The sequence below is a fragment of the Dendropsophus ebraccatus genome, chromosome 4 (genome assembly GCF_027789765.1).
Source record: "Dendropsophus ebraccatus isolate aDenEbr1 chromosome 4, aDenEbr1.pat, whole genome shotgun sequence".
NCBI classification, from domain to species: Eukaryota; Metazoa; Chordata; class Amphibia; order Anura; family Hylidae; genus Dendropsophus; species Dendropsophus ebraccatus.
Genome location: NC_091457.1, coordinates 60,240,060 through 60,312,148, shown reverse-complemented (window position 1 = coordinate 60,312,148; position 72,089 = coordinate 60,240,060). Strand labels below are relative to the sequence as shown.

Genomic DNA, 72,089 nt, shown 5'->3' with positions numbered 1-72,089 from the left:
TGCGAGTATTGGAACATAGACAGGGAAACAACAGGGTGGTCCCTTTTGTCAATGTCTAACTCAAGGTGCGAGTATTGCGATCATGACAAGGGCTTGCAAAGGCGGGCTTCCACCCACAGACAGCCGTTTCGGGGTTTTTGCCCCTCGTCAGTGTGGGGTAGGATTCTGGCTAGTTGGGGCAATGAAAAAATCAACCAACAAAACACAGTAATCACTGAACTCAAGGAGAACAGCGAAAAAAATTCCAATGAAGTACTCAATCAAGAGTCTCCACTGATGCCCCCAAAAATTTAAATATGCAAAACAAGAGTCCGTCATGATCGCAATACTCGCACCTTGAGTTAGACATTGACAAAAGGGACCACCCTGTTGTTTCCCTGTCTATGTTCCAATACTCGCAACTGAGTGGGACTTAAGGGGTTATTTATCAGGGTGGTGTGGTGCTCTCCCCATCATGGAGGCACCCCGTTTGCAACAGGCTAGAGATATCTGGCTATCCCGTGTTTTGAGACTCGTAACTGAGGCTCCACGGACTCTTGTTTTGCATATTTAAATTTTTGGGGGCATCAGTGGAGACTCTTGATTGAGTACTTCATTGGAATTTTTTTCGCTGTTCTCCTTGAGTTCAGTGATTACTGTGTTTTGTTGGTTGATTTTTTCATTGCCCCAACTAGCCAGAATCCTACCCCACACTGACGAGGGGCAAAAACCCCGAAACGGCTGTCTGTGGGTGGAAGCCTGCCTTTGCAAGCCCTTGTCATGATCGCAATACTCGCACCTTGAGTTAGACATTGACAAAAGGGACCACCCTGTTGTTTCCCTGTCTATGTTCCAATACTCGCAACTGAGTGGGACTTAAGGGGTTATTTATCAGGGTGGTGTGGTGCTCTCCCCATCATGGAGGCACCCCGTTGGCAACAGGCTAGAGATATCTGGCTATCCCGTGTTTTGAGACTCGTAACTGAGGCTCCACGGACTCTTGTTTTGCATATTTAAATTTTTGGGGGCATCAGTGGAGACTCTTAATTGAGTACTTCATTGGAATTTTTTTCGCTGTTCTCCTTGAGTTCAGTGATTACTGTGTTTTGCTGGTTGTGCTGGAGTCATACGGCTAGCTTTAATTTTTGTTGTCCAATGATAAAGAATTTTAAAATAAAGCTAACAGGATTCAAATGTTCCATCTTTCATTTTGAAAATTGGTGGTAATCTGAAATCACAGAGCATATTCTACCATTAACTACATTTTATACATGCAGTTTGATAAGTTTAGCTGTATAATGAAAATAATCTACAACTTGAAATGCAAATAAGGGAAAAGAAGCATGTGGCATAAATCGGATGCAACTTGAATTTATTCCATAAACATGGTCAGGATGCAAACAAGCAGGCTACAATTATTTTGCGCTGAGAGGAAGCGCATCCTAGTTTGAAACGATTGTAGCCTTCTTTTTTGTATCCTGACCCTGTTTATGGAATAAATTCAAGTTGAATCTGGTTCGTGAGTGCCGCATGCCTCTTTTTCTTTATTTGGATTTCATGTGAGGAGGAACTTGTGTAAACAGAGCACCACTATCATTGGAGTGCCCAGGCAAAAAGTTGTGGGTCCAGCATGTCTCACTGGGATTGTGGACATTGATAGTGCCGAGGTAAACATTTCTACATGTATCTGACTTATGACTTGACCTTTAATATTGTACCAAATATAAAATGATGTACACAAAAGGATTAAAACGCAGCTTATATAGCCTTATAGAATGACCAGTTATAGTCACTGGTTAGTATAGTAATCAAGAGATGTGCATAATAGTTGAAGTTAAAATGACGATAATAGCCCCTTGAACATATCTTGTCACACCAGTGACATCTACAGGAAGAATTGTTAGTATAGCAATTGATTATGTCTTGAAGTGACTCTGTACCCACTGATTCCCCCCCCCCCGGCAACCATGGCGCAGAGGGCGGACTGAGGATGGAACGAAAGGCAGGGGGAGGCGAGACCAAGACCACACAGGCGGCACTTCCCCTGGGCATGAACGCTCTCGGCCCCGCCTCTTAGACACGGCATATACTCAAGTAAGCTTTATTTTTCAGCCGAAAGAAAGTAGAAACAGTGCGGACAAACATACCAGGAAAAAGCACTTCAGATAAGCTACAAGCAGGTATAAGTAGTTGGGGGGGGGATCAGTGGGTACAGAGTCACTTTAATAACTATATAGATCAGTAAATATGATTATACGGGGGGCATTTTTACCCCAGGTCTCTGTGCCTGAGTAATTGGTATTTTTTTTTTTGTCTAAGACTGAGACTCCTGACACAAGACTAGAGGCTCTATTTTAAATAGTTTGATAATGTAAAATGTTGTTTCATATTCCCATATCCTTCATTTTAAATAGTACCAAGGAGTACTGGTGCCCTCATCAGTTATGAGACGCTAGTAAAATTAAACAAAAGACACAAACACAGAAGAACAAACTCCATTGTCCTGTAGATTATGCTGGATCTGAGCCATGGAAATAAGGCTTAGCTCTTAATTTGAAGAATAATGTTCGGGGCCTTAATAAACCAGTCATTTGCCAAGAACAAGATATGGAAGGGAATGTAACAATTTCCTGAGTGCCTTTTGTAAAATTAATTTTTAATTTAAAAAGTGAGGGAGCATCAAGTACAAAGTTGAAACTGACTCTGAGTAATCATTATGAAGCAAAAATGTTAAGGTTATACATACATGATGATAATTATATACTGTGTAAGACAGATACAAATATTACAACAGTTTGCTGTTAAAGACTTTGTTCACAAAAAGTAATATTTCAGTGAAAAACAGACGCTGCAATGGAATCATGACCCTTCTTTACTGCAGGGTGGCACTGCATTGAAGTCAATGCAATGACGCCCGCTGTGTTCACACATCGTTATGTTAACGCCCGTTCTTAATGTACCTGCCTATTATTTCTGGACGCTGTTTTCACCGAGCAGTGTCCTAAAATAATAACTGTTTACACAATGTAATGTGTGGTGTTGGATGCACTTTACATTGAAGTGAATGGTTAATTAATTTGCAGGCACACAATATGGTGTCCGCAAGTCAATTGTAAAAAAAGTAAGTTTCTGCAGCCAATACAGAGGTATCCGCTGCAGAAACATTCTGAATGCAGCTCGGCGGCTTGCCGTTTAACAGTGTGCATTGCTATGCATCTGTTAAACTGTTAAAAATAGTGTGAACATAGCCAAAGGGATATTCTCCTCTTGTCACAATATGCCCTGTTCCCACTATCCATGGGATAGGGCATAATTAAGTTTGCTGCGGGTCTGACAGCTGAGGCTCTCTTTGACCTCAAGAATAGTAACCCTGAAATCTGAGTGGCACACTGTCGAAGATAGTCGAAACCTGCTTCATATTTTCTTGGCAATTACATAGGAAATGAATAGAGAAGTAATGCGCATGTGCAACCCACAGATCCACCCAGTGGAGATTTTTAGGTCTCTATACTCCCAATTACGAGGGACCTCAACTATCAACCCCTCCTCCAATCTCTTAGCTATGCCTTCTCCTGCAGATAGTGTGGATACAGCAAAATGAGTCAAGATGGGAATAACCCTCTAATTAGTTAGGAATAAAATCTGTAATGTTCTGTAAAAATTTATAAAAATTTATAAAAATTCAACTGTAATTCCCTTTTTATTCTTATAAAAAATATGCTATTAGGTAGTTTGGAATGTGTCTGCAAAGAACTTTATTATATAGTGTTATCACTGGTAGCACTGACATCAGCTTGCTATTTCGGAATTCACTCCTGACAGCAAGAAAATAGAAATACTACAAAATGGGTATTGTTTACAGCTCCTCCCTCTCTCTGTAGATTAAGTATCATCCTCTCATCTGAATGAATAGGGTGCATCAGCTCACCGTCTGAATAAGTCCAATGTGATGCTGGTTCTCCAGGCTTGGAGCAATGTGGATAAGTAGTGAGGGCCGTTACCCCTATAGTCCAGTGTCAATAATATTCTGTCCACAGCTCCATAAAATTTTCAGGCTTTAAAATAATAGAAACACGTCAACGGGTTGTGGGGACTAGCACCTTAATCAGGGCAAATGCAATTTCAACATGCAACATGCTCTTTTAAGTTGATGTCAATTATTATATCTAAAGGTGATAGCAAGTTGGCTGACGTTGCTGGATATAGAAACTAACTTGTCACAATACCAAACGGTCCCAGAATTTGCAACAATCATGTAAACCACCAATAAATTGTTATCTGACTTAGAAGGTTCGATCACTGAGATCAAAAAGACAATATTTTACCGTGATCTTAAATCGGATACCGTTTACACTTGGTGGGACAATCGTAGAAAACAACAGACTTTTCAATCTATTCTCAAAAGACACCACTAAAGATACTGTTTATAAAAAATGCTTCTTTTAATACTAATAACAATGACACCACAGATAGGCAGACTAACGTTTTAGAGTACAAAGATCCATATGTGTCTCCCACTCAATCTGGAGAGACGTCTAAAAAAAAAACCTACTGTTCTCGAGCATACCCTTAATTGCGTGCCTCACAATACCTGTTCAAGGCAGCAGGAGGAAGGAGTCACGTTGACGGTATGGACGTGTACAGTCTATCAGCTTGTACCTTGACTCAAGATCATAAAATGATACTTTCACAAAGTTTGTCTTACGTTCCTAACAAAACTTTTGATCTGTATGGGACTTAGGAGGATGTTAACAAATTTATTGGATTAGTGCCAGTTAGATTTTTTTCTTATAGTTCTGCCAACACAGAAATGAATGTTGCTGGTTGTAATGTATGTCATGCTTTTTATAATAAGGCTAGCGATTTAAATATTGTTGGTCGGGTGTGACTCCCCTTAATATGTCTTTTTCTGAAGAGGTGTCAGTAGAGTACTTATTAGACCTGCAAAATGGTGAATGGTGTTTCTCTTGATAAAACACTTGATAATACACTTGATAGTACAGGATCCAGATCTGTGATAGGAGTATAGTAGAGGGTAAAGTCATGCTGGCTTAGTAGCGTGTTAAGAGATATGAAGAATCAGAGGAGCAGAGCGGAGGATGTCATGACAGTCTCAACCCAAGTATTACTATGCTCTGCCTGGATGTTGGAGGATGAGGTAGAAGAACATTTTAGAAGAAGAAGAGAATACTTGTGCCTGTGTTTTGACCTTTGGGTCTTTGCACCACCTTATGTCAGTGTCGGGTGACCTTTCCTATGAGGGTGACACAAGCCCCAGACCCTGTTACCTGGGATGAGTGGAATGCTGAGGTTTCCCTGCTGACAACCACGGTGAGAGATAGAGTTCCTAGGCCCTAACAACTTTGCTCTATCCGGATCAGTTCCTAGCTTCTTTGGCTTTTATGGATACTCTCCAGCACTGTGACTATCCTAGTCCACAACATGGGTCAAGATGATCTCTGACTTGTCCTCTCCTGTAAGAGCTTAACACTACATAGTGTTGTGTATAGTAACTTGAGGGGGAACTGTCAGCTGTGTCTTGTCTTGCTTCCTACTAAAACAGGAACCTGACTAATAATGAACCTTTTAGGGTACAGGGATCTGGCAGAGGGCCAGGGCCCAAAGAGACCACTGTAGGGAGCTTTCTAGCTTGCGTCCTTCCTCTATGACATCCAATATCAAAAGACCCTACAATTCCTCTACCCACGTGACTTCCTATCTCAAGCGTATCTAACGGGCACTGTGAGTGGGTGAAGAGTGCATAAGAAGTAGCAAAGTGAGAGACTATAGGACAGAAGAAGAAGAAGAGACTCCTTTAGGTTCACAGATCCATGTGACACACAAATAATAACCCTTTCCATACTTCAGCCATGCAGCATCTGAGTACACACATCTTTAACAGCGACATCCAGTGGCAAAACTCTATCAATCTCCACAGACTCACATAAAGTACAGACTTTTACGAAGGGTGTAACCAATAGCAACACCCGCAGTGGGACATCACTTGTACAGCTTGCAATTTATTGCATACTTTGGCTAGAAGAACCATGAATTACATTAGGGACAGTAAAAGTCTCTTAGAAAATGTTGAACCTTACATTGTGCTGCCCTTTATGGAATCCCGGCCGGAGCGTATACACATAGTATAAACTCCGGCCGGAATCCCTAGCAGCGACCCAAAAACTGACATGTCAGTTTTCTGTGGCAGCTTTTCAATGAATAGCAGCTGCAGAGAACCTGTCAGTGCACACAATGGAGTGTGCGGCTCCGGTCGCACGCTCCATTGTGAGCATTGAGGAATTCGGATTCGGGCACACACTGATGTGTCTGCATCTGAATAAAGTGGCAGTGAAGATCATCTGGCCGTACTGCAGGGATGATCTTCTTTGACACCGGCCGTTCCATGACCTGGCAGGGTCACGGAACAGCCGGCGTCTTACTATGTGGGAATATGGCCTTATGTTTGAAATTTTGAGATTAAGATGGAACTGTTTATCATTGTTGTAGTAGAAGATAAAAGAAGACTTTGACCGACATTTTAAAAAACACATGCCCATATCAAGGAAACTGCACTACACTTCTTGAAGAATGTGTGAAAAAGTTATTAAAGGGGTTGTCTAGTGAAAATCTTTTTCTTTTAAATCAACTGGTTTCAGAAAGTTATATAGATTTGTCTGGTCTGGTCCTGTGACATGGGGGTTGCAGGGCCACTCCATGGCCTCCCTTCCCTGCATGTGCATGCTTTGCAGGAGTGGCGGTCACTGACCGATACGGTGTGGAGTTAGCGTAGGGACCCGTGTGAACCAGGAGACCTGCACGTTGGTACACGGGGCGATATGGCTTGATCAATTCATATTCCAACATCCTGAAGTTGTTTTTTTTTTTAAATAGGCTTAGCAGCATTGGTCTCGGCCATAGGTGTGATGTGCAGCCGCTCCTCTATCTCCATGTCGGATTTTATATAGATTTGTAATTTATATAAATTTAAAATATAGATTTTTTAATAGAAGAAAATTAAAAATCTATAAAACTTTCTGACACCAATTGATTTGAAAGAAAAAAATTTTTGCTGGACATCCCCATTAACATGTGTCAGTATATCCAAAAGTACTTAACTTAAAGGGGTACTCCGGTGAAATAAAAATAACCTGCAATGAAAGGTTTAGATAGTTATATAACATTGCAATATACTTACATAATGGATTCCTGCAGCTTGGTCTTCTTTTTGGTCCCAGCTCCTCCCCACAGGAAGTTGAAAATCTCAGGTCCTCCACCTGACTGTCGACCCCCGTTTTCCACTCCATTTTGTGACAATACGTCACTAACCGACCTTCTCGTCTCTCCTGCATATGCCAATCACTCCTGGTCAGTCCGTGTCTTCCTGCTTTCCTCCGATTGGTCCGCAGTTGCAGCCAATCAGCTACCTCCCTGTGCACTTGCTCTGTTCTGAGGAAGTGTTCTGTGCGCGGGTCACACAGGGCCTCCTGCAGAGATGACAGCTGGGAGCCCGGCATATCAGCAGACTTTCTGTTCCTCCAGGAGAGTCTCCCCAGTCACCGCACTGTCCCCAGGTAAAGCTGCCTCTAACCCGGCCTCCTGGCTTGATAGGCATAGGGCAGAGTAACCATGTCAGCGTGTGGAGAGCAGGAAGAACTTTCTGCTGCTCCTCTCATTGTCCCCTACAGTCCATACGCTGACATGGTTACTCTGCCCTATGCCTGACCGGAGAGGATCACATCAAGCAAGCCTGCCCACACTGCACATATAATAATTACCCCCCGAACTTGATATTTCCCTGTATTACTGCTAATGGCCAGTTTTAGATTAGGGCTCTGAGGGCTGCAATAGAGCCATTGTAAGAGATCTTGTCCGATGTGTGTGCGGCATACGGCTGAGTGTGCAGGAGACTCCCCTCTGACTGCCCTGCGCCCGGTGAGCCATCAGAGGAGAGTTTTCTGCACAATCAGCCCTATGCTGCACTCCAGTACTGCACAGGGGCCCTGAGGGGGAGAGGGGCCAGCTGGGGACCGCAGCCACCTGCCAGGCAAGATGTGGAAGGGAAGCAAGCTCGGCTGGGGCTGGCTCTGCACACACGCTCTGCAATAGGTACTGCCACTCCCATCCCCCAGAGGTCAGCATCACAGAGCGGCTGCCTGTACTCCCCTCTCTCTCCTACGAACTGTGCTGTGCAGAGAGGAGCACAGTGCACAGCTCCATCACTCTGCTCCCCTCCCCCGGGCAGTAGAGAGGTCTGCACATCCTGCTGATCAGAGCAGGCCCATCCTCCCCCACCACGGACTACGGAGTAGAGCAGCCCCTCACCTGGGATGGAGCATCAGAGTGGGAGTGTTGTGCTGTGCTATGTGTGAGGTAAGAAGTGTATGATGTGTGTGCTGGGATATGTGTGAGGTAAGAAGTGCATGATGTGTGTACTGGGATATGTGTGATGAGGTAAGAAGTGTATGATGTGTGTGCTGGGGTAATGTGTGAGGTAAGAAGTGTATGATGTGTGTGCTGGGATATGTGTGATGAGGTAAGAAGTGTATGATGTGTGTGCTGGGATATGTGTGATGAGGTAAGAAGTGTATGATGTGTGTGCTGGGATATGTGTGATGAGGTAAGAAGTGTATGATGTGTGTGCTGGGATATGTGTGAGGTAAGAAGTGTATGATGTGTGTGCTGGGATATGTGTGATGAGGTAAGAAGTGTATGATGTGTGTGCTGGGGTAATGTGTGAGGTAAGAAGTGTATAATGTGTGTGCTGGGGTATGTGTGATGAGGTAAGAAGTGTATGATGTGTGTGCTGGGGTATGTGTGATGAGGTAAGAAGTGTATGATGTGTGTGCTGGGATATGTGTGATGAGGTAAGAAGTGTATGATGTGTGTGCTGGGATATGTGTGATGAGGTAAGAAGTGTATGATGTGTGTGCTGGGGTAATGTGTGAGGTAAGGAGTGTATGATGTGTGTGCTGGGGTAATGTGTGAGGTAAGGAGTGTATAATGTGTGTGCTGTGCTATGTGTGATGAGGTAAGGAGTGTGCTGTGCTATGTGTGATGAGGTAAGTGTGCTGTGCTATGTGTGAGGTAAACAGTGTATGATGTGTGCTGGAGTAAGTGTGCTGTGCTATGTGTGATGAGGTAAGGAGTGTGCTGTGCTATGTGTGATGAGATAAGGAGTGTATGATATGTGTGATGAGGTGAGGAGTGTATGATATGTGTGATGAGGTGAGGAGTGTATGATATGTGTGATGAGGTGAGGAGTGTATATGTGTGATGAGGTGAGGAGTGTATGATATGTGTGATGAGGTGAGGAGTGTATCATATCTTTGATGAAGTAAGGAGTTTGTTATATGTGTGATGAGGTAAGTGTGTTGTGCTATGTGTGACGGTGCATCAAAGCGGACCGTCCCCCCTTCCCCCTGGAAGATTCATAAGAGCGGACAACACAACACCCTACTGTCCCCCCCCCCCCTCCCCGGGACAGAACATCAGCGGGACCAGCAACAACACCCGCAACACCAGAACAGCGCATCAGAGTAGTCCCGGAAGTGTTGCAGGTAAGGGATACAGTTGCATATATACATATATCTCTCTTGCAGCTGGAGGCAGTATTGTTCCTCCAGCCACAAGAGCATCCTCCATACACATACTCACCTTGCCTGGCGCAGCGTTTGTGTATTCTCCCTGGTGCATGAGTGACACGCCAGGGGACTGCGCTAGGCCAGGTGAGTATGTTGAGGTATGTGATGGTGTGAGTTGTTTATGGGGGGCCCATGCACATATTTTGCACATGGGCCCTAAGCAGTCTGTGTCCGCCCCTGCCGCGCACACACCGGACCGGAGAGGATCTTTTACAATGGCTCTTTTGCAGACCTCGGAGCCCTAATCTAAAGGCTGCCATTAGCAGTAATGCAGGGTGTCCCCTATACTGTGCCGCTTTACCATATACTGTCTCTATACTATACTTAGAGATATCACTGTGTTATCTGTGGTGTTACATAGGACTACAGGTGACATCTACTACATTATCTGTACTCAGAGATATCACTGTGTTATCTGTGCTGTTACATAGGACTGCAGGTGACTTCTACATTATCTGTACTCAGAGAGATATCACTGTGTTATCTGTGCTGTTACATAGGACTGCAGGTCTCAGGGAGTTTAGCTCCGCTACATCTGCCACACTGTAGTATATTTCTATCTCCTGATACTGTGGAGCGGCTTGTGCACAGACGTGACCCAGGGACGTTTCTAAGACCGGGCTGTTGGGGTAGTGTGTCTGTTAGAATGGCGGCCAAGTGGGGGTAGTGTAAGGGGGTGGGCGGTCAGGTGGGATAGTGTGTGAAGGGGGGGTGGGATAGTGTGTGAAGGGGGGTCAGGTGGGATAGTGTGTGAAGGGGGGTAAAGTGGGGGTAGTGTGTGTGGGGGGGTAGGTGTATTGCAGGCAAAGGGGGGAACTGTATTACTATGGTGGGTACAGCAGGAGCATTATTACTATATAGGCATAGGGCACATGAGTGGAGGCATTTTACTATGGGAAACACAGCAGGTGGAATTATTACTATATGGAGGCACAGTAGACATTATTACTATATGGAGCAAAGCAGGTTGCATTATTATTACCAACATTATTTGGTAGGGGTGCAAGACCACCTCTATGCTGCAATACACACACTGCTTCTTCCTAGTAACTTGAATCTTGATAAAAGCCCCCCCTTCCTTCCCCAGCACTGAACTCAATGTTGGAAGGGGCCCTGTTGCCAAAATGATCTAGAAACTGCCCTGGCAATATCACATCTGGACACAGGGCCGTCTTAACAGCATTATGGGCCCCTGGGCAGAGGTGCGAATTGGGCCCCACCCCCCACGGCCGCCGCCATCAAACCCCCCCCCATCTTTGCAACCCCGCCCCTAGCCAGTACAATTACGTACAATAAAAAATACTAATTATTGTTAACATAAACTTTAATTCACAATACAGTCTTTTAGCAGCGCAAAAACAAAAAATAATCGTGCGTGCCGCCTCACCAAACCAGAGCAGGTTGGCTTCAAAGTATCCAAAAAACGCAATGGAGACAGCACTTCCAACAGCAATCTGCAGGGTTTATTGTCACACCAGTGCAACATGTCTCATATATACAGAATACAGGGAAACAACATGGTTCATATATAATATAATAGTCATGTTGTTGCCCCTCTGTCTATATGAGACATGTTGTTTTGCCCTTCTCTATATATATGCCAGATAACAAGCAACAAATATTACCACCGCATACTGACTAACACCACCGCTGGTACTGACTAATCCACTGTACACAAATCACTGTCACCTCATCCAGTCATATAGAGGTACCCAGCTCTACACAGGTTCTGTACACCATATACAGTATATTACAGTGCAGATACATCAAGTGACTCACATGAGACGTCTTCTCTGATCGGAGTTCTTCCCTTTTCATCTTCTTTTCCATTTGCCCTGTGCCGTTATGAGAACTTCTCCGAGCCACGAATCCACAGAATCTGCCAGACAGACATATTAGGCTCCTCACTCTGTCACCATCCTCATCTCTCTACACACTGCACATCTGTATTGGCCCCTTATAGATAGCTCCCCCTGTATTACCCCCTTATAGATGGCTCCCCCCGTATCCCCCCCTATAGATGTCTCCCCCTTATTTCCCCCCTATAGGTGGCTCCCCCCTGTATCCCCCCTATAGATGGCTCCCCCTGTATCCCCCCTATAGATGGCACCCCCGTATTCCCCCCTTATAGATGGCTCCCCCTGTATCCCCCTATAGATGGCTCCCCCTGTATCCCCCCCTATAGATGGCTCCCCCCTGTATCCCCCCTATAGATGGCTCCCCCGTATCCCCCCTATAGATGGCTCCCCCGTATTCCCCCCTTATAGATGGCTCCCCCTGTATCCCCCCCTATAGATGGCTCCCCCCTGTATCCCCCCCTATAGATGGCTCCCCCTGTATCCCCCCTATAGATGGCTCCCCCTTATTCCCCCCTATAGATGGCTCCCCCCTGTATCCCCCCTATAGATGGCTCCCCCCTGTATCCCCCCTATGAATGGCTCCCCCGTATTCCCCCCTTATAGATGGCTCCCCCTGTATCCCCCCCTATAGATGGCTCCCCCTGTATCCCCACTATAGATGGCTCCCCCCTGTATCCCCACTATAGATGGCTCCCCCTGTATCACCCCCTTATAGATGGCTCCCCCCTGTATCCCCCCCTATAGATGGCTCCCCCCTGTATCCCCCCCTATAGATGGCTCCCCCCCTGTATCCCCCCTATAGATGGCTCCCCCGTATCCCCCCTATAGATGGCTCCCCCGTATTCCCCCCTTATAGATGGCTCCCCCTGTATCCCCCCCTATAGATGGCTCCCCCCTGTATCCCCCCCTATAGATGGCTCCCCCTGTATCCCCCCTATAGATGGCTCCCCCTTATTCCCCCCTATAGATGGCTCCCCCCTGTATCCCCCCTATAGATGGCTCCCCCCTGTATCCCCCCTATGAATGGCTCCCCCGTATTCCCCCCTTATAGATGGCTCCCCCTGTATCCCCCACTATAGATGGCTCCCCCCTGTATCCCCACTATAGATGGCTCCCCCTGTATCACCCCCTTATAGATGGCTCCCCCCTGTATCCCCCCCTATAGATGGCTCCCCCCTGTATCCCCCCCTATAGATGGCTCCCCCCCTGTATCCCCCCTATAGATGGCTCCCCCGTATTCCCCCCTTATAGATGGCTCCCCCTGTATCCCCCCCTATAGATGGCTCCCCCGTATTCCCCCTTATAGATGGCTCCCCCGTATTCCCCCCTTATAAATGGCCCCCTGCACAGCAGATAAAAAAAACAAACACCCAACTCACCTACCAGCGCTCCCCCGTCGCTGCTTCCTCTCCTCTTCTGCCCCCGGCTGATGCGTCGCTCCCCGGGGGATTCTCAGGGAGCGCACACATCCGGAAGCTCAGTGTGCGCCCAGGCCGGGACTTCCGGTACAGGAAGCCCCAGCGACGCGCACTGAGGTTCCTGATGCGTGCGCTCCCGGAGAATCCCCCAGGGAGCGACGCATCAGCCGGGGGCCGGATTTCCTCTTGCGATCGCAAGCAAGAAAGTGCTTGCGGTCGCAAGAGAAGGGGAAGGGGGCGCGCGCAGGGCCGTCTTACCAATTGGGCATGGGAGGCGGCAGCCTGGGGACCCTTGCGTCCTAGGGGGCCCCTGCCCGCTGTCACAGTGGGCAGGGGCCCCCTAGGACGCAAGGGCCCCCGGGCTGCCGCCTACCATGCCCAATGGGTAAGACGGCCCTGTCTGGACATCACGTTCAGGGGGTAAATATATTTGCAGTGTGGACAGGCTACTGCTCTCAGTTATCATCACTAAACACGGCAGTTAGTCTTCCTCAATGGTTTTGTGTAGGACACAGCGGAGGGTCACGCAACTTGTTACTGGGTAATGCAGCGCTCTCTATTGATAACCATACAGAAAATAGATTTTGCCCCAACTCGTCATACTTGTGCTCAATCGTCACTGTGTGTCTGAAGGCAACCAAGCCACTGCCAGGCTCCTCTCTCCCCTCCTCCTCCTTCCCCAGGCTGCTCTGATAGATAGATAGATAGATAGATAGATAGATAGATAGATAGATAGATAGATAGATAGATAAGTCAGGTATAGTCAGGACGGCACTCTGAATGTCCAATATTGGTACCAGCAGCACACACAGGAGAACAACATGTGTACAGCTGTATACTGAAGGTAAATCACCGCGGCACTCCGGATTCAATCAGAATCGTAATTTATTGATCCCACAAATGCGACGTTTCGCTCTATCACTCAGAGCTTTTTCAAGCAGGGCCCTGCTTGAAAAAGCTCTGAGTGACAGAGCGAAACGTCGCATTTGTGGGATCAATAAATCACGATTTTGATTGAATCCGGATTGCCGTGGTGATTTACCTTCAGTAGATAGATAGTAGAAGAGAAGAAGCAGCACTGCATAATGTTGTATTGGTGGTGCCAGTGATCCAGACCAGAGATCGTAATAAGTATTTAGCCAGAGAATCCACAGCACTCCAGCGTAGTAAAAAAGCTCAACAAGTTGTGTTTATTAAGTCAATTCATAGTGCAACACTCCAAGCGCAACTCTCTGTCACCATTTTCAAGCGAGAATACATGGTACAAAACTCAGGTACCGTATATTTATATACAAAGCACAACAGTGCTGTAAATCCTCTGCATAGATAGACAGATAGACAGATAGATAGGAGATAGAAAGATAGACAGACAGACAGACAGAAGATGATAGACCGATAGATAGGAGATAGATAATAGATAGATAGAATCTCGGTGGCTCTGTAGGGGTGGGAAGTTTCACTACATGCTTCTCCGTCTGCTCCTCTGTGACTCTCCATCTAGTGTGGCTCCTCAGATTGCACAGCTACAACTCCCAGTATGCCATGGTGACATTACATGATGGGAGTTGTAGTTATGCAACCAGGAGATCTAAAGGTGGCTGAACTGCCACTCCCATCTTGTAATGTCACAACAAGATGAGGATGGGGCTTTTAGTTATGCAACCAGGAGAGATCAAAGTTGGGAAACTACAATACCTATAGAGTATTGTCCCTACATCAGGATAATGGGAGCTGAAGTTTTGCAACTTGGATTTCCCCTGGTTGAATCACTGCAATTCCTATCCTCATATTGTGGTGGCGGTGCAAGATGGGAGTTGTAGTTCTTCAACCCGTGAGCACTCCAAGTTGAATAACTACTAGACCCATCATCATGTTGTGGTGACAGTACAAGATGGGAGTTGTAGTTGAGCAACTTGGAGCTCTCCTGGTTGCATACCTACAAGCCCCATCCTCATGTGGTGATGGTACATGATAGTAGCTGTACTAATGCACCCAGGAGAACTTCAACTCCCATCTTGTAGTGTCATCACAACATGAGGATGGGAGTTGTAGTTGTGCAACTTGGAGCTCCCCTGGTTTCAACCCTGCAAGCCCCATCCTCATCTTGTGGTGATGGTACATGGTGGGAGTTGTAGTTCCGCCACCTGAAGCTCTTCTGGTTGCATAACTACTACTCCCATCATGTAATGTCACCAGGTCATACTGGGATTTGTAGCTACGAAGCCAGTAGTGAAATACCCCTCTCCATACTATAGAGTTGCCAAGACGCACTGGGGGTGGAGGGTGGAGGGTGGAGGGTGGAGGGGGGGGGGGGGGGTTGAGTATTTGCGGGGGTGGGAAGGTTGCTGAGGCAGTGGAGGTGAGCACAACTATTCCTGCATGGTAAAACTACAGATATGTATTTACAACATGACCAGGTCAGCAGGGTTTTTTCTGCTTTTCTGTGAGGACAATCTTTACACACAAACCATGTTGCTTAGCAACAGGATTGGCAGTTGGTTATGAGGTAGGGCAGTGAGGAGAAACAGAGGGGACCATAGAGAGGCCAGGGGTCTCCTAGAGCGTCTTGACAGCCAGAGGGGAATATAAAGAGTCAGAGTGAGCGCATGACTGGAGATGTTGATGAAACAGGAAGCAGATAAGTTTTTGATTGAATCAATGTAGGTACATGGGGGCTGCAAAGGGGAGTTTTAAAAAAAATAACACAACAAGACAATATAATGACACACCCTACAGATCTATGAATATATATATTTTTTTTCATGATCACCGGAGTACCCCTTTAACATGCAAAACTGATATTGGTTATAATAGCTGGGATATAAAATGACATTTAGCAAATGACATTTAGGGGTTGACCTAGAAAAATTCAAACTTAGCCATGCTGCTGGTGCTGGGGGGGGGGGGGGTCAGTAATGTATACTTACCTGTCCTGCTCCCCCACCACTGCCAGATCCACAGCCACAAACTCTGCATCGCATAGCTAAGTAGCTAAGTATGAATACTTAATACTTTTAAGACTAGCGAGAATTTGATGATCTGGACTCTTTCCATTTACATCTGGATTGAACACCTGCCTAGTCTTTATAACACGTTTATTTACTAATGCAAAGAGTCCAACACAATTTATGCAAGAAGATTTTCCACTATATACAATAAGACAAGTCACCAGGATTCAGCTTTATGTTCAGTGCTGACATCAGTACAAATATATTGTACACAGATGGAACTTCTGTTTGGCTCTGAATTACTGCAGTCAAGGCTCCTCTTTCTAAGGATGCTATGTGTGTGTGTGTGTGTGTGTGTGTATCCCCCCCCTTTCACTTTTTTCAGTGTTCTAATTAATAGGATACTTGTAATTTTGCACTTTACATCAAAAGTTATCAATGTTCTATTTGTAACGCCATGTATATGCCGTGGGGTGCGGATGGCAGCACTAGATTTTATTCTTTTATTGTTCTCCCTCACCCCCTCAATTGTGATAAAAAGGGTCCCGGAGGGCATGATCAGGAGATCATGTTGGTGGTTACCACACACCATACATCTCTGGGTATGTTGAGTCGACATACAGCTGTACATATGGGTTTCTATGGCTCTATAGTAACATGCAGCAGGGCATTATGTGCCTTGATATAGATTTAGTACATACAACTCTGCCATGTGCGTAATGTCCATCTCTGAGAGCTGATACAGCCCACAAGAGTTAACTGACAAACTCAGCTCAGCTACATCTGTGTAACTACTTTTTTGGCCTCCGCAACTGTGCCGTAATAGACACGAATGAGTCATTCATTCCTTATTACAGTTTCATACGTCACTGAATAAAATGTTTTGGATGAAATAGAACATTGAAACGTTTGTGTTTCTTGGTCACATTTTTGGTGTAATGTTTCTGCATGTATATAGGTGAGCGGAGAAGAATGTTCTTAAAGAATTGCTGGCTGCATGTAGCATATTTTCTTATGCCTCCTGCACTCCTATAAACACTGATTGCTTTTTTCTGTGGTATAGAAATGAATGGAAGAGAAAGTAACTGCATGCATAAACTCAGCAGCACGTTCCAAGCAACCAAATATGTGTCAGTTAAACACTCAGGCTTCCAGTTGCCGTATGAAGCCTCTCTACTCCCCTTGTGTATAATTACACAACCCTCTAGCCAAATCTTTTTAATGTGCACTAGCTACACTCACTAACTTCTAGAGACTCATGCCAAGTTCATATAACCATTCTCCCAGTCCCATTCAACTTATAAGCTACTCACAAAATTATTTCCAAGAAAACGTCTGTTGCTATAGAAATTGTATTAAAATAAAAGGGAGGAAAATATATAAAAAGTGTGATAAACGGCATGTTTTGATTAAACACTTGACTTTTCAGGCTTTAAAAGCTGTCTATGTAGAGCACTTTATACAAAAGATAATGTTAAAAATTTATTATTATTATGTTGAACTTGAGAAAATAGCTGTGTGGTCACTCGACACAATAATTGAATGTCATGTTCTTGGCATGGGTATGTGTGATTCATAAATCAGTTCATTAAATCTGTCCTTGGAAAAAAAGAACATCTTACTTTTTAAGAAAATCAAATAGAAAGAGCAAGGAAATGTTTTTATTTATTTATTTATCGTGAATAAGGCTTGGTGGCAGTACTATGCAAGCCACAACCATATGTATCTAGCTATATCTCTATAAATAAGGACAGGGAACACTGCTGTACATGTTTTTTGGATACGTGCTGGGAAATATAGTTCAGACTTAGGAGCTGAGCATACTCCAAACATGGCAGGTGGCAGGGTGTTACACCCAGAGACCCTGGGAAATCTAGGCAGCAGAAGTTGTTGGACCTACTGTAAAAAGGGGCCAAAAGGTGTCTATAACTCATAGTCAATGTGGCACAAGTGACGTAAGAAAGGTTTTTTTAAGCAAATCCTGTCAGAATTTTGGCACATTTACTACAGTAAATTTGGACCTATGTTTGCACTAATCCTGAAATGGTAATATGTAGCTTCAGGCTATGTTCACACTACGTAAAACTATGGCCGTTGTTGCCGATGGCAACAACGGCCGTACTTTTACCGCTGTGGAACAATGCCTTATATTTAATGGGATCCCGCCGGAGCGTACACACATCATATACGCTCTGGCCGGGATCCCATACGCCGCCGCAAATAACTAACGTCAGTTTTCTGCGGCCGTAATTCAGTGAATTCCGGCCGCAGAAAGACCTGTCAGTTCACACAGAGAAGCAAGCGGCTTCGGCCGCTTGCTTCACTGTGTGCTATGGGAAGCTCTGATGCGGGTGCGGTACTTAAGTACCGGCCGGAATGATCCGTGCAGAGACCGGCTGTTCTGTGACCCAGCTGGGGTCACGGAACGGCCGGTCTCATACGACGTGTGAACATAGCGTAAGTAGTGTTAAATCTCCACCAGGAAATGTTCTTTTAATCTTATACTGTTCTAAAGCATTATGAGATCTCAGCTGATTTGTTTGACTACAAGATGGGTAGACAGTGTCTACTGACAACTATCACAACTGTAAAATGAGCTTTCCATTATGATACAGGTTGAAACTCTGATAAATACTAATGGGTTCAAAGATGTCACTTTATGCCACTGATATCCCAAGAATATACTAGATACTGTAGCTGTACAATTAAGCCAACTATATAGAAGCACACCTATGAAACAGAGCAACTGGTTATCAATTTTACTTATACACAGTAAACTTACTTTACACACTCAACTACTTTACTTTTACTTTACTTATGCTTAACTTTTTTTTTTACCTGTACCTACTGTCACTGTGTTGCCTTTACCTTGGATCTTCTTGTATGTGTATTATCTATGCTGCTGTACCACACTGAATTTCCCCAGGGTGGGATTATTAAGCCCTTAAGGACAGCGCCTGAAATGGCCTTAAGAACAGAGACAAATTTTATGAAAATGACCAGTGTCACTTTATTCATTAATAACTTCGGGATGCTTTTACCTATCCGTCTGATTCTGAGATTGTTTTCTCATGACATATTGTACTTTACATTTCTGGTAAAATGGAGTCGATACTCATAACAAATCTTTATGAAAAACACCAAAATAACGTGAAAAATTGTGAAGAAATGCATTTTTCCAACTTTGAAACCTTTCTGCTTATACAGAAAATGGTTATGCCACATAAATTATATATTAAATAGCATTAGCAACATGTCTACTTTATGTTGGCGGCATTTATTAAACTATATTTCATTTTTTTTAGACAATAGGAAGCTTAAAACATTAGCAGCAATTTTCCAAATTTTCTGTAAAATTTCACAATCAGATATTTTTAGGGACCTGTTCAGGTTCAAAGTGTATTTGAGGGGCCTGTATGTTAGAAAGCCCCACAAAGCACCCCATTTCAGAAACTGCACCTCCCAAACTCTGCAAAAGCACATCCAGAAAGTTTTTTAACCCTTTAGGGGAGTCACAGAAATAAAAGCAAAGTGTATAAGAAATTAGAAAATTTTAATTTTCTGTGCAGAGATTTTATTGTAATCCAATATCTTTCATAATGATAAACCTATTAGCAGAAAAATGCAGTTTCTGCAGTTTATAGAAATACTCCATATGTGGCCCTATTGCGCTATTTGACGCAACCACAACCCTCAGATATAAGGGAGCGCCTAGTGAATTTCAACGCCTTCGTTATATTTGGTCATTTTTGACCGTACCACTTCAGGTTGGCAGAGGCTCTGGGGTGCCAAAACCTAAAAAACACCCCTAAAGGGACGCCTTTAAAAACTTGCACCCCTCAAGGAATGTAACAAGGGGTGCGGTGAGCATTTGGACCCCACAGGTGCTTCACAGATTTTCAGAACAATGTGGTGTAAAAAAGGAAAAATTCTATTTTTTACACTAAAATGTTGTTCTAGCATTAATTTTTCATTTTTACAAGGGGATAAAAGAAAAAAAAAACACCAAACATGTAGCGCAGTTTCTCCTGAGTACAGAAATACCCAACATGTGGAAATAAATTGCCAAGCGGGCGCAGGACAAGCCTCCAAAGGGAAGGAGCGCCAATTGGCCTTTGCAAGTTGGATTTTACTGGAATGGATTTCAAGGGTCATGTCGCATTTACAGAGCCCTCGTGCTGCCAAAACACTGGAAACCCCCCACAAGTGACCCCATTCTGGAAACTACACCCCTCAAGGAATCTAATAAGGGGTTCAGTAAGCATATGGACCCCACTGGTGATGGGCACAAATGTGGAACAATGTGATGTGAAAGGGAAAAATTTCATACAAATGTGGCCGTCATCAAGGGGTCCATATCCTCACTGCACCCCTTGTTAGATTCCTTGAGGGGTGTAGTTTCCAGAATGGGGTCACTTGTGGGGGGTTTCCAGTGTTTTTGCAGCTAGAGGGCTCTGTAAATGCGACATGGCGTTCATCATCCATTCTGGCCACATCCAGCCTGCAAAATCCAAATGGCGCTCTTACCCTTCGGAGGCTTGCCCTGCGCCCATATGGCGCTTTATGTCCACATGTGGGGTATTTACGGACTCAGGGGGACTTGCTCTACACATTTTGTGTGTTTTTTTCTCTTTTAACCTCTTGTGAAAATGAAAAATTTAAGGCTAAACCAACATTATAGTGTAAAAAATGTAATATTTCATTTTCACGCCATATTGTTCCACATTTGTGCCCGTCACCGGTGGGGTCCATATGCTCACTACACCCCTTGTTACATTCCCTGAGGGCTGTAGTTTCCATAATGGGGTCACTTGTGGGGGGTTCAACTGTCTTGGCAACACAGGGGCCTTTTAGATGCAACATGGCCCTCGAAATCCATTCCAGCCAAATCCAGCCTCCAAAAACCAAATAGCGCTCCTTCCCTTTGGAGGCTTACCCTGCACCCGGATGGTGCTTTATGTCCACATGTCGGGTATTTCCGTACTCAGGGGAAATTGCTCTACACATTTAGTGTTTTTTTTATCTTTTATCCCCTTGTGAAAATGAAAAAATCAAGACAAGATCAATGATTTAGTGTAAAAATTAAACATTTTTTACACTAAATGTTGGTCTAGCCTTGATTTTTTCCTTTTCCACAAGGGGTTAAAAAAGAAAGTGAACACAAAACGTGTAGGGTTATTTCCCCTGAGTACTAAAATACCCCACATGTGGATATAATGTGCCATATGGGCAGAGGGCAAGCCACCAAAGGGACAGAGAGCCATTTAGAGGCTGGAATGGAGGATGGAGGCCACGTCGCAATTAAAAAGCTCCTGTGTTGCCAGGACAGTAGAAACCCCCCGCAAGTGACCCCATTCTGGAAACTACACCCCATAAGGAATCCAACAAGGTGTACAGTGAGCATATGGACCCCACTGGTGACGGGCACATAAGTGGAACATGTGCCATGAAAATAAAAAAATAAAATTTTTTTATTTTCACAGCCCAAATGTGGCCGTCACCAGGGGGCCATATCCCCACTGCCCCCCTCGTTAGATTCCTTATGGGTTGTAGTTTCCAGAATGGGGTCACTTGTGGGGAGTGTCTACTGTCCTGGCCGCACAGAGGCTTTGTAATTGCATCATGGTATCCTCTAATGGGAATGGCGGCCATACCTATTTAGCTGGGGAAAAGGGACAATTATTAGTTTATTTGGGGGTATTAGGCCAATTATCAGTTTATAAGGTTGAAAATGACAGGAGTCCATCAAATTCAACCTGTGTTGATTCAGAAGAAGGCAAAAAACCCTTGTGAGGCAGACGACAGTAGCCTCATCACTGGGAAAAAATTCCTTCCCTACTCCATAATGGCGATCAGAATAATCCCTGGATCAACGTGACCCTGAAATAGGAATAAGGGACAGAATTTAGATAATGTAGAACCCCAATGACGTGTGGTACGCCTTGAAGCGATCCAGTATGCAGAGGTCGGGGGGATCAGGACAGGTGTCACACTGGAAAATGGTGTCCTTCCTGATCCCCCTGTTACGCCACACTCTGCACTTCTTCTGGGGTTTCCTGTTTTCCAGTGTGGCGGACATCACCTGGAAAATGTTGCCCTGGTGCGATACTGGGTCCTTCATATCCAGAAGCGCTGGGTCCGCTCCATGGCTGCTAAATATTAGGGCTCTATTACGGCTTCTGATATTTTTGGATCGTTCCGCAAGCTACAGTAGCTCTGGCAGCGACGGACCAGAAGAGGGGGTGCTGGTATAAAAGTTATCCCTGTACGGGTGGTAACCTTTATCCAGCAGTGGGAAGATCAGTTCCCGAATGATCTCCCCACTAACTCGGAGGATGGGGGGGGGCATCTGGGGGCTGGATTTGGGTGTCCCTTCCTTCATACACTCTAAGGGTACGTGCACACTGCGGAATGGCGAAGGATAACCCTTTGTGCATTCCGCAGCTGGCACCCGCCGGCGCTCGTGTCACACTCCATTGTATGCACGGACGGAATCTGCCCGTGCATAGAATGGAGTCTATGACACGGGTGGAGACGCGCGCCTCCATCAGTCCGCCGGCGGGTGCCAGCTGCGGAATGCACAAAGGGTTATCCTTCGCCATTCCGCAGTGTGCACGTACCCTGGATCTGTAAGTGTACCCTGAGGTACACTTACAGAGTATGTAGAATTTCACGCCATACCGTCATCTCTTATTGGGACGGTACTGGCGGGAGAGACGTGTCTGGGGGCCAGCATACGCTACGCTACCCCTCAGACACGTCACTAGATGATGAGGATGAATGGAGGAAAGAAGGATCCCCCCATTCATCCTCACTGGCTGTTTCGGTGTCGGAGGCAATAATAACATATGCGTCCGATGCCGAAAACACCCTGGGGGCCATCTTTATACGGGGATTAGTATATGGGGTATGTAAATGTGTAGTGGTGTAGTGTAAAACTTTATTCCATGTAGTGTGGTGTAGTTTAGTTTTTTTACGTGTTTTTTTGACAGTAAGAAAAAATATCCCTACGCCAAGAAAGGAGCTGCTGATAAATGCCGCACTTATGTGCGGTACTTATCAGCAGACAGTGGCGGTAGGATATAGGGGGGGGGGAAACACCCCTACGCCAAAAAGGAGGAGTTGCTGATCAGCGGCGCACTTACGTGCGATGCTGATCAGCACTCAGCGGCGTTAGGGCGTAAAAAAAGAAAAAGAAAAAAATTGGGGGAAAAAAAATAAATAATCTTTTTAACCCAAAGAATGATATTCACTGATCAGCCGCTAGGGGACAGTAGAGCGACGCTGCCGGAGATTGCCGAGACCCACCGAACCCGAGGACCCGAGCGTTTCCGAAGATTTCCGACGCTGGACGACCGAACCCGGAAGTGAAGCGAAGAAGACGCGAGGACGGCGCGGACCGCAGATCTTCGCTCCGGACGCCCAAATCAGGTGAGTATGGTACACCTGCACCACACACACCTGTTCTGCACCCCTCAGCTACCTAGCTGAGGGGTGCAGAACCCGACAATACTGTTTTTTTTACAGTGTGATCGCCATGATGGGCCGGACGGTACTGGCCGGCCTATCACGGCGATCGTGGGGGTGGCATCGGCGCCATCTTTCCCCAGTACACTAATGGCGATTTGTGCTATCTCGGACAGCACCAATCGCCATTGCTTTCCAGGTCACCGGGTCACCGATGACCCGGAAAGCTGTTTTTAGCTGCTATATGCTGATCTGTATTGATCAGCATATAGCAGCGATCCTCGTCACGGGATGGGTTCATCACCCCCCATGCCGACGAGCAGAGATGGCCTGCTATACATTATAGCAGGCCATCTTCCCCGACCGCTGTGTGTGAATACACAGCGATCGGGGAAACATCGGGCATAAGTATACGCCCGTTTGCGTTAAAGCCCACCCTGCAGGGGCTTATACTTACGCCCGATGTCATTAAGGGGTTAATAATAATAATAATAATATTATAATAATATTTATTTGTACAGCACCAACAGATTCTGCGGCGCTTATTTAAATATATAAATACAATACAGTTTATATTTAAATTAAATTATACAATTAATAAATTAAACACAATTGAATTAAATTGCACAATTAATAAATAAAATTAAAAATACAGAATTAGAGATCTGCTCTCGAGAGCGTACAGACTAGGGTGACTGGGGGTGACATTGTATAAAGAATCTTAAAGTGCCTATAGGTGATTGGGCGAGCCAGTCACACGCCATTTTCTGAGCTGAGGTAGCAAGTGCAAAGTAGATGGCACCAAAGAGGTTATATGCAGAAGGGATAACAGAGAGGGAGACGAGATTAGGAAGTGTTATAAGTGCACCTGAAGAGATGGGTCTTCAAAGCACGCTTGAAACTGGGGGTGTTGGAGATTAGTCTGAGCCCTTTGGGTAGGGAGTTCCAGAGAACTGGTGCAGCACGAGAGAAGTCTTTGAGGCGGGAGTGACAGTTTCTGATTATGGAGGATGTTAATGTAAGGTCATTAGCAGAACACAGAGCACGGGAAGGATGGTAGTTGGAGATGAGGGAGATTTATGGAGGGGCAGAGTTGTGGAGAGCTTTATGGGTAAGGGTGAGGAGTTTGAACTGTATTCTGTATTTAATAGGTAACCAATGCAGTGACTGGCACAAGGGGGGAGACATCAGTATAACATCTGGAGGGGAAGAAAAGTCTTGCTGCGTTCAGGATAGACTGGAGAGGGGAGAGCTTAGAGAAAGGAAGACTGATTAATAGGGAGTTACAGTAGTCAAGAAAGGAATGGATCAGGGTGACAGTCAGAGTCTGAGCTGTGTCAGTGGTGAGAAATGGGCGGATTCTGGATATGTTTTTGAGATGAAGATGACAGGAGCGTGCAAGAGCTTGAATATAGGGAGTGAATGATAGATCAGAGATCAGACTATTAAAGGATTATCTTATCTTTTCTTAAATTGAGCACTCAGCATTAGGGTAGCTTCACACGTATCATATTGCAGCAGATTTTCTGCAGCAGATCCGCAGCAGATTTGACTAAATTAATGAACACAGCATCAAATCCACACTGTCAAATCTGCTGCGGATCTGCTGCAGATTCACAGCAGATTTGATGGTGCAGATTTGATGCTGTGTTCATGCTCTGCAGTATATATGTTTTATAGCAGGGACTTACAGCAATAACACTGTGTAAACCTAGAGCTAGAAAGACAGAGAACATCGGCAGGTGCACATAGCATGATACTGTGGTGAATAAACTTGTTTTTCCTGCCAACTACACCTCCTATCATCCTTCGGGGAGCAGTATAGGACCAGCCGTGTAGCACCTTCGATCCCTGGTTCTTTCGCCTGTCGGGACCTCCTGCCGTGATCCTCTAACTGTGTGAACTTAGCCTTAGTGTCCTTGCTGGCATTGCCTACAACAGTGCTTCTCAAACTGTGAGGCGGGCCTCACCAGTGAGGCGCCTCCTAGTTGTTGATAAGGCCCAGCTAGGGAGCCAGTTTTTTTTTTTACAAAAGTAACTATAATCTGCACAGTCTTTTTGCTGTTTTCAAAAATCTCCACTTTAGCAACATTATTAATATATTTGATACTTGCTTTATTATCTACAGCTTGCGAGAGGGGTAAAAGGTAGCCCTAGCATTATTTTCGACTTTTAAATGGACTTTCACCACAGATGATGAGGCCCAGGCACCTTCTTAGTCAGTCTGGTGAGGCCCAGGCATTGCCTTGGTCTGTTGGGTGAGGTTCCAGTAGAAAGAGTTTGAGAAGCACTGACCTACAAGATGCTTTATTGTGCCTTGTCCCCTCTTCCCATTAATATCTTTCGTATCCCCTATTGTCCTTTTCCTACCAGATATCTTATAAGCTTTGCAAAATCAGGACCATCAAAAGTCTTTATGGCTGTTTGGGTTAGATAGAGATGAAGACAGTGAAGAGAATAAAGAGAACTACTATGATCAGAGAAGATTTCACTGCAGCGATAAAATCACTTATATGGTCTACAGAGCCTATGTAGAGCTGTTATCTAGTACTATACAGGCACGGCATTGTGATATTGTTGTTCTTTTTATAGTGCTTTTTATCCAGAAGCAGTATTAGTGATATTATGCAATCATTGAACAAAGATCATATGTGGGCAGGATGTGGTGGTATTTTTTGTCCCTTGTATCATGTTGTTAGTGGTAATATTGGCCAAGTTACCAAATTTCTTGAGTAACAGTATAGTAATAATATTTAGCCACTATATGGTGATGACATCATCATGGTGTGGCGGTATTGTGCACATGGTCTCAGTAAAGCAGGTTTTGTTCATTAGCAGTATGATTGCAATAAGTAAGGTAATAATATGGAGGGGGATATTTTTAAATAGAACAATTACATACTATAAAGCAAATTTCTTATATTGTACACAGAAGAATATGACAAGTCCTTTTTAACATTGGGTCAACAATGATTTATGGAAGCTGGAGAAAACATTTTTGCGGTAAATTATAAAAAGTAAAAAAAAAAAAAGGTTTAGCAATTTAAATTCAGGACTTCTACATCTACTGTACTTCCACAATTTATCAGAACACTAATAGACTATGTTCACACATCATTATTTTTGTGTAAAGAACGGGCGTTGATTGTAATGGAATGAGCGTCCATTCTTTACTGCAGGGGCGACATTGCATTGAAGTCAATGCAATGCCGCCTGGGCGTTAAAATAATGTACATGCCTATTATTTCAGGATGCTGTTCAGTGAACAGCATCCAGAAACAGAAGCTGTTCACACAATGTTAAGTCGACCAGTGGACGCACTTTACATTGTAGTGATTAGTTAACTGTCAATTAGTCAATTGTTAAAAAAAAAGAACGTTCCTGCGGCCGATACAGCGGTATTGGCTGCAAGAACGTACTGAATGCAGCCCGACGGACAGCAGTTTAACAGCGTCCTTTGCTATGCAACACATGCTGTTAAATACTGTGTGAATATACTGTAGCCATACAAAGCTTTCTGCGGTAAGTATATAGCATTTTTTTTTAATTATGCAATATTTTTCACTTAGGGATCCATAGAATTCACTGAACCTGATTAAATGTATTTTTGTCACCCCTGAAATCTGTTTTTAGGTTTTAAATCACCACCAGGAGCAGAGAAGCTACAGTATATGTGTGACCTGTTTACCTAAGCCCAGTAAGTAAGGGGAGGACTTGCCTCCTACTGTATTAGATTTCATGTACTGTAATATACTTACTAATGAATTTAATTGTTCAGATCTACTGTTCAGTTTTTAAAGAATATATAAAGATGTTTGATATACTCTTTGTTTGCCTCTGATTATATAGTACATGCCATGAGTATATGCCAATGTGGAATTTTATTCCAGTAAACTGGTCTTTATAGCACCCTAAGTAAACATATAGGTTATGTATGGTATATGCACCTGAGCAAATAATGGTCCCCATGAAGGGAAAGTGTTAGACAAGACTCTTTCATGCTGACACCAGCACAATATGTAAAGGCAATTAAATGTGAAATTGATTCACTCCTGTGAATGATGATGTGATTATTGCAAAATATAATTTCACTTTACGTATGCAGTGTTACTTACTAGTTGGCACTAGCGTGACTTTATCTTATCTTGTGGGTATATAATGTGCCAAACTGCAAAATCAGCCCTTGTTTATTGCTTGCTACATTTTATCTATATTAGTGAGATGATAGATATGATCCACAATTGTTACATCTATGTCATTATTTCACATTTATGTTTTTATTTTTAAACACAAAAAGACTGGAAGGAATTAATTTAGAAAGATGTGATAGTACTGAGCTGGCTGAATATACTGTCTACTGTGCATCATTGGTTCTTGATTTATTTCTCCTGTTATGCGTTTGTTTCCCATTTCTTTTTATACTTTACTTGAACCTTCAAGTTTTGAACAACCTTGTGTAGCTATGCTGTATACTATTCTGATTATTATTTTTTACTGTATTGTATTTCAACCGATTATTATGATCTTTATTAAGAACAATAGTGTAACGGTTGGACCAGGCATGAGGGGGTGGCTCCTTCTTCAGGCTATGTTAACACTGCGTACAATTCCGTCCGCAGTTCTTACGCTGCCATACATATGCGGCTGAAACTACTGTGCTTCCCTTGCTTGTTTCGAAGCGATCTGAGGCAGGTCCTTTACTTGGAAATCTTCGCCCAGCCCGTAAACCACACAGAACCTTTTGGATCGAAAAATCAAGTTCAGTTTGGCTGAAATAAGTACTTAGTACGGGACCGCATGGAAATCCACGGCTGTGAGTTTCAACATTTCCGTCCTCAAACAATGGTCTTGTTCATTTTTCACGGCGCCGTATACGATCCGGCCGTAAGCTCATACGTAGTGTGCACTGTGCTGGCGTATATAGTATACTTTCAAGCGAACGCATCAACCTCAAAACTACGTGCGTATATTCGCGGTTCGCACTACGGACGGATTCATACACAGTGTGAACATAGCCTCAAGGAGCAGAGTCCAAGGAAGAAGTACAGGATCAAGGAACTACTGTGGTCACACTTCAAAATATGAGAAGGCACTGTTCAGACTGGAGCTGAGCTGAGAATTAGAGATGGAACAAGGGCCAAATGGCTAGAAGGGCACTAGGAAGCGAGGAAGTGGCAGATAGCTAGGGAGCACAGACATGGTTTGCTGACTGAAATACACCAACAACTAAGCACAGATTTATGGAGGTGGTGGCTATATATAACCTAAGGTGAACAGGCTAGAATTCTCCAGAACTTGTGGGCTGAGCTATAAATACAGCTTAACAGGTGCACGCCTGCCCAATCCTCCAGGTAGCAAGCTCAGAACAGGGGAATGTACAAATGACTACAGGGTACAGCGACCTATATCAGGTAGGGGATAATGGACATGACTGTGTGCCGTTGCTCATAATTACCCAATAACCTTTATTTACCTTATTTTAAAACATTTTTCTCAGTTCTTGAATCAGCAAATTATTTTTTCTTTTTTTCACTTATACAGTGGCCATCACCAGAACACCGTACACAAATTAATCCATTAGTTCATATTGCACTCATAAGGGTCATTGCACAGTCTTATTTTATATTGCACTTCTCATATCTATATCTTTGCACTTTTCCCGCAACCATGTGATGTGCATTGGCAATTGTAAGGTGCTTAGTTAGTTTTTAGTTCATATTGCACCTTAATATTAAATTGCAAAGTCCCCTTGGCTATATTGCACTCTTCTTTGGTGTATATTACACACTTCCTGCAACAGTATAGCATGTATTGCAATTTTTTAAGGTGCTTATTTTTGTATCCTTTATTTATTGTTCACACCACAATTTGTGTTCATTCCACATATAATATCATTCTGTGAGCTCAAAATATCACACTTTATTAGAATTTCAAAGAAGGTTTTTTGTACTTCCCTTTGTTTATTAACTTTTCTTTTTAGGGGTTCCTTCACACTCCATTCCGCTGGCCCAACGCATTTCTTGAACCACTCATCATCAGGGGCCGGTTGGTACCTTCACAGGTATTCCATTGGTATATCCATATGCACAGCACTGGTGATGGCCGCACACTGATTCCTATTTCTGAGCTTCTCTCTTATATCCCTTGAGGATCCTCCTCCCAGTTTGATTGATTGCTAAAGTGACCTATTCCCTCCTCTGGGTCAGGCCGGGGATGACAGCTGTCCCATTGTAGTAGTGAATTTGTAGCTGCATCCTTTCGATGGACAGTAGTTTTTAGTTTCTTAGTAGACGCTACCTGTATATCTAGATCTAAAAAGACCATATGATGTTGATCAATGGTCTTTGTGAAACGTAGGCCCATTTCATTTATATTGAGCTCGTCAACAAATTGACAGAAGTCTTCAGGAGTAGAGGACCAAGCCAGCAGCACATCATCTATGAATCTAATCCATAGCTGGATGTGCCTAGACCACTTACGCAAATCTGTACCTCGGCTGGTGGGAGGATATGGTCGTCTTCGGAGAGGAGATGACGCGGTGGTCTAGGCACATCCAGCTATGGATTAGATTCATAGATGATGTGCTGCTGGTTTGGTCCTCTACTCCTGAAGACTTCTGTCAATTTGTTGACGAGCTCAGTATAAATGAAATGGGCCTACGTTTCACAAAGACCATTGATCAACATCATATGGTCTTTTTAGATCTAGATATACAGGTAGCGTCTACTAAGAAACTTAAAACTACTGTCCATCGAAAGGATACAGCTAAAAATTCACTACTACAATGGGACAGCTGTCATCCCCGGCCATTAAAAGCCCGTATACCTGTTGGCCAATACTTGCGCCTACGTCGCAATTGCTCGAGTCTGGGAGAATTCAAAATTAAGGCTGGCGATCTGAAGAACAGATTAATGGAAAGAGGGTACCCGAAGAAAGTCCTCAGGCAGGCTTATTGGAAAGCGATACAAAAGAATAGAAATGAACTGCTTACTATAGGACAAAAAGAAATGGGAGATGACCAGCAACCTCACATCATAGGGACATATGATGTAAAATCGGAGGAGATAAGAGCCATATTAACGCAATATTGGCCGGTGCTGCAATTAGATCCCACTATCGCAAGTGCGATATCAGAGACCCCACAGATCACGTTCAGACAGGGACGTAATCTAAGGGACCGGTTGGTCCACAGTTACTTACCACTCACAAGTAAAAGTCACAATGCAAAATCAACAAAATTGACAGGAACCTACAAGTGTAACAACTGTACTATGTTCAAACATATAATTCCTGGCAAAATATTTACAAGCAGTAGCACAGGAGAATCATATGAAACAAGAAGCTTTTCCAACTGCTCTACGAGTGGGGTGGTATATATGCTCACCTGCCCATGCCCACAAAATTATGTGGGAAAGACGTTCAGACCATTGAAAAAGAGACTGAGCGAGCATGTGGGAGATATAAGGAATCAACGAGAGACCCCTGTAGCCCTGCATTTTGCTGAAAAACACCGGAGTGATTACGAATCTCTCAGATGTCAAGTAATAGAAGTGGTGGAGAGATCACGGCTCCGGGGAAACTATGATAAAAAACTATTGCAATGTGAGGCACGGTGGACCTATCTGCTAAATACTGTGAAGCCGCACGGCCTAAATGACTTTATCTCATATGTATGTGTCCGATAAAAGAGAGAGATATGTTGACCTTGCGCTGCTAGTTCAAATACTCAGGAGGAGGCTTGACACGCAGATAGCGTCTCAGGTCTCCTAGCAATACACAAGACAAATGCCTTCAAGATGGAAGAAAATTTACCGATCAGGTGAAAAGTCTGTAGCGAGGCTTGACACGCAGATTGCGTCTCAGGCCATCTGTCAAGAAAACAAGAGATCATGTGATCACCTCTTTGTTGCCTATGAGGTGGGCCGGACCCAGAGGAGGGAATAGGCCACTTTATCAATCAATCAAACTGGGAGGAGGATCCTCAAGGGATATAAGAGAGAAGCTCAGAAATAGGAATCAGTAAGCGGCCATCACCAGTGCTGTGCATATGGATATACCAATGGAGTACCTGTGAAGCTACCAACCGGTCCCTGATGATGAGTGGTTCAAGAAACGCGTTGGGCCAGCGGAATGGAGTGTGAAGGAACCCCTAAAAAGAAAAGTAAATAAACAAAGGGAAGTACAAAAAACCTTCTTTGAAATTCTAATAAAGTGTGATATTTTGAGCTCACAGAATGATATTATATGTAGAATGAACACAAATTGTGGTGTGAACAATAAATAAAGGATACAAAAATAAGCACCTTAAAAAATTGCAATACATGCTATACTGTTGCAGGAAGTGTGTAATATACACCAAAGAAGAGTGCAATATAGCCAAGAGGACTTTACAATTTAATATTAAGGTGCAATATGAACTAAAAACTAACTAAGAACCTTACAATTGCCAATGCACATCACATGGTTGCGGGAAAAGTGCAAAGATATAGATGTGAGAAGTGCAATATAAAATAAGACTGTGCAATTACCCTTATGAGTGCAATATGAACTAATGAATTAATTTGTGTACGGTGTTCTGGTGATGGCCACTGTATAAGTGAAAAAAAGAAAAAATTATTTGCTGATTTAAGAACTGAGAAAAATGTTTTAAAATAAGGTAAATAAAGGTCATATTTTAATTTTTCCTTTCTCATCAGTATACTATTTAAATAGGAAATCTAATATTTTTTGAACTTAAAGTGATATAAATATATATATATATATATATATATATATATATATATATATATATATTAAAGCAAATACTAATGCATTCCTCATGCTCAGCAAGGGTCCCCATCTCATTCTTCCTTGGTCCCCAGCATTGGTCCTCTATCGTTCTCTAGTTCCCAGAATGGCTCTTCTTGTTTTCCCTTTTCCTATAAGAACTCCCTTCTCATTATTAATCTGTCTTGGTTCTCTCTCTCATTCCTGATCCCCATTATGGTGCTTTTCTTGTTCATAGTCCCCAACATGGCTCCTCTCCCATTCATAGTTTCAAGCAAGGTTTCCCTTTCATACCCAGTCAACAACATGGCTTGTATCTCATTCTCACTTCACTATTTCACTGATTTGTATGATCTATGTCTATTATATGTATTTCACCACATAGAACAGACGGACACACCCATGCTTGCTCTAGCATTAGACGCTGAGAAGGTGTTCAATACACTTCACTGGTCGTATGCCTTCTTGATGCTGTGGAATATTGGTTTCCAGGGTTCCATTTTAACAGCCATGGCAGCCCTTTACTCTTCACCATTAGCTAAAATATTTGTTCATGAAGCTTTGTCTACGAATATGCCAAAAACTAATGGCACCAGGTAAGGTTGGCCCCATCACCACTTTTTATTATCTCTATGGGGCCCCTGGCCCAGGCAATTAGACTCCACCCGTGAATCTGAGGGATTACCAGAGGCCACAGAGCACATGTGATTTCTTTGTACACAGATGATGTGATCCTATCATTGTTCAACTTTATCAAATCTTAGGAAGAAACCATGACTCTAATACTGGTAAGTTGTCATATTATCACTAATATGGCAAAGACATGATCTCTCCCACACAATATAAGTAGCACCCATCTCACCAAGATCGCAATATTCCTTTGATTGGAAAATGGATGGCCTGGACTACTTGGAATTAAATTAGCAATCTCACTTGTCTCTATAAATAACCTTAATTGCGTGCCATTGTTAAAAGATACAGTATAATAGCTGAGCACCTCTCCAAGTCCAATAGAAGCAGAGCAAGCTGCAGATCATGTGACCGTTGGCACCCATATCAAAGACAGGGGCAGAGCTGGGGGGCCAGCTTAACAAGGAAGGGACGCTTGGCCAGCCCTGAAATGGTCACAGCATGACTGGCCAATGTGTCAACGTGATAAAAAAAAGATTTAGACTAGTGGACTTCCTTCAGGGGGTGGAAGGACCCCCCACACCATGGATGCCGGCAAGAAAAGTTATATAACTTTGTCATGTGGGGCTAGATTTGAAAAAAGAAAAGAAAAGAAAGCAACACTGCTCTACCCCTTTAAAATTATACTTCAAAGTCCAATATAGAATCCTTGTTCTTTATATTGTCTTTTTGAAATCCAAGCTGTCTCCTTTGATTCGGGTGAATCAAACCTAAAATGTCTTTCCATTTGTTCTCTTTAATTGTGCTCAGTAAAGGCTAGGACTTAGGATATATATAAGCCCATCTGTGCATCACTCCAAACCATCCATTATATAAAAAATACTAAAAATGACTTTAATGAATTTAATTATTCTAAACCCTAGAAATAATGTTTCCCTCCAAGCTAATAGTTTCATGGTCATTTCACTTTTTTTTTCCTGAAGAAAAAAAATGGAGGCTATTAGATAAGAATCCAAGAAGTAGCCTAAAATAGACAGGCTGGAACCAATTAACATGAAAACAAAAGCAAAGATTACAGACAGCAGCATATGTGAACTCATTTCATCACAGACCAATGTGAAAAACTTGTCTGAGAGTTGAGAGTTACTTACACCATCATTATGATTAGTAATGTCTGGCTTTCTTGTAATTTGAAATATGATAAAAAACCTTTTACATAGATATTAAAGGTTTATTACATTTAAAGTGGCCCTATCAGAGTTTTACATATATCGAGAACAATTCAATGATAATTAATACAAAGAAAAAATAATGAATGTTTTACATTTAAGTGTATTTATTCAATGTATTTCATATTAATGACCTATAGGTAGAAAGGAAAAATATTATGAAATTTTAGAGAGAGGGAGAGAGAGATCATTGTGATATATAAATAAGTAAATTTTCATTTACAGTTTTGTACGGCTACATGGTCAAAATTGCCCCCTTCTACCTTTAGTCGACTGTATCTGCATCTTCTTGGCACAGATACAATCTGATTTTATGGCAGAGCTCCTGAAGTATATATAGTTATATAGAGAATGGTATGAGGAGGAAGTAATAAAGGTATATAAGGTATATAAATAAAGCTATATTCACACAAAAAAATCTTGCAGAAATTGATTGAAAGAAAATCAGATCTATACATCTAAATTGGATTGTTTGTGCAGCATGGATTTCTGCGTACCCTATCCAGATGAATGGGACAACCACAGAAACTAATAAAACACTTTTTTTGTACAGTAAATACTGTATATAAGGCACCTATGTGAAAAGATTAAATATAAAGTAGTCATCACTGTAACAAAAGCACAGTGTGATCTCGAATATACATATTTCACTGCTTTGGCAGATACCTTGTGCTGTTACTCATCTTGCCATAGAGCAGTGACTCACAATGAGTTATGGGATGCATGTAAAATTAAAAGCCATCATCAATGTTTACTGGGTGATGTGGTATTCTAAAATCATGAGTAGATACATTAAAGTTTACATTAAAATAGGTGAGCAATGACAATGCCTGTTATGTCATTGTAATAAATATGCAATTTATCCAGGATACACATTTCGAGTTATTTGCAATATTTAATACTCTGTAAGGGAAAATGTTACAAATCGTTTGATATCTTACCAAAATAATGTTGATTTAAAAAAAAATAATAATTTTGAGCTGTGTCAAAGTCTCCCATGCAGCTTGCTGTAAATAGTCTAATGACGTCTGGAAGCACAGCCATTTACTATAGCTTCAGGCTCAGCATTCCGATAACCTGTTTCTAGTTAGAAAGACATTAGAAAGATCTAACATTTGTTGCAAATGGTTTCCTGTTATAATGTAGATTTAGGAAACTTCACTTCCTGTAAATTTACTAAGCATCAATAATATTCTAACGGTTAGCCTTTTATGATGGTCAGTGACACTCAAGTTCACGACCTACCTGAAGGCAGTGACAATTAAACATTCATTTCCAATCATATTGCTCTTTTCCGCTAGCCATTTATTGTTTCTTTTATACTTGGTATATAAATAGAATTATTCATCTAATCTAACTTGTGGGTGGATTGATATAATGTGTGATAAAGACAAAGGTGTTATAGGATTTTTTTTTTTTTACAGTGTAGCAGAATGAGGAGTGTTATCAGCCTGGAGTTTAGATCATAAAGAACAACAAAAACAAAGAAAACACCTTAAAGAGGCACTATTGCAAAAATACATATATTTTTTAAGTCAGCAGTTCAACTTCAACATTTTTTTTTAAGTTTTCTATGTTTAAATAAGCGCTATACATATGGCCACTAGGTGTCTCCCTTCACTACACATGTGTACATCTGCTGCACATTCACATTCAGAAACAGAAAATCCTGGAGGTGCTGGCATTGTATGGTCAGCTCTCCTTTCACACAGCACTAAAACCTCTCTTACTTCACAGTGACATTATACTGACTGATTTTTTTTCATAACAAAAAGCATTGTCCTGTTAAGCTGGCATGGCTGATAATATAATTAGCAAGAGTTAATAATATAATTTGCTTCAGCTAAATGTCTTTAGTTGATATACAACTTGCATAATGAACAGGTGTCTTTCCTTGGTCTTCTTTTTGAACAGAGGAAAGACCAAATATCATCACAGAGGGAGCATAGACCTCAGTATGGCCAAAAAACAAAAAAAAATGTTAAAAAGTATTGTATTTTCCAGTGTATAAACAACTGGGCATATAAGATGACCCCCAACTTTTCCAGTTAAAATATAGAGTTTGGGATATACTCGCCGTAGAACACTTCCCATTTTCCAATGCACACCAAATAAATATAACTAAAAAACATCAGATAACAGCGAGATCTAAGAGGCAAGTATAGTAATAGGATACAAGGGAGCTCAAAAGTGGATACAAGGATACAAGGGCGGCCAGACAGGTGAAAGAGGTGTGTTTTCATGGCATAGCGCCACTCAACTGTATCTTTTTTTCCATACCCCGGACACCTACAACTTTCATTTATGAATGTTCACTGCTGTCCTGGAAGAAAATTCATATTACACCACTGGTCCACCAATGTCCACTGCTATCAATGTCGGAAATTGAATGAATGATTGAATGGCTCAATGACTTTTTTTTAAATTGTCATTTCCAATTTTCGACATTGAAACCACAACATTTGTTGAAAATATTGCTACTCTGTAATGGTCCAACTATTGTAGCTACTATAGTTTGGCTGTTTTAATGAGATTCGTTTGTATTCGATTCTTAAATTCTTATGACTACGACCTAAAATTTGTGAACCTGGTAAAATGAATTTTCAGCTGCTTCACTCATCTTTACTAATCACATTTACTAAGTTACTATGGGAATAAATTATTGATGCTTTACATTTTTAGTAACTACAAGATTTCTGTTGTACAACTGGAAAGATTAAAAAAAAAACACCGGGGGCGAACATAGTGTGTTACTGCAAATCAGAAATTCAGATTATAATAGTGGCTTTCAGAGCCACTCAACTGGGTTGGTCGTGCTACGAGCCTGACACCGCCGATTGCATAATCAATATATAGCCTCTTGCAGCCAGTCCCAATTGAGAATCAGAAGAAGGTTCTGCAGGCTGGAGGTACAGCCATGCAAAAGGTCCGGGACTTTGGTGGCGCTGACGGCATCCGATGAGTTTCACTCCTTAAATGATGGGAGTAGTAGTGGTGGATGTAAAAGCAGAAGATTTTTGTTGTCTATTATTACCCTGAAAATCCTTACACCCCCCCCACCCCCACACACAATATTCAATAGATAGGGGGTTTAGAGATGACCTTCTAATCATCTGAAAATTTCTGAAGGATACAGTATGTTTTAGTTTTTAAATGAATATATTAACCCCTTAAGGACAGAGCCAATTTCGATTTTTGCATTTTAGTTTTTTCCTCCTTGTGCTTAAAAGGCCATAGCACTTGCATTTTTCCACCTAGAAACCCACATGAGCCCTTTTTTTTTGCGTCACTAATTGTACTTTGCAATGACAGGCTGAATTTTTGCATAAAGTACACTGCAAAACCAGAAAAAAATCAAAGTGTGGTGAAATTGAAAAAAAAAAAGCATTTTGTTTATTTGGGGGAAATGTGTTTTTACGCCATTCGCCCTGGGGTAACTGACTTGTTATATATGTTCCTCAAGTCGTTACGATTAAAACGATATGTAACATGTATAACTTATATTGTATCTGATGGCCTGTAAAAAATTTAAACCATTGTCAACAAATATACGTCACTTAAAATTGCTCCATTCCCAGGCTTATAGCGCTTTTATCCTTTGGTCTATGGGGCTGTGTGAGGTGTCATTTTTTGCGCCATGATGTGTTCTTTCTATTGGTACCTTGATTGCGCATATATGACTTTTTGATCGCTTTTTATTACAATTTTTCTGGATTTGATGCGCTGACGCCATTTACCGTGCGAGATCAGGAATGTGATTAATTAATAGTTCGGGCGATTACGCACGCGGCAATTGCAAACATGTTTGTTTATTTATTTATTTATTTACTTTTATTTATAACCTGGGAAAAGGGGGGTGATTCAGACTTTTATTAGGGGAGGGGGCTTTTTACTATAAACAACACTTTTTTTTTTACTTTAACACTTATACTAGAAGCCCCCCTAGGGGACTTCTAGTATATATACTTTGATCTCTCATAGAGATCTCTGCAGCATAGATATGCTGCAGAGATCCATGAGATAGGCACTCATTTACTTCCGGCTGCTGCAGCCGGAAGTAGGCGAGTGCCGAGCCGGGGACGGCGCCATCTTGGAGCGGTCCCCGGCCGGCTTCAGAAACGGAGATCGCTCCTCCGGGATAACATCCCGGGGGAGCGATCTCCGCCACTAGACACCAGGGAACAGCTGAATCCGGTAATCGGATGCTGCTGTCATGTTTGACAGCTGCATCTGATTACTGTATTAGCGGGCACGGTGATCGGACCGTGCCCGCTAATACCTACGGTCCCGGGCTACAAGCGGCACCCGGGACCGCCGCGGTTCAGAGCGGGGTCGCCGCGCGGCCCCGCTTTGAACGTCCTTACCGGCATCAGGGCGTAAATATATGCCCGATGTCGTTAAGGGGTTAATAATCATTGATCTTCTCCTTTACCTGTCATTTAAGGGTAATAACTAGATATGAGCGAATTGTATTCAATCGAATAGATATGCGATCGAATACTGCAGTATTCGAAAGATTAGAGTTTGATCGAATATGTGATTGAATATTCGAATCTAAATTAACTTTACTAAAACAGCTAAACAATTATTTAGCTGTTTTAATAAAGTTTACTGCTCCCTGGGAAAGCAGGGAATCAGTATTACAGGGCACGGTGTTACCGGGTTTAGCGATCCCCGGCAATACTGCAGATCCCTGTAATAGTTAATATTTAATTAATAGAACAAAGTTTCATTCTATAAAACGTATTTTCGTTGTTCAATAGCTTAATTAAAATGAATCCATGCTTTTGCAATTAAATATACTGTTAATAAAAAATAAATATATAAATAAATATGTTTTATTTATGTATTTATTTACAGTATATTTAATTGCAAAAGTATGTATTTGTTTTAATTATGCTATTGAACAAAGAAAATAACTTTATTAGAACGAAAATGTGATTTATTAATAAAATATTAACTACTACAGGAAGCTCTATTATTGCCTGCAATACCTATTGCCGGTAATACAGCTGAATGTAATAATTAATAATTTACTTTAATTAAAACAGCAAATGTTTCTTCTAAAGATGCTATTTTTTTATCACAATAGCAACATTAGAAGAAACATTTAGATTTATATGTCCGCTCAGCTGATTGGCTAAGCGGACATGCAAAGAGCCAGTCCCGTCAAACTGAGCTCAGTGTGTCGGGGACTGGCGAAGAGAGAAGATAGAAGAGAGAACATAGAACACATCGGAGGGTGAGTAGAAAACTCACCCCCCCTGCACTACATCCATCCCAGCATGGTAGGGGGGTCACTTAACCCCTTCCTTGCTGGTATGGGTGCAGTCTGACACCAGTCTGGCCCCAGAGGGGTTAAGTGGGGACCCTTACCTAACCACCTGGGGGCCAGATTGTTCAGTATGGCACCCAAAGGGTTAAGGGGGATACAATGCATCCTCCTTTAACCCCTTGGGTGCCACACTGTAAGCAGCGATCTGTAAACATGCTGCATACTGTAAGGTGCACAACAGCACCCACAATGATGAGTGTAGTGCTCCTGTTTGTGTGTTTTTTTGTGTGTTTCTCCGTTTTTGTTTTGCAGATACCGGTATCCTGTGGATTCGATGGACTACGTCGATGACCAGCGGTTGTTGGGAATTTTTTTTTTATAGAATGGTCAACAAGGGCTTAGTGTTAGCCGGTATAAAATGGCTAACACTTACCCCCCATTATTACCCCAGTACCCAATGTCACCAGGAAGCATCAAAATTGGAGTTCCTGGACTGGGCGGCAGCAGGCTGGGGAGGGCCAATAACAATGGCCCTTCCCACCCTGGTGTTACTAGAATGCTGTTGCTTGGTTTAACCCTAAACGTTATATATTTTTTTATATAAATAAATGATTAAAAAACAATAATTACTCTACAATCTCGCCACCAGGGGGTTAATTAAGGGTCCCCACTTAACCCCTCGGGGGACATACTGGTGTCAGACTGCACCTATACCAGCAAGGAAGGGGTTAAGTGACCCCCTTACTTGCTGGGATGGGTGAAGAGCAGAGGGGGACAGCTTTCTACTCACCCTCCGATGTGTTCTATCTTCTTTCTTCTATCTTTCCTATCTTCTCTCTTCGCCGGTCCCCGGCACACTGAGCTTAGTGTGACGGGAACAGCTCTATATATATCTTTATACCGCTCAGCCAATCAGCTATAAATCAAAATATTTCTTCTAATTTTGCTATTGTGATAAAAAAATAGCATCATTAGAAGAAACATTTGCTGTTTTAATTAAAGTAAAGTATTAATTAGTACATTCAGCTGTATTACTGGCAATAGGTATTGCAGGCAACAATAGAGTTTCCTGTAGTAGTTAATATTTAATTAATAAAACACATTTTCCACATATTTATTTATATATTTATTTTTTTATTAACAGTATATTTAATTGCAAAAGTATGGATTCGTTTTAATTAAGCAATTGAACAACAAAAATAACTTTTTTAGAAGAAAACTTTGTTTTATTAATTAAATATTAACCATTACAGGGATCGGCATTATTGCCGGGGATCGCTAACCGTGGTAATACCGTGCTCTGTAATACCGATTCCCTGCTTTCTAAGATGCATTCCAGAGGTGTTTGCATCACTTTCTAAAGATGTCTTGGACTTGGTGACCTTCAATTCATTGAATCTTGATTTCCAGGTCCCAAGGATTTTTCTCCCATAGACTATAATGGGATTTGATATTTTATCGAATAGTCGAATATCGGAAGCTATTCAAATCCAATCTAATCGAATATTTCACTGTTCGCTCATCTCTAGTAATAACATTTCTTTCTTGAATGTACATCTGAAGGTTGAGGGTCAACAGATTTTGTTTTTGCTCTAAAACAGAAACAATGAAAAGGATGGAAAAATGCAGTGTGGACTCAGCCTTACAAGTATTGAACCAATGTGGAACTGGACCAGTTGAATTATCTACAAGCATATAATGGTGGAATCTAAAGCTCGTTTCACACATGGCAGTTTTTTTTTTTTTTTAAACTGTCATTGCAGTTTTTGAGCCAAAACCAGAAGTGGATTCAAAGTAATGAGTAAATTTAAGGAAGCAGTTATATATCTCTTACCTGCGGAATCCACTTCTGGCTTTGGTTCAAGAACTGAAGTGGCAGTTTTCCAAAAAGTTGTCCTGTGTGAAACCAGCACAATTGTTTTTGCACACAGTTCTAAGTAGAGATGAGCAAATTGTCAATTTGTTTTTGATTTGAATCAACACTGACCAGTGATACACACTGGCCAAAATTTCTCAACCTGTCCGAGATATATATTTGTCTTGGGCAGATAGCAACCAATCACAGCCAAAGCTAAGCTGTAATTGGTTGCTATTTGTATATGATAACTTTGTTCAATTTTTCTTTCAGATTGATAAATCTGGCCCATAATCTGTGCCCAGCCAAGTGATCATAGTAAGTGGAATTTGTGATGCATATGGCATTGCCTCTTACCTCTGAGCTGCTCAGTAGAGCAGAGATGAGGCAAATCACATTTTCAGATTCTTAATATTTATTTTTTATGCAATTCACACCAAATCTGATTATTACTGAATTGGTTCACTTATAAGAATGGTATGGACCATGAAGCTAGGGAGAGTTGAGATTTCTCTTTGGGTAATGTTTCTAATAAGTAAAAAAAATTCTGGCAAAATTAAACAGAATCCTGACTGATCCTAATCGAAGCCAGCAAAGCAAAAAAGCTAATGCAAAAATTCTGATGGCCTGGCAATAAATATTTATTATATATAATTATAACTTGTAAAAAAAAAAAAAATCCTCACAGCCCTCTGTGGGATTATAGGATTTCTATCTGCAAATAATTCCCATTATATGAAGTTTCTTCCTGTAAGCGCCCCTAATATAAGACATTCAGATAATATAATTAATAAACCACACGTGTTTTTGTAGCCCCACAAAGACCTATTAAATCATAGTGTTGTCATTGGTATATTGCTTTTCCTTGGGTAAAGTCATGTTTTAATTACCAAACCTTGTATTTCAAAGAGTTAGACCCCAGCTTGTTCTCAGCAATTATCAATAACTTTCTTCCTGGAACTCTCCCAAAATAATGAAATAAGCACCTATTATGGATTCTTGTAATCTCCGTCAGACCTTTTCACAAAGGAGATATAACATTTTTTCGCTGCACCAGGCTGCGCTATGGTGACGGTGTGTGACCACATCATCTTGGCTGCAGTTCTCTATTAGTCATAGGGGCAGTCTGCTGTTCACAGCAATGGAAGCGTAAACAATGTTTTCAATACAGTTTATGATTGTGAGGTTTTGTTCCAGCAGCCGTTCCATTTTTGTCTCATGTGGTCACAACAATAAATACAGAAAAAGGTCACACTGCAGTTCTAGTTTAATTAAAAAAAAAGTGTAAAATACAGAGACTTTTGTCATATCGGGAAGGGATTATGTGGTTGAAAAGAGATATAAATCAGTGATGCGTAAAGATGGCAAAGCGTTCATAAAAGTACAGATGTAGCCATCAGCGTGCCAGGGGAGCTGCAGGATTGTGATAATTTAGTAGCTCTTTCACAGTGCACTAACTGCCCAAGGCGATTCTGGGCAAGTCATGATGACTACTTGTGAATGGTTAACCAAATATTTATGGCTGCATAAGTTCTTTTGTGACTAAAATAAACTTGATTGAGACATATTTTATTGTGACATCACAACCTCAGTGCAGTGCTGGGAGCTTTATTTGTTGAACAGTGACACCAAGTGACATCCAGGTTTGGTTCTGGTTCCAATAGCTTTAGGCTGTTTCTGTATCTTTAATATTTTGTATGTATTATGTTTTTACCATCAGTACATAATATTGGTTCAGGGATCGTTGACACATATAACATATAAAATAATGGAAGCATTGATGCACTGAATTTCTAAATGTGAAAACGATGAGATAGAGGAAGAAATACATTTAAAAAAATCAACTAGGAATACTAATATAAAAAAGAAGAATGATCTACGGTTTGTTTCCATTCTCTTTGTGTTGCTGTTCTGCTCATCATTGCTCATAAACAAGTTTTCAATAAAGAAGAAAAGCTTTTAAAGTTGTCTGAGTGGCGGTCTTCATCTAAATTTTACTGGAATGATGTACAACAAAACAATAGTTTGCATGTTATGAATTTTATTAACTAAGTTGCCAAATTTCAGCTAAATTGGACTACATATTATTTAAAACAACTTTCCGGTGTGACCACAGTCATAAACAGATTCTTTTACTTGGAGCCAAAAATACATTTGCTGATCCTTTATCTAAATACCCTAAATATATAATGACACCTTGAGAAAAGCGTGTTGCCGAAATGCGCGTCGGGGCGCATCGCATTAGTATAGTGTGAACCAGCACCTTAGTTAATGTTGCATCAACGGGGCTCTCTATGGTATTATCCCATGTTTATTTGATACATGCTGTTTATTACAATGAACTCCCACTGAACATGTAAACTATTTATCTTATTGTGCTAGGCATTCTATTTATTATTTATAATTCTTGTTTTTTTGCACACTTTTTCATATGCCCACACTTTAGTACATACACTTTAGTACATGCACTTTGCCCATGCGTTTTTTTGTAATCATCTGTTCTGATTCATTTTGTGATTTTATTGTATTTTATATTCATTTTTTTTGTGATCAATATAATTCTTTTGAGATCATATGATATCTGGGCACAGTATTTCTTTGTAGGTGTATGTACCCTAAATATAGTAGAGTGACATTTCAGCTCACCAATTCCATTCAAGCACCCAAAACCTAAAGCATATCCAACTACTAACCCCCCCCCCCCCCACACCACCACCACCACCACCAGGCTTCTTTCAGCTACAACCCTGGCTACAGCAGTATATCCCTAAATGTGCTCCTTTTTTCCCCTTATGAGTTGCTGTGTAGAACAGATGCCCAAACCAGTGAATTATGTCGCTTACAGAGGACTCCGAATGGCTTGACTGGATTTTGTTGCTTTAAAAATATTATTTCTAAAAGTATGTGGAAAAAGCGTTGTCTTGTTTCTCTTTCATCATTTTTTTATACAGTAGTTTGAAAGGTGTAGCATGCTGCATGAGTAGTTTACAATGTATTCATTCTAACTTTAGCACCTACAACAAGTTTTACATCACCTTGCAATGAACATTTTTTCTGTGGACTGTATTTATTATTTGGTGGTTTATTTTCAGGCAAAATTGTGTACAATATAATGTAATATAGTACGTCACACTGAAACAGTTAGATGACACTGCTACCTATGGCACTAGTCACAGCATACAGAGATGCATGGACAGGGCAGGAGCATGGGATGGAAGACAAATAGTAAAAACGAGTAAAAGACAAATCTAGCATTCTTCTATACTTTATTGCAGTGTATCTTGCAGGGAAGGGACCAAATGGACAGGTGCAGGGTCAGACGCATCACCTGCAACAGCCATTTCAGGAAACTTCCCTTCTTCCGCCCAGGGCAAATGTCACATCGGGAGGTACTATTTATACACGCATAGTGCACATAGTTGATCAACATAACAAGGACAAAAATCAAGATTGAAAATCGGCCTATAAGAGCAACATTGTTCCTTTTATACATACCCACGAGTCCTGTGGCGTTAAAATTAGCAATCCACTGTTATTCTTTTGTCAAAAGATATTAATGTTTGTCTAAGCCCACTAGAGCTGAGTTAACTCTTTCTAATCTAAGAAACCGCAAGACCCCTGTGTGTCCGCTGTGCACTTGCCTAACATGCTCGATAAGGTGGGGCACTCCTTTGGTTTAGCCTATGTAAAAACGACTGCAGAGGCAGATGACCACATAGATAGTAAAGGGCATCTTGCAAGTGGTAAGCTCTTTAATGCATCAGTCTCTGCCAGTCTCTGTCTCTTCAATCGGATATACACGACATTGAGCAAGTGTGTTTAATATTTGCATTGCCTGCATCGCTTGCTACCAGTTATTGGTGCTTGAAACAACCAATTTGTAGAACTATTGTCAAAATGTGCGTTGCTCAACATGTCATTTATAGTCCTGTTTTTAGATAACAAGGGGGTGTTGAACAGTGAACTGTCTAAAATTAGCATCTTGTTGAAGCAAATACCTATATTTTCAAATTGGGTTCCCTATAACTTTATTCAAGAGCAAATTTTGGAACGCAAAACAGAATTTTCTACCTTGATCATCTGTTTGTTGTTTTGAACATAACAAATGAGCCCTGTCCAAGTTCTTTACCCAACAGAACTCTCTCTTAACCAATGCTTTAGGATAGGCTCAAGCTGCAAGTCTCGTCCTTCAGTTCCCGAGCTTGAACAATAAAGAACCTTCAGTATTATTAACCCTACACAGTCGGGCCATTTGTCCATAAGGAATGGCTTCAGGGACATGCAGAGGGTGTTCCAGGTGACGCAGTTGCACCTGCACCTGCACCTGTCCATCTGTTCCGTTCCTGCAAGATACACTGCAATAAAGCATAGAAGACTGCTAATCGGTGAGTGCTAGATTTGTCCTTTACCATTCCATTATATAATATAGAATATAATAGTCCATTTACAAGACTACATGAAAAAAAAAGTTATGATTAGAGATAAGTGAATTTACAGTAATATCAAAGCGAATCTCTTCATTATCTCTGAAATTTGCTCATCAGCCGGCTGCATTTTAATTCACTACAGCTCCATGCCAATCATTCCTAGTTAATGAGAAAAGCTGTATCTAGTCCTGGGAAACTGGGTGATGGACTGAATCCAGCTTTTCTAGGCACCCAGGAAGAAGCAGCATGGAGTGGCACTGAATTAAAAGGCAGCCGCTTAATGAGCAAATTCCCGTGATAATAAAGTGATTCGCAAAACCATGCAAAATAAGTAATTACTTACATATCATTTTTATACCACTATGCAGAGTTTGCAAGTGCTCCGGTGGTCAAGTTGCTGATGTTATATAGCCTTTGGTCATACCTAGCAGTTGTCTGCTTCAATTCTCATTGGAATTGATGTTATTTCAATCATTTGTTATATGCACTTCCTAACTGTATTTTCTCAGGAAGGTTTAAGCCTGGGACACCACTGCTGCCACTGACTGGCTAAGGAAGCAATACTATGTGCCATCCCCAATCCTGGCAGTGCTGCACAGCAGGGACCGAAGCTACATGATACCAGCAGGGGTAGGGGAGCAAGGAAGGTGAGTTTAGGGTGTTTTTTTTATTTTGCACCACCTGCCCAAGCACCAAAGTTAATACCTAGAATAACCCCATGCCAGAATATTTGAGGGGTGCATAGAACTACGTAATATTCTCTTTACACATTTATCAAAGGATGTAAAATATAGACTGGTGTAAACTGCACACAGCAACAATCGCATGTCCTCTTTTATTTTACCAGAGCTGAAAGCTGAGCTGTGATTGGTTGCAGTGGGCAGTTTACACCAGTGTATATTTTATATCCTTTGATACATGTCCCCCAAGTAATATCTTTTGAGAAACAGCATCCTACCCTCAGCAACAAAAAAAAACTATAACTTTATGCAACCACAGTAGTAATTATAGTAGTAACCTATTAGTTATAGTGATAACCTATAACTAATGTAAAATGTCTAAACTGTGTATTCAACAACTGTGTGGAGTATATGCATGCATACTGCATGGTTTATTATTATTCATCGGGTGATATTGTAATCTTACTGTTCTCATCACTGTTATTGAACCTCTGAGAGTTCCGTACATGATCAGTCATCAGTTGTTTTTATTCTCTCCATTTCCGATTGTGCCCAACCACAAGATAGCACAGTACCTACTCATTTTATTATCTACTGCTAATAAAAGACAGGCTGGCACTGTGATGTACATTACTTCACATGGTCTGTGGAAGGACCAAGGGTTACTGATGCACTGGCTTTGCAAAGTATTGTTTGAGCAGAAATTAAATAATATGCAGCACAGCAAGGAAGAGCTTAAACTAAACACAACTGCTGCTGAGATGATAGGGAAGCCTTGATTTACCTTGCTGGAATAGTGCAGATCCACAGTGTCTCTTCCTTCAACATAATCCCAACCTCCCACTTCCCTTTGTCTTTCAGTGACTGTTGCTACACTAATTTTGAATCTAACCGCAGGCAGTGCACATCAGAATTAAGGGAAGGAAGAACCATAGTGGTCAAGATTTTAGAGTTATTTTTTCTGGGATAAGGGGTCATTTTTGCTAAAGTTATTTACAGAAATGGTAGGAATCACATGGGCTATTAAATAAAGGAAGTTTGCTATCAAAAATTATGCTAGATTCACATCAAAGTCTTTTGAGGCCCAACACATAAGTAAAATGTAAAAAAAAAGGTTTGTTGGTATATTAATGTATTATTGATATTGCAAATATCTCAAAGAACAAAGTCCAGCCTACAAAATTAAAATTAAGGAGAATTAAGGTCAGATTTTAGGTCACCTGAACATCAGGTCACCCAAGGACAATAGACTATGCAACCAGCATTAATAGTCAGATCAATATTACACAAACTTTTAATATACAACTAATTATGAAGCTCTTTTCAAATGAAAGTAAATCTATTGAACATTTTGACATTGGAAATGTGTCCTTCAACAGGAAACCCATACATAAGTCAATAATCTATTATGATTTTCATCTTGGAGAAGTAGACCATTATTTCCATAGGTCTGAGAAATCAATTTAACATTCCGTATATCAGTGTAATAATGACATCCCAATTAAAAAGAGCCATCAGAAAACTAAGTTGTAATCAATGTCTTCTGATAGTATGAGAAATTGATGCCAAAACCTTTTAAATGAAATACAGTTAGTGATACCTTTTTTTTCAGGAAAGCAGTGAATTAGTAAAATTGTGATGAGACTTGTATCTATTTACAGGGATATGCAGATATACAAATGAAATGTTACCGATGAACAAGAAAGACAAAGACCAGAAATTATAAGATGTTTGCTATCTTTATTGTGTTATTTAATGTTGCAAATTTCCTCAAATAAATGCATTGGTCATGATTATAGGGGTTGTCCATATAGAGGAAAAATAGCGATAGCATTACAAGAATAAATAAAACAATAAAGAAGCTATGCTTACCTCTTCGTGCTCCCACAATGTCTTCCTCCAATGGGTCTCCAGTGTCCCCCGGATATCATCCCAGCTCCACTTTTTTTTTTTAATCAGATAATTTGTATTAAGATTTTTTCCAAAAACACAAACAGTTTTGGTAACAAAGTCACATAAGAAAGGGAAAGGACACCCCAGCAATATGACAATAGCTGTCGAGAAGCGGTACACAGTTTTAGGCTATGTTCACACAACCTTAAAAATATTAAAAAGGCGGCCGATTTTCATATTTAAAATAACGTCCGTTTTTGCCGAGATTTAATTGACTGCAATGCCATTGCATTGGAGTCAATGGGAAGACGGACGTTCAATGCAAACTATGCATTGAAAAACGGACGTTTTTGCAGCGGACGTCAAAAAAATTAACATGAACATTATTTTCGGACGTCTTTTGCAAACAGCGGACGTTTTTTATTTGTAGTTCACACACAATTTTTTTTTGTCACTGTTCTGTCTCCGTTTTTGTTATTAAATTCAATGGACTTTTCAATTAAGCCCCATCCAATGGCCGATTAGTAACCCCAAACTAGAATAATGTGCAAACACCCGTCAGTGCACTAAGGGGAGGTCAGGCAGCTAAATTACATCCGTTATTTTAGACTCAAAATAACGGATGTCATTTTAAACGAAGATGAAAAGACGTTGTGTGAACATAGCTTTATAGGAATAAACGGCAGTGTGCCATTATCAACTAGTCTCCCCAAAAACTACTCCAAAGCAATAGAGCTTGGAGAGAGAAAAGCAAAAAACAGTAAACCTAATACCTGTGGAGGAAAAGAATATAATACATCAATACTATTACATATGGGAATAGCAATGAAAAAAGCATGGTGGTGATTGTGGATTAAACTTAAACGGTTTCAAGGCGACTCAAATATTATTAACGACTATTCAGTACTTGGTTCATCATGACCTGTACAAGATTCCCACAGGGCTGTAGTGGGTAGACCAGCGGTGTCTATCCAGCGTCCCCATATTTTTGCAAATTTATGTGCGCACTTGCGTTTAATATACACTCATCTCTCTAATCCAGCGTTTCCCAATCGGGGTGCCGCGGTACACTGGTGTGCCATGAGAACCCGCCAGGGGTGCCGCGGGATCCCGGTGGGAAATGCGACACTGTCCCTTTAATATCCCGGCCGCAGCTTCTAGGGATATGCCAATCGGTTTGATGTTCCGCCCGCTCACACAGTGAGCGGGCGAGACATTCAATCAAGCAGAATGTCGGAGCAGGACCTGTCAGCGTCCTGCTCTGACATTCACTCCCATAGGCCGCGGCACTTCATGCCAGCAGCCTATGGGACGCCGGGACGTGACCTCTCCGGCAAGCGTGATGATGTGACGTCATCACGTCTGCCAGAGGTTCATATTCTGCGGCTCACAGGATGGAGCCTGAAGAGGAGGGAGAGCTGCTGCCTGCAGCCACACAGCGCGGATTAGGTGAGTATGATGTCTTTTTAAACTATTGGTGCAAGTTGGTATACTGAAGGGGGCATTATTAATATATGGGGGAATACTGCAGGGGGAATTAACCCCTTAAGGACAGAGCCAATTTCGATTTTTGCGTTTTAGTTTTTTCCTCCTTGTGCTTAAAAGGCCATAGCACTTGCATTTTTCCACCTAAAAACCCACATGAGCCCTTATTTTTTGCGTCAGTAATTGTACTTTGCAATGACAGGCTGAATTTTTGCATAAAGTACACTGCGAAACCAGAAAAAAATTCAAAGTGTGGTGAAATTGAAAAAAAAAGCATTTTGTTTATTTGGGGGAAATGTGTTTTTACGCCATTCGCCCTGGGGTAAAACTGACTTGTTATATATGTTCCTCAAGTCGTTACGATTAAAACGATATGTAACATGTATAACTTATATTGTATCTGATGGCCTGTAAAAAATTTAAACCATTGTCAACAAATATACGTCACTTAAAATCGCTCCATTCCCAGGCTTATAGCGCTTTTATCCTTTGGTATATGGGGCTGTGTGAGGTGTCATATTTTGCGCCATGATGTTTTCTTTCTATCGGTACCTTGATTGCGCATATATGACTTTTTGATCGCTTTTTATTACAATTTTTCTGGATTTGATGGGACCAAAAATGCGCAATTTTGCACTTTGGGATTTTTTTGCGCTGACGCCGTTTACCGTGCGAGATCAGGAATGTGATTAATTAATAGTTTGGGCGATTACGCACGCGGCTATAGCAAACATGTTTGTTTATTTATTTATTTACTTTTATTTATAACCTGGGAAAAGGGGGGTGATTCAGACTTTTATTAGGGGAGGGGGCTTTTTACTATTAACAACACTTTTTTTTTTACTTTAACACTTATACTAAAAGCCCCCCTAGGGGACTTCTAGTATAAGTGCTTTGATCTCTCATTGAGATCTCTGCAGCATAGATATGCTGCAGAGATCCATGAGATAGGCACTCGTTTACTTCCGGCTGCTGCAGCCGGAAGTAAACGAGTGCCGAGCCGGGGACGGCACCATCTTGGAGCGGTCCCCGGCCGGCTTCAGAAACGGAGATCGCTCCTCCGGGATAACATCCCGGGGGAGCGATCTCCGCCACTAGACACCAGGGAACGGCTGAATCCGGTAATCGGATGCAGCTGTCATGTTTAACAGCTGCATCTGATTACTGTATTAGCGGGCACGGCGATCGGACCGTGCCCGCTAATACCTACGGTCCCGGGCTACAAGCGGCACCCGGGACCGCCGCGGGGCCCCGCTCTGAACGTCCTTACCGGCATCAGGGCGTAAATTTACGCCCGATGTCGTTAAGGGGTTAATATATGGGGGCATACTGCAGGGGGCATTAATATATGGGGGCATACTGCAGGGGGCATTATTATTATATGGGGGCATACTGCAGGGGGCATTATTAATATATGGGGGCATACTGCAGGGGGCATTATTATTATATGGGGGCATACTGCAAGTGACATTATTACTGTATGAGGGCAAAGCAGGGGGCACTTATACTCTGGCCTCATGGCCATAGTACTTCTCATTGTACCCCTTTATATTGCAGAATATGAGCCACATAATTATCAGCACCATATACTGTGGCGCTATACAGTGCACATCACCACAGTATATGGTGCTGTTAATTATGTGCTCATATACGTGGGACTGTATGTATGAGTTTACATGGGACTGTGTATATATATATATATATATATATATATATATATATATATATGGGAATACATGGGACTATATGTATGAGGTTACATGGGATTGTATATATGAGGGGGTTATCCTTTTTTATTTCACTTTTTTTTAAATAAATAATTTATTGAAAGGACCTCTGCCAGGCATATTTCACTCTTGTGGGCTTAAAAAGCAGCTCTTGTGGTGTTAAGAAGCTGATTTAAAACCCCCAAGAGTGAACTCCACGAACTATATGTATAATATGTACTGTTTTAGTGCTATTTTGTGCCATTTTGGTTGGTGGTGTGCCCTGGGATTTTTTAAGTATAAAAAGTGTGCTGCGGCTCAAAAAAGGTTGAAAATCACTGCTCTAATCTGATTACACAATTCATCTTAGCAATAGTTGCAACTCCCTTCCAGAAATCCTGCAATTTATTGCATTCCCACATCATATGTAGGAGGGACGCATTATCCGAGTTGCACCGTGGGCACTCGGCCAAAGGCCATGCCCCAATTTTATGTAAAAAGACTGGAGTCTTATACACCCTGTGAATTAAAAACAGCTGTGATAGTCTCTGGGCTTCACTTAAGGATACTATAGTCGTAGTAGTAGTAGTAGTAGAGTTCTAACACATCCCTCCAGTCTTCTTAAGACAGACCCCCCACGTCTGCCTCCCATTTTCCTCTGATGGATAATGGAAATTTATCAGGATGTTCATGTAGGAGTTGAGTGTATAACATGGAGATGAGACCTTTACTTCTGAGACAGACTCATCTCGTGGGTGACAGTCCACTAAGCCAATCACTGGCTGTAGTACAGAAGTAGGAGTTATAATCATGGACAGGCCTTTTTTGCACATGTGACATCACTGGTATTATAATAGACATTTGGTTTGTGGGAATTACTGATGCATAAGGAACCCAGAATTAGGCCATGTTCACATTCCATGACCTGGCCAGGTCACACAATGGCTGGTGTCAGAAAAGATCATTCTGGTCGGCACTACAGTACCGGCTGGATTATCATTACCAGCGCAGAATTCAGATGTGGGCGCATTCGACATGACATGTCAGTTTCTTGCGGTGCCGATAGGGATCCAGGCGGAGTGTATAATATGTATATACACTCAGGCCAGGATTCCCTCAGCAGCAGCACTATGTAAGTACTGTAGTAATCATGGCCGTGATCACTACGGAACTTACATAGTGTGAACATGGCCTTAAACTGCTATATTTCAATTGCTGGCACAGAGTGTGAGTTAATTGTGGAAATGATTCATGTCCTACTTTTGTTTATGTCCTTGGTGGCTTTATTCCCCTAAAAAATCTTTAGAGTGTCAAAGAGGAAAAAGCTGACATCCGCTGTGTTCCTGGGTCACCACTCCTTTCCTCTGCAACATCACTCCCTCTCTGCCTATTGAGCGACACATACTGCTTGCCTGCTAGTGTTGACCCTGTGTAGAGATTAGATACAAGCACTGTTACTGGAAATTAAGGTGCACCCACAGGGAGTGTGCCAAACTAGGAGACAGACTCATAATCTAATTTCTTATAAAAGTGCCTCAAAGACGTAAAAATGAATTAAAAAAGTAAAATAATAAAAAAGTAAAATAAACTCGAGCATTTTTGCAGGGGACCCAAGTTCGGTAGAGGGAAGGCCGTGTGAAAACCTGTCAACCTCAGAAAATGATGGAAACACCACGGAAATTGACAGGAAACAGCAGGGGCAGCATGTATGGATGCCTCTGAGGCTGCCTAATGGCACCATTATGCCAAATTCTGGGCAACAACCTGGTTAAGGGTGCCTTCACACCTACCGGATCCACAGCGGTTCTCATTTCTGCGGATTCGAAGCGAGAACCGCTGCGGATCCGATACCATTCACCCCTATGATAGCACATATTCGCAGCGGGATTAACATCCCGCTGTGAATATGTGCTTTAACCCCTCGCTGTCCGCAGCCCTGCCGCCGCATTAGCCTATCTTCGGCCGCATCCCCCATCTCTGGCCGCATCCCCCCATCCCCCGCCGCATCCAGCAGCCCGCATCCCCTATCCCCGGCAGCATCCTGCAGCCCGCCGCCGAGAGCATAAAGTACCTGCTCGGCGGCGCGGCTGCAGTGAGGCTCCCGTCCCGCTTATTAGCAGGACCGGAGCCGGGAGCCTCACTGCAGCCGCGCCGCCGAGCAGGTACTTTATGCTCTCGGCGGTGGGCTGCAGGATGCGGCCGGGGATGGGGGGATGCGGCCGAGGATGGGCTAATGCGGCGGCGGGGCTGCGGACAGCGAGGGGTTTAAGCACATATTCACAGCGGGATGTTAATCCCTCAGCGAATATGTGCTATCATAGGGGTGAATGGTACCGGATCCGCAGCGGTTCTCGCTTTGAATCTGCAGAAGTGAGATCCGCTGTGCATCCGGTAGGTGTGAAGGCACCCTAAAACAGAGGTAGGCATATGAACCACCCAAAAACTCAGCCTGACACAGCATGGCAGTGAGAACACAGGGAACCATTAAAACAGAGGTAGCATATGATGAACCACCCAAAAACTTTGCCAGACACAGAATGGCCGTGAGGACACAGAGAACAATTAAAAACAGAGGTAGCATATGAACCACCCCAAAATTTAGCCTGACTCAGCATGGCTAGGATAACAGAGTGACCAAGGTAAAAGGGGTAGCCAGTAGTGATGAGCGAATAGTGAGATTTTCGAATATTCGATATTCGTACGAATATCCTGCGAATATTCGATCGAATATTCGATCCCATTAAAGTCTATGGGAACAAGTATTCGATTAGTGAAAAACATCTATTTGACCATTTGGATGGTAAAACCGGAAGCTGGGGGATTTGAACGCTTATCGAATATTTGTTGAATATTTGTGGGATATGTGTAAGAATATCGAATATACGAATATCTCACTATTCGATCGAAAATCTATTCGATCAAACAGTATTCGCTCATCACTAGTAGCCAGTGAGCCTCCCAAAAATTAGGCCACATCATGGCAGTGAGCACACAGAGAACCATTAAAAGTGAGTGAGGAAGCAGGTGAGCCTACTAAAAAATTTGAGTGAGGCCAGGCGCTGGGATTTCTAGTGGACACGAACCTGGGTGCTGACAGCTAACTGGCTAGCCCAGCTGTCAGTCACCATCAAGGGTACACCTGATGCTGATCGACCGGGGGGGGGGAGGGGGGTGAGGCCCTGCCCGTGGCCACACAAAAAAAAAGTAACAGCAAGTGAGCCTCCCAACAATTAGGCCAGACACAGCATGGCAGTGAGGACAGAGAGAACCATTAAAAGTGAGTGAGGAAGCAAGTGAGTCTCCCAAAAATTAGGCCAGACACAGCATGGCAGTGAGCACAGAGAGAACTATTAAAAGTGAGTGAGGAAGCAAGTGAGCCTCCCAAAAAATTGGAGTGAGGCCAGGGGCAGGGATTTATAGTGGACACGAACCTAGGCGCTTAAAGCTAACTGGCTAGGGCAGCTGTCAGTCATCATTAAGGGTACACCTAATGCCGATCGACTGGGGGTGGTAAGGCCCTGGCCGCGGCTACACACAAAAAAAACATAACACAGCTGGCTGGTTGCAGGAGACGCGATCTTCAGGCCCCCGGCAACCAGTCCCGCTCCTCCTCCGCAGACGTAGTGAAGTCAGAGCATGGCAGTGAGGACACAGAGAACCATTAAAGTGAGTGAGGTAGCAAGTGAGCCTCCAAAAAATTAGGCCAGACACAGCATGGCGGAAGAGGACTTGGCTGTTGGCTGAGAATTGAAGGAGGAGGAGGAGATTCCAAGAATCTTCATGTTGAGCTGCTTTCCCCCGGGTGGACAGTTGAATTCAGGTGAAATCCAGGCTTTGTTTACTTTTTATAAATGTCAGCCTGTTAGCACTGTCAATTGACAGGCGGGTGTGCTTATCAGTGATGATGGCACCAGCTGAACTGAAGACCCGCTCTGACAACACGCTAGCGGCAATGCAGCACAGAACCTCCAAGGCGTAAAGCGCCAGTTCGGGCCACGTATCCAGTTTTGCAAGCCAGTAGTTGTATGTAGCAGAGTGATCGGGAAGGACGTTGGTATTGTCAGCAAGGTACTCACTATCTTTCTGAAGGCCTCCCCCCACCTCTGTCTAGACTGGGGACGGTTGACATAGTCTTGCTGGGGTGCCATGAAACTGTCAAAGGCCTTGGAGAGTGTTCCCCTGCCCCTTGACAAGCTGCCTGCTCCACCCCTCCTCTCCCCCGCTCTTTGGGCCACAGAACTACGTCCGCTGGCGCTAGTGGTGTCAGATGGAAAGTACGTTTTCAGCTTCTGCACCAGGGCCTGTTGATATTGATTCACTCTCATACTGTGTTCCTTGGCAGGAATAAAAAGTGGAAAAGTTCTGTTTGTACCCAGGGTCCAGGAGGGTGAACACCCAATAATCGGTTTTGCCAAAAAAAATTTAAACCCGAGGATCACAGGAAAGACAGCCTAACATAAAGTCAGCCATGTGCGCCAGGGTCCCAACATGCAAGAACTCCCTCTCCTCAATAGGCTTAATTTCCTCCTCCTCCTCCACCAATTCCTCATCTTCAGGCCATACACGCTCAACAAATAAGGATTGAGCATGGGTACCCTCATTAGTCACAGCAGGAGTCTGCTTCTCTTCCTTCTCTTTTTCATCCTCCTCATCCTCTACACCGTGGTGAGAAACTGATGTCAGGGTGGTCTGGCTATCTAGCGGCGGATATTCTTCACCCGTCTCCTGAGACGAAGACAAAGTCTCAGACTTCAGGCTAAGAAGGAAGGTTTGAAGCAGACACAGCAGTGGGATGGTGAGGCTGATGATGGCGGCATCACTGCTGACCATCTGTGTTGACTCCACAAAGGGGCGCAGTACCAAACAGATAGCAGACATCCACGTCCACTCCTCATTGTAGATTTGAGGTAGCTGACTGACCTGACTACCACTTCTTACCGAGGTTGACATCTGGCATTCCATAATGGTTCTGCGTTGCTGGTAAACCCTGACTACCATCTGGAAGGTGGAATTCCACCGCGTGGGCACGTCACACAGCAGTCTGTGCGCCGGCAGTTGCAAGTGCTTTTGCACTGCCCTAAGGGTGGCAGCATCCATGGTGGACTTGCAGAAATGCGCACAGATGTGCCGCACTTTGGCGAGCAAGTCAGCCAAATTGGGGTAGGTCTTAACCCCTTAAGGACCGGGCCTGAAATGGCCTTAAGGACCGGAGCAAATTTTATGAATTTGACCAGTGTCACTTTATTCATTAATAATTTCGGGATGCTTTTACCTATCCGGCTGATTCTGAGATTGTTTTCTCGTGACATATTGTACTTCACATTTCTTGTAAATTGGAGTCGATACTTATAACGAATCTTTATGAAAAAACCCAAAATAGCGTGAAAAATTGTGAAAAAATGCATTTTTCCAACTTTAAAACTTTTCTGCTTATACAGAAAATGGTTATACCACATAAATTATATATTAAATAGCATTAGCAACATGTCTACTTTATGTTGGCGGCATTTATTAAACTATATTTCATTTTTTTTAGACAATAGGAAGCTTAAAACATTAGCAGCAAATTTCCAAATTTTCAGTAAAATTTCAAAATCAGATATTTTTAGGGAACTGTTCAGGTTTAAAGTGTATTTGAGGGGACTGTGTGTTAGAAAGCCCCACGAAGCACCCCATTTCAGAAACTGCACCCCCTAAACTCTGCAAAAGCACATCCAGAAAGTTTTTAACCCTTTAGGGGAGTCACAGAAATAAAAGCTAAGTGTGTAAGAAATTTGAAAATTTTAATTTTCTGTGCAGAGATTTTATTGTAATCCAATATTTTTCATAATTATAAACCTATTACCAGAGAAATGCACCCCAATATTGATTGCCCCGTTTCTGCAGTTTATAGAAATACCCCATATGTGACCATATTGCGCTATTTGACGCAACCACAAGCCTCAGATATAAGGGAGCGCCTAGTGAATTTCAATGGCTCCGTTATTTTTGGTCATTTTTGACTGTACCACTTCAGGTTGGCAGAGGCTCTGGGGTGCCAAAACCTAAAAAACACCCCTAAAGGGACACCATTTAGAAAACTACACCCCTCAAGAAATGTAACAAGGGGTGCGGTGAGAATCTGGACCCCACAGGTGCTTCACAGATTTTCCAAACAATATGGCTTGAAAAAAGACTAAAGTATTTTTTACGCTAAAATGTTGTTCTAGCCTTCAATTTTTCATTTTCACAAAGGGATAAAAGAAAAAAAAAAACACAAAACATGTAGCGCAGTTTCTCCCGAGTACGGAAATTCCCCACATGTGGACATAAAGTGCCAAGCGGGCGCAGGACGAGCCTCCAAAGGGAAGGAGCGCCAATTGGCTTTTGGAAGCTGGATTTCACTGGAATGGATTTCAAGGGCCATGTCGCATTTACAGAGCCCTCGTGCTGCCAAGACACTGGAAACCCCCCACAAATGACCCCATTCTGGAAACTACACCCCTCAAGGAATCTAACAAGGGGTGCAGTGAGCATATGGACCCCACTGGTGACGGGCACAAATGTGGAAAAATGTGACGTGAAAGTGAAAATTTTCATTTTTTCACTTTCATGGCACAAATGTGCCCGTCATCCAGGGGTCCATATCCTCACTGCACCCCTTGTTAGATTCCTTGAGGGGTGTAGTTTCCAGAATGGGGTCACTTGTGGGGGGTTTACAGTGTTTTGGCAGCACAAGGGCTCTGTAAATGCGACATGGTGTTCATCATCCATTCTAGCCAAATCCAACCTCTAAAATCCAAATGGCGCTCCTTCCCTTCGGAGGCTTGCCCTGCACCCACATGGCGCTTTATGTCCACATGTGGGGTATTAACAGACTCGGGGGGGAAATTGCTCTACACATTTTGTGTTTTTTTTTTCTCTTTTAACCCCTTGTGAAAATGATAAATTCAAGGCTAGACCAACATTATAGTGTAAAAAATTTAATATTTCATTTTCACGCCACATTGTTCCACATTTGTGCCCGTCACCAGTGGGGTCCATATGCTGACTACACCCCTTGTTACATTCCTTGAGGGGTGTAGTTTCCATAATAGGGTCACTTGTGGGGGGTTTAACTGTCTTGGCAACACAGGGGCCTTTTGAATGCAACATGGACCCTGCACCCGCATGGCGCTTTATGTCCACATGTGGGGTATTTCCGTACTCAGGGGAGATTGCTCTACACATTGTGGTTTTTTTTATCTTTTAACCCCTTGTGAAAATGAAAAAATCAAGACAAGATCAATGATTTAGAGTAAAAATTAAAAAAAAATTACACTAAATGTTGGTCTAGCCTTGATTTTTTTCCATTTCCACAAGGGGTTAAAAAAGAAAATGAACACAAAACGTGTAGGGTAGTTTCCCCTGAGTACGAAAATACCCCACATGTGGACATAATTTGCCATATGGGCACACAGGGCAAGTCACCAAAAGGACAGAGCGCCATTTAGAGGCTGGAATGGGGGATGGAGGCCATGTCGCAATTACAAAGCTCCTGTGCTGCCAGAACAGTAGAAACCCCCCACAAGTGACCCAATTCTGGAAACTACACCCCATAAGGAATCTAACAAGGGGTGCAGTGAGCATATGGACCCCACTAGTGATGGGCACATGTGTAGAATATGTGCCGTGAAAATAAAAAATACCATTTTTTTCATTTTCACGTCCCAAATGTGGCCGTCACCAGGGGGCCATATACCCGCTGCCCCACTTGTTAGATTCCTTATGGGGTGTAGTTTCCAGAATGGGGTCACTTGTGGGGGGTTTCTACTGTCCTGGCCGCACAGAGGCTTTGTAATTGCATCATGGCATCCTCTAATGGGAATGGCGGCCATACCTATTTAGCTGGGGAAAAGGGACAATTCTAATTTATTTGGGGGTATTAGGCCAATTATTAGTTTATAAGGTTGAAAATGACAGGTGTCCATCAAACTCAACCTGTGTTGATCCAGAGGAAGGCAAAAACCCCTAGTGAGGCAGACGACAGTAGCCTCATCACAGGGGAAAAATTCCTTCCCGACTCCATAATGGCGATCAGAATAATCCCTGGATCAACGTGACCCCTGAAATAGGAATAAGGGACATAATTTAGATAATGTAGAACCCCAGTGACGTGTGGTGCGCCTTGGAGCGATCCAGTATGCAGAGGCCGGGGGGATCAGGACAGGTGTAACACTGGAAAATGTTGTCCTTCCTGATCCCCCTGTTACCCCACACTCTGCACTTCTTCTGGGGTCTCCCTTTCTCCAGTGTGGGGGACGTCACCTGGAAAATGTTGTCCTGGTGCGATACGGGGTCCTTCATATCCAGAAGTGCTGGGTCCGCTCCATGGCTGCTAAATATTAGGGCTCTATTACTACTTCTGATATGTTCGGATCGTGCCGCAAGCTACAGTAGCTCGGGCAGCGAGGGACCGGAAGAGGGGGTGCTGGTATAAAAGTTATCCCCGTACAGGTGGTAACCTTTATCCAGCAGTGGGAAGATCAGTTCCCGGACGATGTCCCCACTAACTCCGAGGATAGGGGGGGGAGTGGGCATCTGGGGGCTGGATTCGAGTGTCCCTTCCTTCATACACTCTAAGGGTACGTGCACACTGCGGAATCGCGAAGGATAACCCTTTGTGCATTCCGCAGTTGGCACCCGCCGGCGGACTGATGCAGGCGCACGTCTCCGTCCGTGTCGTAGACTCCATTCTATGCACGGGCGGATTCCGCTCTGCGTCCGACGTGTTGATGGAATGACAGATGATGGAATCCGCCCATGCATAGGATAGAGTCTATGACACGGGCGGAGACGCGCCCCTGCATTAGTCCGCCGGCGGGTGCCAGCTGCGGAATGCACGAAGGGTTATCCTTCGCCATTCCGCAGTGTGCACGTACCCTAAATCTGTAAGTGTACCCTGAGGTACTCTCACAGAGTTTGTAGAATTTCACGCCATACCGTCATCTCTTATTGGGACGGTACTGGCAGAAAAGACGTGTCTGGGGGGCAGCGTATGCTACGCTACTCCCAGACACGTCACTGGATGATAAGGAGGATGAGGATGAATGGAGGAACAAAGGACCCCCCATTCATCCTCACTGGCTGTTTCGGTGTCGGAGGCAATAATAACGTATGCGTCCGATACCGAAAACACCCTGGGGGCCATCTTTATATGGGGATTGGTATATGGGGTATGTAGTGGTGTAGTGTAAAACTTTATTCAATGTAGTGTGGTGTAATGTAGTGTTTTTTTACGTGTTTTTTACAGTAAGTATACAAAAAAAAACCTACGCCAAAAATGGTGTTGGTGATAAATGCCGCACTTATGTTCGGCACTTATCAGCAGACCGTGGCAGTAGGATATAAAAAAAACCCACCCTACGCCAAAAAGGAGGAGTTGCTGATTAGCAGCGCACTTTCGTGCGATGCTGATCAACACTCAGCGGCGATAGGGTGCGGAAAATAGAAAAAAAAAAAATTGGGCAAAAAAAAAAAATTTTTTTACTACATTCTGAACATCCCTGTAGTGGCTGATACGTGTATTACAGTTATCAGCTGCTAGGGGGCAGCAGAGCGCAAGATCCAAAAATAGACGACGCTGGAGCCGGAAAAATACGAAAAAAGACGACGCTGGAGCCGGAAAAAGCCGATCGGGACTCACGGAAGAAGCCGAAGTCCCGACAAGATGAAGAGGACGCCGGGAACCCGGAAGACGCCGATCAGGACCCCGGGACAGGTGAGTAATGTACAAATACCTGCTCTGGACCCCTCAGCTACCTAGCTGAGGGGTCCGGAGCAGGTATTTATTACTTGTGGGGACTTTGATCGCCGTGAACGCCGGCCGGCTGGCCGGCTGGCCGGCCGTGAACGGCGATCGGGACGATGGTACCGTGACCACCATTACTTTTTACAGTAATGGCGGTCGGTGCCGTCCTCGGACAGCACCGACCGCCATTTTTTTCCGGGTCATCGGGCCACCGATGGCCCGGAAAGGTTCCGATCGCCGCTATGGGCTTATCAGCCAATAGCGGCGATCGTCGGCATGGGGGGGGTTAACAACCCTCCATGCCGACAGGGAGAGATGGCCTGCTATGTATTATAGCAGGCTATCTCCCCCGATCGGGACCCGGCCGGCCGCGGCGCCCGTTTAAAGGGCCGACGTACCGGTACGTCATGGGTCCTTAAGTGACAGTGATCCATGACGTGCCGGTACGTCATGGGTCCTTAAGAGGTTAAAGTGTCACTGTCATTAAAATTTTTATTGCAGAAATCAATAGTCCAGGAGATTTTAAGAAACTTTGTAATTGGGTTTATTAGCCGAAAAATGGTTTTCCTATGGAGAGAGAAAGTAAAGGCAGCAAAAACAGGACATCAAAGAGTTAATTTACATTCACATTATTCCGGGCTCTCTCTTTTGACAGGCACCATGGAGCTATCTGACCTCTAATTAGGGCTCTGAATAGCTCCCCCACTGAGCAATCCTTTGTTCTCGGCTCTCAGCTGCCAGCCAGCTAATCTCACTCCTTCCCCCTCCCCTCTTCATAGACCCCTCCCCTCTTCATAGACCAGACAGGATCCGACTGATGAAAGAGGTGAAAAAACAGTCGAGATTTCCTGATTCTGAGGAGTAGACAGCAGAAAGGAGAGGAGGGGGGGGGGGGGGGACCTGGGAAAAGGCTTTTTACATGCAGATAATGGCAGATTTGGCTAATAAACCCAATTACAAAGTTTCTTAAAATCGCCTAGACTATTGATTTCTGCAAAAAAAAATTTTTAACGACAGTGACACTTCCCACTAGGTTGAACACATGGGCCAGGCATCGTACATGTGTGAGGCTGACGAGTTGCAGAGCCGCCACCAGGTTCCGCCCGTTGTCACACACAACCATGCCTGGTTTGAGGTCCGTGGCACGAGCCAAAGATATGTCTGCGCCATGATGCCCTGCAACAGCTCCTGGGCCGTGTGCCTCTTGTCGCCTAAGCTGAGCAGTTTCAACACCGCCTGTTGGCGCTTACCCACAGCAGTGCTGATTCAGCTAGCGCTACGAAATGGAGGTGACGTGCTCGTGGAGGGTAATAGAGAGGAGGAGGAAGAAGAGGAGGAGAAATAGGTATACAAATCATGAGAGACCATGACCGAGGTAGGCCCCGCAATGTGGACAGCACATGAGCGGAACCAGGGTAAGACTCTATTCCAGCCTCCACCAAGTTGACCCAATGTGCTGTCAGGAAGATATAGTGTCCCTGCCCGCCAGCACTTGTCCACGTTTCCGTGGTTAGGTGGACCTTGTCACTGACCGCGTTGGTCAGGGCACGGATGATGTTATCCGAGACGTGCTGGTGTAGGGCTGGGAGGGCACACCGTGAAAAGTAGTGGTGGCTGGGGGCAGAGTGCCGAGGGACAGCCACCACCATGAGGTTCCTAAAAGCCTCTGTCTCTACCGATAGGGCAGCATCTCCAGGCTCAACAGTTTGCCTATGTGCACATTTAGGGCTTGTGCGTGCGGGTGAGTGGCAGTGTATTTGCGCTTCAGTTCAAAGGTCTGCTGCAGGGACAGTTGAACCCTGCGCTTGGACACCTTGCTGGAGGGTGTGGAGCATAGTGGAGGTGAAGGGGTGCTCCTTCTCCTTGACCTATCTTCTGCTTTCGACACAGTCGACTATTCTCTCCTCTTACAAATTCTTTCATCCCTTGGCGTCACTTGCTCAGCCCTCTCCTGGATCTCTTCTTACCTCTCCAATCGCACTTTAAGTGTCTCCCATTCTCACACCACCTCCTCTCCTCGTCCTCTCACAGTTGGTGTTCCCCAAGGCTCTGTACTTGGGCCTCTTCTCTTCTCCATCTATACTTATGGCCTGGGACATATCATAGAGTCCCACGGCTTCAGCTACCACCTCTACGCCGATGACACCCAGATCTACCTCTCTGGTCCAGATGTCACCTCTTTGCTATCTAGGATTCCAGAGTGTCTGTCAGCCATATCCTCCTTCTCCTCCCGCTTTCTAAAACTCAACATGGACAAAACGGAACTTATCATTTTTCCCCCATCCCGCTCTACCCTGCCGTCTAATCTGTCAATCTTTATCAATGGCTGCACTCTGTCCCCTGTCCTCCAAGTCCGCTGCCTTGGGGTCACCTTTGACTCTGCCCTGTCTTTTAAACTGCATATTCAGGCCCTGACCACCTCCTGCCGCTTTCACCTCAAAAATATTTCCAGAATCCGATCTTTTCTCACCCCTGACTCTACCAAACTGCTGGTACATGCTCTCATTATTTCCCGCTTGGACTACTGTAACATCCTCCTCTCTGGCCTTCCTTCTAACTCCCTTACTCCCCTCCAGTATATCTTTAACTCTGCCGCCCGACTAATCCACTTTTCCTCTTGCTTTGCCTCTGCCTCTCCCCTCTGCCAATCCCTCCACTGGCTCCCCATTGCCCAACGTATTCACTTTAAATTATTGACCATGACTTATAAGGCCATCCACAACCTGTCCCCTCCGTACATCTCTGACCTGATATCCCGCTACCGTCCCTCAAGCAACCTTCAATCCTCCAGTGACCACTGTCTGCACTCCCCCCTTGTTCGTACCTTGCACAACCGCCTCCAAGACTTTGCCCGAGCCTCCCTCATACTCTGGAACTTAGCCCGACACATCCCGCTCTCATCCACCATCAAGTCATTCAAAAGTAACCTGAAAACCCATCTCTTCAAACAAGGCTACAACCTACAATAACGCTGCATCACACTTGAATGGCTGCACTTTACCTCCCTTTCCTCTCCCAGTACCTTATAGATTGTAAGCCCTCGCGGGCAGGGTCCTCTTCCCCATGTATCAGTCTGCCATCTGCCTTCATGTAATGTGTTTTGATCTTGTAATGTTCTTGTTTGTTGCCCTTGTCGCCTGTATAGCTCTCTGGAATTAAGTGTGCTTTATAAATAAATAATAATAATAAAGGGGTGCATGTAGGGCGGGAGGCGACAGGGGTGCGACTTGCAGTCACTGAACGGCCTTGGTTCCACTGAGTGGGGTGTTTAGCACTCATATGCCTGCGAATTCTGATAGTGGTTAGGCTGGTTGGGGTTGCTCCCCTGCTAATCCTTGCGTGGCACAGGTTGCACACTACAGTCCGTCGGTCATCCGCACTTTTAAAAAACCTCCTAGTCTTGGGAACATCTAGGCCTGGCCACGGGAGTTTGACTCCATGAAACAGCTGCTGACCTACTCACTGTGCCCCTGCTTCTCCCTCTGCCCACCCCTCTTCCAAACGGTCCTGCGGGTAAACTTGCCTCCCCCTCAGAAGCACGGTCTTCACTAGCCTTATCCACGCACCTCGGGTCAGTCACCTCGTCCTCATCCACCAGCACTTCCTCCAATTCCTCACTCTGCTCCCCACTTTGAGTTACATTCATGACAACAACCTCACTGTTTGACAACCGGGTCTCATCGTCATCATCAGACACCTCTTCCCACCCCGCTTACAAGTCCCCACTCTCATCACCCACTGACTGCACAGATTGACTGCTCTGGTTGCTCAGACTCAGGGAAAGGCACTAGTTTTTAGGGGGCTGTGGGATACAATCTGTTGTTGGCTGCACTGTGGAAGCAGTAGTGAACTTAGATATGCCTTGTGTAAGAAATACAGAAACCAGAAAATATAGTAGAGGTCCCAATAATATAGTACTGAGCACTTCTTAGGGGTCTGAATGCAACACCTAATGTCCCCTTTCTGCCAGCAGCTAATCACAGTGTGCTGCTGAAATCGTGGTAGTTGCACTGCAAGTCCCAGCCAGCAGTCTGTAGTAATACAATTTAAAAACTATTTGAAGGGCTGTTAGGTTGTTTTGCTAGTACTCCCTGCCTACTGGAAGGCTAATTCCCTCCCTAAAGCTCTCCCTGACCAGCAGCAGCTCTGTCCCTAATCTCTTCCAGCATGCATGTGAGCCTCGGCGGCCGACATTTTTATATGGCCGGGTCATCTGATCTGGCCAACCAATCACTGCTATCGACATTTATGGGTCCCACATGATTGCACAATGTACCAAAGAGTGTCCTGCATGTTTATTGGCTGAGGAAAAGAGATGAAACTTACAGGAAACGGATTGTGAGATTTTCTCGAGTATCGCGAGATGCCTGATGCTCGTCCGAGTAATGAGTACCATCGAGTACCCTAATACTCGAACGAGTACCAAGCTCAGACGAGCATTTTTGCTCATAACTACAACTAACCCAAAATGGTTCTAGTAAAAACTACATAAAAAGTTTATATTTTACCATTTTTAAAAATTCAATAAAGCCTATATAAATTTTGTATTGTTGTATTCTTATTGACCCACAAAATACGGATAACAGTTTTACTGTTACTTGTACAGTGTAAAAACCAAAATAATACTGCATTTAAAATTTTTAATACTGAATGTAAAGCACAAATATCTCTGTCATGGTTCAATGTCCCCATGGATAAAGTTTTCAGTATAATGGTCAGCGTAGGTCCATACTGAGAAGTGTCCCAGACTAGTAAAGCACAATAAGAAGCATGAGCATAAAGAGAAATGTAAAATTTAAAGACCCATGACATAACGAGAAATAGGATGGCACAAGGCATTTTAACTTTAAATTCAGCATCTAATGTAAAAATGGAGGGTCGCATTGATATTTTAGGTTTATATATTCTGATTAGACCACTATGAACTTAATATATACCGATCCCTAATCCATCTATTGTGAAATTTAAGACTACACTACATGGCTCTAAAAAATTACTCCTATTTTAATATTGTTACCAATCCTCTGCTTAATAACTAGCTGTCTGGCACCAGGAGGGTTAATCATTAGTAAGTCAATTACCCGTGCACAGCCTCTTATGAGGGAGCTTAATTTAATCCACATTACATGTCCTTGTCATATTTCAATTAAACATGTTATCAGATTCTTAACGGCTCCTGATCTTGTTCCGCCAATCTTTCGTTTTCACTAATGGGCTATTTAACACTAGCAGATGTCATAATTATACAAATTATTGATTGCGTTGTGCTTGTTAATTCAGGTATTTTCGGATGACTTGTTGTAGAAGATTAATTTAATTGAAATATGGTTCACTGGTGATACAAGGTTCTGTTTCATTACAGTAGTTCACAGTATTGTGCATAGAAAAGGTTTTAAATAGGCTCTGCATACAGAAAGGAATAGTCTCATCAGCCATTACATAAAAACCACACTCAAAATGGAAAAAATCACTCCAGGCTCCATGCAACAGATTAATATTTATATCATTCCATTAGTACGCAAGGCATTGGGATGTGGAACACAAATAACCCCTACAGGGTAAGGAAAAATAAAATAAAAATTGGGCATTCCATTGTAGATTTTGAAATAAAAAGATTCCAAGCTTTATATCAAACAATAATATCAATGTTTGGCACAAAGTAAGTCTTTCTGAAGCCTGCAGGTAAATTGTACTTTAACCTTGGTCTGCACAAGAGGGTGGGATAAAGCAAAGTTAGTGCACTTTTACCATCATTAAAGTGATTTACTTAGTACAAACATTCATGGTAGGATTTAACCAAACTATATTTATACACTGTTCTTGGTTCTGCTGCATTAAGCTTGATTCTGATATTGTATCTCTGCTTTTGTTTTGGGAGGGTAGCAGACAGTTGTTGCAGCATGGCAGAACCTGTTCTTCTTCCACTGTCTTTTAATCTACAGACAGTTTCTGGCAGAAAGGCTATTTTACAATAAGTCCTGGAGGTATCTGAGATCCTTTGTTAAAGGGGTGCTCCAGCGTGGGGGCACTTTTTTGGGGGGACCGGGGAGGAGGTGGCTGAAATAAAAGACGTCCACTTACCTCCCCGGTTCCAGCGGCGGGTCCCGCATCACGGCACTCCGGTGCCCGGTTCCCGGCCGCTTCAGGGTGTCTGACGCGGGCCCGAGACTTGACGTCTCAGGTCCGCTCAGCCACTCTGTGAAGGAGGCGGGATCCGTTTGAAGTCCGCTTGGATCCCACCTCCTTCACAGAGTGGCTGAGCGGCCCTGAGACGTAGCGTCCCGGGCGGCGTCAGACACCCGGAAACGGCTGGGAACCGGGGACCGGAGCGCCGTGATGCGGGAACCGCCGCTGGAACCCCACACTGGAGCACCCCTTTAAGACCTGGTTAATGCAACGGTCTAGCAATCCATCAGCATTATTGTGATATGGTTGAAATATTTTAACACCTTCTGGACCAGGCTAATTTTTGTTTTTGCACTTTTGTTTTTTCCTCCTTATGCTTAAAAGGCCATAGCAGTTGCATTTTTACACCTAAAGACCCACATGAGCCCTTATTTTTTGCGTCACTAATTGTACTTTGTAATGGCAGACTTAATTTTTGCATAAAAAATTATATGTGCGGTGAAATAAAAAAAAAAAACGCAATTCTTTTTCTTTGGAGGAGCTTTGTTTTTACACCGTGTGTCCTATGGAAAAACTGACATGTTATATATGGCTCGTAAAAAAATAAAACCTTTTGCAGAAAATAAACATTGCTTAAAATCGCTATATTCCCATGTTTATAGCGCTTTTATCCTTTGGTCTATGGGGCTGTGTGAGGTGTCATTTTTTGCACCATGATGTGTTCTTTCTATCAGTACCTTGATTGCGCATATGCAATTTTTTTGCGCTTACGCCGTTTACCATGAGGGATCAGGAATTAAATAAATTTATAGCTTTGGCGATTACACACCCTGCGATACCAAACATGTTTGTTTATTTTTTTATTTATTTGTATTTATAAAATGGGGAAAGGGGGGTGATTCAAACTTTTACAAGGGGAGGGGATTATTTATTAATAATACAGCTTTATTTTTTTCACACACATACTAGAAGCCCCCCTGGGGGACCTTCTAGTATATGCACACTGATCTCTCATAGAGATCTATGCAGTGTAGTAAGGCTATGTTCACACTATGTAAGAGACCGTAAGAGACTTAAGTAATGATCTTTCCAGCCGCAGAGCTCTGATGCATCAGAGCTTCACCCTGCACACTATGTAGAGAGTGGCCGGAGCCGCTCGCTTCATAGTGTGAACTGAATTGCGGCCGCAAAAAAAAATAAAATGTCAGTTATTTGCGGGGCCGCACAGGATCCTGGCTGGAGCGTATACGATGTGTGTACGCTCCGGCCGGGATCCCATTAAAACTAAGGCATTGTTCCACCTCTCAAAAACTACGGCCGTTGTGTCATCGGCAACAACGGCCGTAGTTTTACGTAGTGTGAACATAGCCTAATACTGCATAGATCCATGAGATAGGCATTCTATTGCTTTCAGCTGCAGCCGAAAACAATAGAATGGCGAACAGGGATCAGCGCCATTACGGTGAAGACCCCGTACGGTGCCGGATGCAAGGAACTTTGACAGCTGCATCGGAATACCTAATTAGTGGGCACGGCGATCGGATTATGCCCGCTAATAGCCGTTGTCCTGGGCTACAAGCGGCACCCAGGACCGCGGTGGTTCAGAGTGGTATCGCCGCACTGCCCCGCTCTGAACTCCCGCAGACGTACAGTTACGCCCTCGTACAGGAAGGGGTTAAATATTTTATTTAGCTATAGAGATGGTATCCTTTAAAAAGTAACATTTCTTAGGTATGCATTAAAATGAATATGAACCCACCCAAACAACATGACAAAACAGTGCTCCCCCCACAACACAAACTGAGTTCCATCGACACACTACAACAATATACAAAAGGCCAGAAATAGGCAGCACTCCATACAATATTGCATACACCCAAAAGGTTAACAAGGATCGGCAATCTTACCAACTCTGGACACATTCAGTATGGAGATGTCTAATTCATAAACTGTGTGGATCAGAAAAGTTGAAAAACAAGGATAAGGTGGTACACACAAAAATATATAGTCCTAATAAACATGATCTACAAAAGATAGATCAGTGGCACAAAATCCAGAGGGAAAAGTCCAAACAGCTCCAATCAGCAAGCAAAACAGCTAGAGCTCTGCTGATAGGAGCTTCAACTTTTAGCAGTATGCTGAACTTTTAGCAAGCATGGAATAAAGTTTGGACTTTTTACTATGGATTTGGTGATTTGGTAAGTGACAATGATCTCTCTATTTTGGATTTATATTTATTGGACTATACTTTTTTGTGTGTAACTTTTTCATCTTTTCCAGCATTTTTTATTTTATTTTTTGCAGTGTATCAGGATACATTACCCATTTGACAGAGGTCACTGCCTTTAGGAAACAACATTGCCATGAACGGATGTTCTTCCAAAGGGCTCCCTATTTCCCATACTGTATCCTGGAGCCATCGCTTCCCCAGATAAGTGGTATAAAAACAAACTGTTTATATGATGTGAAAAAAAATAAAATAAAATGTGCGTATGTGTGTGTATATATATATATATATATATATATATATATATATATATAATCCATCTGGCCAGACCATATTTTTCACTGCCCCCTGGTCTATTTCTATTGACACATGCTTACTGTAGACATTTTTAGCAGTGGACAGGAATCAACATGGGCATTCACATAAATAAGCAAGCTGTGATTTACTGTGTCTTATGACTGTTTTCTATTATAGTTTGTGTTAACTTGTTTAGAAATGTGTGTTTCAGTAGCTCTTGTGTGGCTCTGACCAGATTTATCCCTTGCTCTCAATAAAACTTGGTCAACCATGACCATGTCACCAGTTTTAGTAAATACTAACCATTCCAAATTGGGAACACCCCACATTATTTGTCCTTTAAGGGATGTTTGCAGTTACCAGGGTACTTTATGACAGATTCAATTACTATTCTGCAACAATTTTCTTCCTTGTTCTCAATAATCTTTTTTTCTTTCTACCTTTGCTTGTACAGACCACAAAATGGTGAATGACACCATTAAGCTATGTTTACACTATATTTAACAGCGTCCGTTGCATAATAACAGATGCTGTTAAACTGCCGATCACCGGGCTCCATTCAGGAAGTCCCTGCAGCCGATACAGGAACATAAATTTTTTAACATTGATTTGCGGGCACCATCTGGTATGTCCGCAAATCCATTAGCCATTCACTTCAATGTAATGTGCGGCAAGCACACATTACATTGTGTGAACAGCTTTTATGTTCCGTGGACAGCGTCTGGAAATAATAGGCAAGTACATTACTTTAACGCCCGTTCTAAAGAACAGCCATTAATTTAATGCTGTGTGGACACAGCGGGCGTCATTTCATTGACTTGCATTTACATAGTGCGATGCTACCCCTGCAGTAAAGGACACTGACTCCATTGCAATCAGAATCTGTTCTTTACTGAAAAATTACGTCATATGAACATACCTTAGGCTACGTACACACAACGTCAAAAAAAATAAAAGGCGTCCGCTTTTGCTATTTGAAATTAAGTCAATTTTTGCCGCGATTTAATTGACTTCATTGCAATGTATTGAAGTCATTGGGATGACAGGCGTCCAATGCATTCTGTCCAAAACTTGCATAAGATCGATCTATCTATCTCTCTATCTATCTATCTATCTATCTATCTATCTATCTATCTATCTATCTATCTATCTATCTATCTATCTATCTAATCCATCCATCCATCCATCCATCCATCCATCCATCCATCCATCCATCTATCTATCTATCTATCTATCTATCTATCTATCTTTCTAGTGATATGTAAGTACAGGTCAACAAAAACATAGGCATAAAAGACAAATTGTTCTCTGCTATCAAACATAGCAGTTTTACATGATGCAGTATTTCCATAATGTCTGCCTTTCTCTCCAATATTGCAACCAAATTAAAAGTCTGTTTTGTGGTATTTTCTTCCTAACTTACAACATATGTACCCTGTAGGCAAAGATTCACACACGTCTGTGGAATTCTAAGCAAACGACGATCAGTCACGGAAACGTGTAAAAAGAATGCTGGTAATTGTCACTTCAAAAGTTGTCAGCGAGTTCCTATTATAACAATACTTTTCTCACCACCTCTCCCTAATATCGAAGAGAATCAGCAGAGTTACACATTTAATGAAGCACACCACCCGGAGGAAATTTCCTTGATATCAAAATAAGTGTGTATTAAAGGTGTAAACTCTGGTAAACATACATTAGCAGATGAGAGGCTGAGGTAATTCTATGATTCACAGTTACCTCAATGTACTGCTGGTTTGGGTTTGATGGAAAACAAGACGTGTTGTTATGAACTGTGATCTACTAAGACAACTAGGGGAAAGGAAATGTACATCCTCTTTTTCCCCATGTCACACACTTTTTTTCAGGGTAACATGAAGAAAAGTTTATTAGGAATTGTAGGTTGTTACAAATTCCTAAAAAAAGGTGTTGAGGTACTACTGTAAGCCTGAAGCTGTGAGGGGATATTCTCCAACCATGGTGACATAAGATGCTGCTGCTGTTGTATACATACCTTACACCCAGTGGGAGGCTGATGAGTCACACAGGGTTAATATTATGGGACCTGTATTTAGATTTAGTACTATGGAGTTTTATATTTGGTTCAACAGAATGCTAGGAAGCTAGAACTAAAACACAGTCATATTACACTACTTTAAGACTGATCTTACAATATACAGTGGTACCTCGGTTTAAGAGTAACTTGGATTGAGAGCGTTTTGCAAGAAGAGCTCACAGTTTTTCAAAATTGTAACTTGGTTTAAGAGCATTGCTTTTGTATAAGAGCTTCCTGTACTGGGTGGAAGGGCAAGTGGAGGCCCGGTCAGAGAGTGCTGCAGTTATGTGCTTGCTTATTCCTTCATGCTTCCTGCAGTCTCTTTCATCCGTTGTGTTTCCCATCCCCTTCTCTCC

At 42.9% G+C, this 72,089-nt stretch overlaps 2 long non-coding RNA genes across 3 annotated transcripts; both read left to right on the top strand.

The window, feature by feature from the left end:
• Positions 1-15,476: 15,476 nt before the first annotated feature.
• Positions 15,477-44,450, top strand: LOC138789675 (uncharacterized). Of its 2 annotated transcripts, none has more exons than XR_011362755.1 (3): positions 15,477-15,557; positions 26,946-27,009; positions 44,343-44,450. It is a non-coding gene; the product is annotated as an uncharacterized lncRNA (long non-coding RNA). The 2 variants fall into 2 exon arrangements; XR_011362756.1 differs by lacking the exon at positions 44,343-44,450 and adding an exon at positions 41,341-41,391.
• A 933-nt stretch (positions 44,451-45,383) lies between these two features.
• LOC138789674 (uncharacterized) lies at positions 45,384-47,998 on the top strand. Its single transcript, XR_011362754.1, has 3 exons — positions 45,384-45,452; positions 46,004-46,141; positions 47,836-47,998. It is a non-coding gene; the product is annotated as an uncharacterized lncRNA (long non-coding RNA).
• The last annotated feature ends 24,091 nt before the right edge of the window (positions 47,999-72,089 follow it).